Source organism: Hemibagrus wyckioides, linkage group LG11, assembly GCF_019097595.1.
Source record: "Hemibagrus wyckioides isolate EC202008001 linkage group LG11, SWU_Hwy_1.0, whole genome shotgun sequence".
Classification (NCBI taxonomy): domain Eukaryota; kingdom Metazoa; phylum Chordata; class Actinopteri; order Siluriformes; family Bagridae; genus Hemibagrus; species Hemibagrus wyckioides.
In genome coordinates, this window is record NC_080720.1 from 19,236,059 (window position 1) to 19,308,147 (window position 72,089).

The 72,089-nt window shown below is 37.1% G+C and overlaps 3 protein-coding genes across 3 annotated transcripts; all 3 read left to right on the forward strand.

Annotated features, from left to right (window-relative positions):
* Positions 1-2,966: 2,966 nt before the first annotated feature.
* snrpb (small nuclear ribonucleoprotein polypeptides B and B1) lies at positions 2,967-7,549 on the forward strand. Its single transcript, XM_058402002.1, has 7 exons — positions 2,967-3,115; positions 3,729-3,880; positions 5,590-5,701; positions 5,790-5,942; positions 6,210-6,342; positions 6,640-6,768; positions 7,371-7,549. Exons 1-7 carry the CDS (start codon positions 3,113-3,115, stop codon positions 7,406-7,408), a joined length of 720 nt encoding a protein of 239 aa, XP_058257985.1. The 5' UTR covers positions 2,967-3,112; the 3' UTR covers positions 7,409-7,549.
* Positions 7,550-8,843: 1,294 nt separating this feature from the next.
* Positions 8,844-22,126, forward strand: ddx27 (DEAD (Asp-Glu-Ala-Asp) box polypeptide 27). Its single transcript, XM_058402001.1, has 21 exons — positions 8,844-9,149; positions 10,470-10,619; positions 10,720-10,779; positions 10,859-11,069; positions 12,287-12,336; positions 12,447-12,530; positions 12,658-12,763; positions 13,651-13,824; positions 14,952-15,102; positions 15,297-15,396; positions 16,453-16,594; positions 16,691-16,844; positions 17,046-17,127; positions 19,337-19,514; positions 19,693-19,799; positions 19,882-19,978; positions 20,070-20,161; positions 20,664-20,784; positions 20,917-21,013; positions 21,545-21,616; positions 21,750-22,126. Exons 1-21 carry the CDS (start codon positions 9,066-9,068, stop codon positions 21,763-21,765), a joined length of 2,328 nt encoding a protein of 775 aa, XP_058257984.1. The 5' UTR covers positions 8,844-9,065; the 3' UTR covers positions 21,766-22,126.
* A 710-nt stretch (positions 22,127-22,836) lies between these two features.
* Positions 22,837-35,895, forward strand: znfx1 (zinc finger, NFX1-type containing 1). Its single transcript, XM_058401999.1, has 15 exons — positions 22,837-23,078; positions 26,313-26,376; positions 26,506-28,130; positions 28,287-28,573; positions 28,961-29,202; positions 29,387-29,509; positions 29,724-29,872; positions 30,177-30,317; positions 30,529-30,634; positions 31,181-31,425; positions 31,673-31,812; positions 32,057-32,357; positions 32,695-32,805; positions 32,926-33,021; positions 33,110-35,895. The coding sequence occupies exons 2-15, from the start codon at positions 26,343-26,345 to the stop codon at positions 35,555-35,557; spliced, it is 6,048 nt and encodes a 2,015-aa protein (XP_058257982.1). The 5' UTR covers positions 22,837-23,078; positions 26,313-26,342; the 3' UTR covers positions 35,558-35,895.
* Positions 35,896-72,089: the final 36,194 nt, after the last annotated feature.

Sequence of the window (72,089 nt, forward strand, 5' to 3'; positions counted from 1 at the left end):
AGAGTGCTCAGAGATGCTCCTAGAGTCTTTATCTTAACTCTGCTATTTGACGACGTTGTCTTCACCAGCCAAATTACCAAAACCAAACAGAACCTCTGTTTCAATAATAAAAGAAGTTCAATAAATATCAAATTTAATTAGTTAAGTCACAATGTAAAAAACACTGACATTTGAACCCTGGCTAGTAAAAACATACAAATTTACACTTGGTGGTTGTTCATTAGTTTTCTATTGTGAAGCTTAATGGCCAGTACCAATGTTGCTGTAGCCCTTTGACTCTTCAGGAGAAACATAGCAGGTCAACACAGTTTTACAATCAAACTGAGCTAATACACACAGGCTAATAATGATAAACAGATATTCAGATCTGCTTAAAGCCTGAATCTTGCACAACAGGATACAAATACAGAGAAGGTGTCGAACAGGGCCGTGCTGTCAAAGGACTAGTCCAAGTTCTTTATGAAAATGTTGCCCATGCTGATATTCCTTACAGTCAGTTTCCTGTTAGACCACATGGCGCTCATAGGCCTCTCCAGATGGAGTTCAGCATATCCTGAGCTCACTCAGCTGATGTAATATAATAGAAGCAAAATAATCATTAAATTAAATTTAAAAAATGAATATAATATGTATCATATACAAACAGTTCAGAATTATTGGCACACTTAGAAAACATAAACAAGGAACATCATGGGAAAAAAATTGAACATTAAATGAAGTGTTCCTTCTAGGTTTAGAATAAATGCTAAAGCAAAACTCTATCTAGTATTCTCTTTCTAAATGTCCAGTTAAGACTACATTTTCTCTCAACACATTTATGTTTTTCCCAGCTAATGTTTGGTGTGGGAGTAATTTTGAAGCCTAGAAATGTATTTGAATGTATTTTTGGTTGGGTTTGTATGAAAAGATAAAAATAGGGAAGCCAACATGAGTAGTATCAGACACCACCTCTGTTTATTGACCACCTCTGTTTAATGGTTTAACAATGTAAGGTTTAACACAACAAGAGGGATGGGAAGTTTGGGTGCATTTATTAATCCTGTACAAAAGACTGAATGGCCTGCGGAGAGTTAGTGACACTTTTAGCAGCCTTAGTCTGACAGGCCTTTTCAGAATTAGATGGAACTTGGACCGCAGCATTAACTTTGGCACAGCCGGAGTTGCAGCTGTGGTCAAGGCCATCTTGTCCACTTGTAGGAATGTTGGTACCTCGAGCAGACTGGAACTGAGCCTTGAGAAAAATTAGGTTGCAATGATGGACATCAAGGTAGGATTGGATGTGGTTTAGCTGAGTACGGGTTAAAGCTAGGGGAAGGACACAGGAGAGATACATGAAATAGCTGTAGATATAAAGGTTAATAAAATAGCCATTCATTTAAAATATAAAAATTAACAGAAGAAAGAGCGGTGGCCCTGAAACTTACCCACATTGTCTACCATGCTCAAATAAGTTGTTTGACAAAAGTAAGCTGGAAAAACCTCACTGATAAGGAGACACCCATTTTTTTTATATGGTTGACATCAAACTTTGATTATAATGGAAAATGGAAGCATTGAAAAGTAAAAGATAATGGTGTCCAGAAAAAGACCTAAAATTCTAAAAAGAAAAACAGGTGGGGCTTTCTTAGTAGAGGGGTGTTGGTTTTGGACATCATGTAAAGACAAGAGAATAGAATAAAAGGACTATGTATTGGAGTATTTATTTCAGAGGTTGATGGGATTTTCATTAGCGCAGCTTGTAACCAGTGCTGTTTGCAAGAAACCTTGTATCTGCATTCATCCAGTCTGCATGATTCATCTTCTTTAGTTTGAGTCTGGCTCAACTGAGCTAGTCAGGTCAATGTGGAGTTGGAGTCAGAAATAACAAAGTGTTAGAGGATTAGCATTAGGTGAAATATTTTTCCACATTGGTCTGTGTTAATGTACAGAATAAAAACAACAACAAAACAAAACAAAACAAAACAAAAGCAAATCCATAATTTGAAGCTGGTGCCATTATATGAATACAACATGTAATTATTAACATTCATCAAACATATTCACTCACGGTGCCCTTCTAAATAAACTATACACCTGTTTGAAATTAAAACAATAAACAAAAAATTTTATTTCATTAATTTTCATTGTCTGTACCGCTTATCCGATCTATCATCGGGTCACGGGGAGCCTGTGCCTATCTCAGGCATCATTGGGCATCAAGGCAGGATACACCCTAGACGGAGTCCCAACCCATCACAGGGCACACACACACACTCATTCACACACTACAGGCAATTTAGAGACTCCAATCAGCCTAGAAGCATGTCTTTGGACTGTGGGAGGAAACCGGAGCACCGGGAGGAAACCCACCAAGCACAGGGAGAACATGCAAACTCCACACACACACACACACACAGTGAGTTCAAGTGAGACTCGAACCCAGGACGCTGGATGTGTATTATTAGCATATTAATATAATGTGTGCACTCCATCCAGGGTGTATCCTGCCTTGATTCCCGATGATGCCTGAGATAGGCACAGGCTCCCTGTGACATGAGTATAGATCGGATAAGCGGTATAGACAATGAAATGAAATATAATATATAATGTGTTAGTCTCCATTATTATTATTATTATTATTATTATTATTATTGTTCTTGCTGTTGTTATTTTGTTATAATTCCAAGTAATTATATACTAGGGAAAAAAATTTGTAAATAAAATTGTTAACAATTTTGGTAAACCTAAGCGATGCATACAGCACAGCACACAGCAAAGATTAACATTAGGAAGATAAATTCCTTTATCATAAGGAAATCTTTCCATCTATCAGAAAAGGAGGAATTCTAAAACATTGGAATCTAAAAAAAAATTGTGTTATAAAATAAGATCATTTGTCGACCCAAAACGCCACTTAAATTGTGTATCTCACTGTGAACTGATTTTGTCTTCCGGAACGACTCGTGAGGCTTCCGCGTTTCCGGGGGGGAACACTTTGCGAGACGGATCTATTTCCGCTAAGCCACCAATAAAGAAAGCACTCAGCGGCGCCAAGCTTTTGGCTTCGCGGGGCAATTTTTTGAAAGTTGTTCGGCAGAATCCGATTTAAATCGGAGCCATCTCAACAGCAACCATGGTAAGATACAATTCATTTAATAGTGTCCTTTATTTCTTAATGCTCTATTATGGTATTTCTTGTAACAACGAGAAATAATTAGCAAACAAACTTTTATTATAGTCAGCCAGCTACGTTTGCCTTACGTCCTGTTCTCCCAAACCGGCTAGTTCTGCTGAGTTAGAAGGCATTTCGTAGATGATTGTGGCTGAACTGAGTTAATATTTAATAGTACACAGACTGATATTTGACTTGTGCATATATTGCATTTAAAAGCAGGGTAAATTGTGCTATTACACAATGAATGAAAGGCTAGCTAGCACCGAGAGCTGCCATCTTGCTAGCTAGCCTAGCTAGCCGTTTAGTGTAGAGTGTCTTGCTTTGTTCTGTTCAAGTAAACCTTTCCCAAAAATGTCGCCGTCTCAATCCATAAATAACTGAGATGTTTGGGAAATGTTTTGAAGGATCTAAGCGCTGATCTATACTTGGGCCAGTGTTTACAGAAGCTGGTTGTATTTTGGTTCGTTATTTAACACATACCTCAGAGGCATGCTGGTTGTACAACAAGGCTTACCTGATTAATACTGTTTATACCCAGTGATTTTAAGTGTGTGTGTTTGTGTGTGTGTTTCAGACGGTCGGGAAGAGCAGTAAGATGCTGCAGCACATCGACTACAGGATGCGCTGTATACTGCAGGATGGTCGGGTATTCATTGGGACGTTTAAAGCGTTCGACAAGCACATGAACCTCATCCTGTGTGACTGCGACGAGTTCAGAAAGATCAAGTAAGTTGCAACAAGAACACCAATATTATGCTTCCTTTCCAGGAACTTTTTACTTAGTAGTAGTAATTAGGAATCTAGACACGTTTTCACACATCACCCCACTGTTGTGTTCCTGTGACATCATATATAAAGGCCCAAAACCCAGAAAAAGTAGATGAGTGATTACTCTAGACTAGATAGATAATTGGTATTTAACGCATAATCTTCAGAAAATAATTCTGCAGCTTCCGAAGACAACAGATGCTTAAATTTTCACCAAAGTCTTAAGGAGTTCACAGTTCGTTAATGTAGTCAAGTCAAGAAACTTTGTCATTTCAACCACGTATAGCTAATGCAGTACATGGTGAAATGAAACTGTTTCTCCAGGACCCTGGTGCTACACAGACAACATAACAGGGCTACAAAGCAAAAACCCCACCACAGAACTAGGGACAGAGTTTGTCCTAGCTACATAAATGTACTAAATTTAGCATGGTTGGTTTAACTGTACTTATGCCATGTCCACACTAATACGTTTTCGTTTAAAGCACCTTTTTTCTATCCGTCTTGGCCTTTTCTGTCCACACCGAGACTGTGGTTTTATTCAATGAAGGCTACATCTATGCCAACCCGGATAAATATGAAAATGGCTTTTTCTTCTAAAAATGCTCCGCATCCACATTGTGTTTCCCAAAAGTTGGTCATCCACACAAACATTGCACACTGAACTGAAAACACTTGTGTCCCTGTAATGCGTAAAATGCAAGATGTTTAGACATGCGTCCTTTCCACCTGCTGTTCATTTACTTTCTGGCTCTTTGAAAGGTCGTGGCAATATGTGGAGGAAAAGCAGAGGTTTTTTTTTTAAATGGACTGACGGTGAGGTGGAGTTGTTGCTGCAAGTAATACAGGAGTATAAAGTTGCAAACTTGTTGTGCTCCTCAAACCGTTCCTGAATTGGTCACATGACTAAAAATGCGTCATAGTTTTCAGAATGCAAAATCATTTTCAAATTTATCCACTTTGGTGAGTTTTTAAAAAGATGTTTTAGTTGACTAAAAAACAGTCAGTGTGGATGGCAGGCCAAAACGGATAGAAAAATGTTTTTTAACTAAAATGTATTAGTGTGGACATGGCTGAAAACGTATCTTTTTGATACCGCACTCCAAGGTGTATAAATTTGAAAACGCCGTCTTTGCGTTGCAGTGTGGACGATGACGCCTTTTTAATCATGCAACACAGACATGTCACCAATTCAGCTAAATTAAACGGCAGGCAGAAATGACACGGCACGAAACGTCTTGTTTTCCTCCTGCACAGTACAGGGACATGACCGTTTTCACATGTTTCAGTGTGGATGACCAACTTTTGGGAAAAGATTGAAAAGTTTTATGCGGACGCGGAGTGTTGGACACACAAAATTCTAATTTATCCAGATTAGTGTAGACATAGCCTTATAGCTTGACCTGTGTGTGAATGCTTTTGCAGATTTACTTCTGTATATAGATACATGATTTAGTTACCATGACAGACTCCCCATTGTACATACATTTCCTTCAGTTAGTCTTTATGTATGCACTGTCACTTCAGTGGTTCTCCTACTTTTTGTACTTAGTTTAATTTTTTCACCTCCAATTTGTTTAAATTGAGAGATTTTTTAGTTGGTTATCATGCTGTGGAAAATGTGAATTCTTCAAATGTAGCTGATCACTATTATTTCTATTATATAGGCCAAAAAATTCCAAGCAGCCAGAGAGGGAAGAGAAGCGAGTGTTGGGTTTGGTGTTGCTCAGAGGAGAGAATCTTGTCTCCATGACTGTTGAAGGACCGCCTCCTAAAGATGTAAGTTGCACAAACTTTTTGCCATGCATTGTATTGTAATCATATTGCTTTCAAATTTGCAAGTCTTAACCACTGGATTTTGTTGTAGACTGGCATTGCCAGAGTGCCCCTGGCTGGTGTTGCAGGAGGCCCTGGTGTGGGCAGAGCAGCAGGCAGAGGTGTACCAGCCGGAGCTCCTATGGCCCAGGCTCCTGCTGGACTCGCTGGACCAGTGAGAGGAGTTGGAGGCCCATCACAACAGGTACGTTACTAGTTCTTTGCTTTGTTTGATTCTAATTAGGGTGCTGCCGTCTCTATACAATGTCCAGCTCACAGCTTTTTTTTTCTAGCTGAGCCAGGGAATGTGTTTTTGGAGGCATGGTTTGAGAGAAGATTTTGGCTACTGACTTTCAAACAGCTTCAATTAAGTTGCTTGAATGACTAATTTATGTTGACAATTCTTCCAGATTCGCTTTGGTTGCCATTTTGAAAGCTTTGCTGATGGTGGTTTGCTTATCCCTCCTTTCAGGTAATGACGCCTCAGGGCAGAGGCACAGTGGCTGCAGCAGCGGCAAGTGCCAGCATCGCCGGTGCACCAACACAGTATCCACCAGGCCGCGGGGGCCCTCCTCCTCCCATGGGCAGAGGTGCACCACCTCCAGGTAACCTACACTCACCATTTATTTTTGTTAGATAAAAACTGCTCTCAGCTCAGTTTAAAGGGGAACATTGTACCTCATAACACCCCTGTCAGTTTGCAGAGTAGAGTGGCAGTGAAGCTAGTGATTCTGAGCCATGATGAACACTTGTGCAAACTGAGACTGATGATGAGGAATTTCTGCAGGATTACTCTGAGCTCAGAATCACACTTGAATGCAGTGTTGGATTATGGGCCTCAGATCATTGCTGCTTGATGATTGAATGTTAAACTGAACCCTATGTTTTTACATTATCCTTAGGCATGATGGGTCCTCCCCCAGGCATGAGGCCACCTATGGGCCCGCCGATGGGCATGCCACCAGGCCGCGGTGCCCCTATGGGCATGCCCCCTCCAGGCATGAGACCACCACCACCGCCAGGAATGAGAGGTGAGAATTGTTTAGAGTCCAGTCATGTGTAACTTGAAGTGGTGTGCACAATGTAAGGCACAATTGTTGCAAATATGAGCAATAAAATGAGCAAAATAAGAGTCTATAAAAAACATTAAGTACTTTATAGCTGAAAGATTCTGTAATGTAAATGAATTAGTTTACCTTTAGTATTAAAGCAGAAGTAATGGTTTTAAGTAACAATGGATATGAAAGGCCACAAGGTATTTATAATGTGATGCTGACTTTGAAATCTGCATCCAAAATTTAATGGCCACTATACTGGTGATCAGATGGTTAGTTTCGTTGTCACCCAACTTGAAGGACTGGTTTGCCTTCATGTGAATACAGCAGAATTGCAATAATGACAGTAATTGATGGTGTGCTGTTGGCTGCATTGATGTAATGCGACTATGCTACTGCAACATGTTTTGACATGACAAGAAAAAAGTTGATCCTGAGACAGCAGATCTTAAAAAAAAAAAATGACTTGTAACCTCACTGAACCTCTGTAGTGCCTGAGGTGCTGTTCTTTAGATGCTCTTTTTGATGTTGGGCTTTGATTCAAGTGTCCTTATTCTGTTTTTGTCCTTGTCCATCAGGGCCTCCTCCTCCAGGCATGCGTCCCCCAAGACCTTGATGCTCCACACTGGAAGAGAATGTGTTATGAACCTTTTCTGTTCTCAGCTCTGGGCTCTTGTATAGTTTCTAATGGTTTTGTTTTTTGTATTTTTCTTTATTTTAAAATAAAGTGTCTATTTGACGTCTTGTTTTAAGAAAAGTGCTCATTTGTGTGGTTATACTTTAAGGACTTATCCTTTAACAGAAACCAATGATGTACTGTTAGCAGTGATTATGGCTAAGAGGTGCAGCTTTACTTTGGAAGTGTAGGCTAAAATTACACACAGCATCTAGCATTGGTTAGGAAAAATCATGTTTATTACATAGATCTTTCTTGCAACCTTTGCCCAGTCATGATTGATCTGTTTATACAAGAATGTTTTACACTGAGCCCTGTGATTTTACTGATTGTATTAGCAGTTACTTTATTGAAAAATAATATATAACTTTAACTTCTGGTCAGTATAGGTTTTAGTCTTCCTGATTTTTAATAATCAGATAATTACCACTCCTTCTTGGACTGAAGTAGCTGTATTAGAGCAGGGAAAACTACAATGTGAAGGACTTAAGACTGATCCTGGGTGCTGATTGGTAGGGGTAAATAGCCTGACACAAACTATTACATCTGCAAATCAACTTGATTGGTAATTGTTGTACTTGCACTATATTGCTAAATGTTTTGGGACACCCCTCAAAATCAATGATTTCAGGGGTTGGGCTTGGCCCCTTAGTTCCAGTGAAAGGAACTCCTTAATGCTTCAGCATGCCAAGACATTTTGGATAATTTCATGCTCCCAACTTTGTGGGAACAGTTTGGGGATGACCCAAATTAGAGCAGAGACCTTCTCATCCAACATCAGTGCTTGACCTCATAAATGCACTTCTAGAGAAATGGTCAAAAATTCCCAGAAACACACTCCTAGACCTTGTGGAAAGCCTTCCCAGAAGAGTTGAAGCTGTTATAGCAGTAAAGGGTGGGCAAACTCCATATTACATTTATGTGCATGTAAATGCAGACATCCCAGTTTTGGCCTGGCTCACAGTCTCTGCTCTGATTCATCCCAAAGGTGTTCTATCAGGCTGAGGTCAGGACTCAGGCCAGTCAAGTTCCTCCAAACCAAACTCACTCATCCATGTCTTTATGGATGTTGCTTTGTGCCCTGATGTGCAGTCATGTAGGAACAGGAAGGGGTCATCCCCGAACTGTTCCCACGAAGCTGGGAGCTTGTAATTGTCTTGGTATGCTGAAGCATTAAGAGTTCCTTTCACTGGAACTATGGGGCGAAGCCCAGCCGCTGAAAAACAACACATGAATTCAATTATTTGGAGGTGTGTCCCAAAACTTTTGGCAATATAGTACAACTCTACAGGTAGTAATAAATTAATCCTATCTCGCCGCAAGATGTCGCTGTTGTTCCCCCCCAAAAGCTGGGCTGTCTCTGTAGTAGAGGAAGTGACGTACCCCCTTGCACTTTTACAACACGTGGGGTTAGATGGACGACTTGTCTTGCGTCCTCGATTAGTAGCAGTTTTATATTTTTTAAGCGCCTTTAAAACTATATAAACATCACTAAAGAGAAGTGCATTTTGTGTACGGCGCGTGTTGTCTTGTTAGTTAGTTGATGTGTTTGGGGAAATAAAGCTAGGCGGTGTGATCTGCAGTGAGGAGCAGAACCATGTTGTCGGATTTTGATCTGATCGGAACCATTAACGACGACGCAGATGTACCAGAAGAAGAGGAATCGGGCTCAGAGGATGAGGTGGGTAACCGCCACATGGGTTCAGATTTGTTTATCACGGATTTTGTGTCCTAGTTTAGGCTAGTAGCTAGCCACCTAGCTTCATGCACAGGTCTTCGAGTGGCGAAGACATTCTCACGTGCAGCTAACTGGTAGAATGTGTGGCTGTTTGACGTCATCTTTCCGTGACATGTTGGGTTACCCCGGTGCTGTTAATTACACCATTACAATTAAATTTACATTTGAGTTGAGAATGACCAGAGCTTACAAAATGTGCAAAAAGATTGACATCAGTTGCTTTACAAAAGAAAGCAAAGAAAGCAACAAAAAAAAGAGTTACATTCACATTTATTTACTTTACTTACTTACTATTTATTTATTCGCTTCATTGTCTTATTTGAGCTCATACCTGATTACACACACACACGTGTTTTCCTGTGTCTTCACCAAAAAACACCTTACATGTATTCACCTTTATTAATTTCAGAAATGTCTCTTAAATGTGAGTTTAAACTGCTGTGGATACTGTAAGTTAGGCCTGTATGTGTCTCCTCAGAGTAACACTTTGTTAATAGATGAGGAAAATTGAAAGGTTTTGCTTTCAGGATCTCTGATGTTAAATCTAAAAAAATCCCCGAACCCCATTTACACTTTTATTGTGATGCTACAGTACAAGTCTTTAACCTCCTGTAGTGAAGTTCAGCTCAAGTTCGTGCATTTAAAAAAAAAACAAATCAGTGTCTTCGAGCTTGTTATGGAGGCGATCACCGAGAGACCAGAACTGATGTGGAAACTTTAACACTGTGTCTGTTAAATACATTGTTAGCACCTTTACAATAGCATTGAATTCTAGGAAAAAAGCAACACTCCTAAACATAAGGGATAGCAGTCAGATTTCACTGTTGTGTCCAGAAAACAAAAGATTAATATCTTTCTTACTCATGATTTTACAGAGATTTTCAATGTCATATAAGTGAGGAATTTACTATTGACATGGTCGAGACAGGAAATGTTAAAAATCAAAGGTCCAGTGCAGCAATACAACAGTTGCCCATGATGAGCACAATGACTCTGCTGCAGGTTTTAGCATGATATCAAGCTTTATTAGAATGGATTGTTCTCTTTATATTGAGATAAAGGGCTAATTTCTAATGCCGCCAGTTTTATCAGGTGTTCAAATGGCATTGTGGGTAATGCAGGAAACCAGAAGTTTAAATTAAAAAAAAACTAGCTCTAGAAAGTAGAATTTGATGATAAATCAAATCTTGGAGGTCATTGAAGATCATGTTAATTATAAACATCATGTAAGTAGTTCATTGTGGATTGTTTTTAAATGGACAGGAGCAGCCCATAGTGTTGAGTAAGGAGAAGAGGGCGATGAAAGGACGAGGCAATGGCGACTTCAACGCAGACTTTGAGTTCGGGGAGAGAGATGGACTGTACCGCGAGGACTGGGCCATGGCTGATGTTATGAGCCAACTTAAAAAGAGAGTGAGTGCACCATATTCTCATCTTCCAAGCTCTGTTGGAGCAACAGACACACCTGATGAATGTGCTTAATGTCACAGCTGATATATTCTCTGCTTTCTAGAAAGCGCCCACAACGCTGGATGAGAAGATAGAGAAAGTGCGTAAGAAGCGCAAAATGGAGGTAAGACTGTTACACCGAGTGCTGTTTTATATGTGGTATGATTGAGCCGTGACTTACTTTCTATCATGTTGGTGTTCAGGAGAAAGCTCAGAAAGGGGGCAACAAAAGTGATACTACAGTCACCAAGGAAGAGGAGGAGGAGGATGATGCTGAAGATGATGATGCTGAAGCTGACGATGATGGTGATGGTGATGAGGACAGCGGAGGTGAAGATGGTGAGGATCAGACTGTTGAAGATGAAGACGAAGATGAGTTTAATTCTGGGGATGAAGAAGTTCTTAAAAAAGCAGGTGAGTGTTACAGGCCTGTATCATTATAGAAAGTTTGTAATGTTTTTCTAGTATTTTCCAAGAAAAGCATTTCCTCAAGTGTTTAATTGCTCTTATGGCAAAGCAATTAGCTAAGGCTTACAAAATGTATTAATTAAAGAATGACACAAAATGCGTTTTTATCCATTTATAGTTGTTTAAATTTACTTGATTTGCAGATGTTCTACAACATAAGAGTAACTCACTCATAAATTTAGCCTTTCCATGCCAGAAAACATCAAGCGCTGACACAAAGCGCTGACATATACCAGGGATTTGATTTATTATGGTAGTTAAATTTCTCCTGCCCCAATAAAAGTAAGAGGGACATTCCCACCCCCATTTCCATAAAAGGTGATTAATAGTGCGTCATCTCCACAAGGCAAACAGTTTGTGAACACCTGATCATCACACCTATGTGTTGTTCATCCTCAAACTTTTGCCACAAAGTGGAAAGCACACAGCTGTATAGAATGTATTTTATGCTTTGGTATTACAGTGTAATACTATTTGAAACTAAGGCTCAGACCTGTTCCAGCATGATCCTGTGCACAAAGCGAGCGACTTAAAGACATGCTTTGCCAAGATTAGACTGGAAGATCTCGAGTGTCCTACACCAATTCCTCATCTAAACCCCACTGTTATTCATTCCAACCTTTGGGATGAACTGGAACACTGACTTCACCCCTGACCACCTGACCTCACTCATGCTCTTCTGTTTAAATTCGCCAAAAATCCTTCCCAGAATAACAGAGGATATTAAAACAGCAAAGAGAGACTAAATCAGGAACAGACATACTTGGTTATTGTTTTTTTCCCCTTTAATCCTTATATTTGTTATATTTAAATACCACCCAGACAACATGGGCAGGTATGATCAATCATTGCAAGTCCACACCAAAGCTAGCAGAAGGCCATAAAATTACTACCAAGTGCACGTTTTTGTATAATAAACATGTTCATTTGTGGTGCTGGTAGCTGAGTGGTTAAGATATCAGACTTCTGAAGGTCATGAGTTCAAAGCTGCCACTGCTGAGCCTTTGAGCAAGACTCTTAACACTCAGCTGCTCAACTGTTCAAATGAGATAAATTCAAGTCGCTCGGGATAAAGGCATCTGCCAAATGCTGTAGAAATTCACTTGGGTTTTTCAGCTTGCTCATGTGAAGTTATGTAAACCTATTATACTTTTTCATTACAGATACACTTAGAGAAAAAGGCAAGAAAGGAAAAAAGAAAGCAGTAGAAGAGGTGTGTCTTTAATCAGTTTTTGCATGACCTGCGTAATGAGCAAGATAAATTAAGTCCTTGAGTTCATCATGTTTCCAATTGAGTAAGTTAATTAATTGTGTGCTTTTTAGCCTGAAGCCTTCTTTGAAGATGCCTCGCAGTACGATGAAAACCTAACATTCCAGGACATGAATCTGTCGAGACCACTGCTGAAGGTCAGGCGTTTATGACTCACATCCTAGTGCTTGAGTTTCTCACTTTAAAGATTATTAGTAAGTAGGTTGAAAATTCATAGTAAATTTAGTAGGTTTTCTAAATGGTACTGTCCTGCTGTTTCCACAGGCCATCACCACTATGGGCTTCAAGCAGCCCACTCCCATCCAGAAGGCGTGCGTTCCTGTGGGTTTACTGGGGAAGGATGTCTGTGCTTGTGCTGCTACTGGAACTGGTAATTCTCAAGTTTTTTTTTCATGCACAGTATAGAAAAAGGAAGTTGTACCTTCTTGAAACAAATCCTTGTATAAGAATGATATCTACCTGATTTTGTGCAGAATTTACAGTACTGTACAAAGGTTTTTGGCAGGTGTGAAAAAAATTCATTCAACATATATATTTTAATTGTTTACATTTGTCAGTTTACCAAATACAAAGTGAGCGGACAGAAGAAAAATCTAAATCAAATCAATATTTGTGGTGGTCGAACCTTTGGCTTTAAACTTGCACTTTAAAGTCAGGGATTTTAAAGGATCAGAGTCAGGTGTAGATTTAAGGTAACAGTTTTTTTTGGTCAGTGATCCTATTCTCGTGGCTCATCCGCACCGCTGTTACTTCACACAGACAATTTATTAAAATATAATAGATGACTGTGATCAAGTTCCACATGCACAATCCTTATATGTAACTTTCTTTGTTAAAAACTGAAAACTGAGCTATAAAAACAACACAAAAACTGATCACACATTTGTTTTTACATCAGTGAGGAGCGATAACATGGATTCTTTTTATTTACATGGTTAAAAATGCTTTTATGAATTACTGAGTAAGACGCAGACACTCTGCACACAGCATGTGCAATGAGAGAATGAGAGCTTGTGTTGAGAATACATGGTTTATTGCTTTAATTAACCGAACACTAATGAGAAACCAGTATAGGGAGAGGCTTGTAGAATGTATCAAGATTCACTAAAGAACTTCATGTGGCTTGTGAGGACTTATTTCATGCTGATCAGAGCACCATAGAGGTTCTAGTGCCCTACTTACCTTAATCGCTCTCTCTCTTTCTCTCTCTTTCTCTCTCTCTCTCTCTCTCTCTCTCTCTCTCTCTGTCACTCGCAGGTAAGACTGCAGCATTCATGTTGCCTGTACTGGAGCGTCTCCTTTATAAGCCGAGAGAAACGCAGGTAACTCGTGTACTTGTGCTCGTGCCCACCAGAGAGCTGGGTATCCAAGTGCACTCTGTAGCACGTCAGCTCGCCCAGTTCACCAGCATCACCACCTGCTTGGCTGTGGGTATGTGCCCCATTGTTTTTTGTCTTTCCTTTTTTTTTCCATCACTGAAGGTCCTGATTGTGTAATCTCTCAGATTTTCTTATCTGTACTCATACCTGTGACATCAAGAGAAAAAAAGACGCTAGCCATACTACTTTTTTTTTGTTACCTAATGAACACTACAATTCATAGCGGAAACATTGACTTGCAACTTCGTGGCTCTTTATTGCTTTTTTGATTGCAGTTAGGGCTGGACGATATAAAGACGTCTTTCTGGAACATCAATGACGTCTCAATATGTGTTTCTGAAATATTATAATTTAGATATCTTTTTATAAGATTAGAATTTTTAAAAATTTATTTATTTATTCTTTTGTAGAATTTTCTCTATTTCTGTGTTAAATATCCAGTTTATTCATTTATTTTTCTTACGAGAAAAAGATTTTTTACATTTAAATTATGGTGCATTTATATAAATTACATTATAAACATTTATATAAATTATCCAAAAAAAATTCAAAACTGTAGCACTACTATATTAGGGTAAGCAAACCTATATGCTTTGATATATACTGTGTATGGTGTAAACCTGAGAATCATGAGAAACCCTGTTCGCTAACATACCTGGTGAAAACTTGACCAGAAAAGGACAAGTTACACTGACACCTGATATCTATACACACAGGTTACCAGGCAACTAAACGCTGGGCAGCAGATAAATGCATGAATAAATGCATTCCTGTGTTAGACAGCCATATATTTTATGCATGCTGATACCTAGGTTATTTTTCCTCATGACTTTGGTTACGAAATCATGCCAGATTATACAGGTCAAGAGGAAGGAGTGGTAACCCAATTTTGAATATAAAATAAGCTATATATTGGTTTGTTCTTGGAAATATGTCTAAAGCTAATGAAAATCATTTTCGCTCCTTAAATGTGAGTATTGCTATTCCAGGTCTGTGAGTGATTTAAAAATGTTTTTGTTCAGAGGAACATGACTCAATTTTGTCTGACCTGTTAGATTTTATTCTTGATGGTACAGAATGTGTGTTTTATTGTGGGAAAAGACAGCACTGTTGTAAATGTTAGAATGCGGAAAACTATGTACAGTAATCTGCATTGGTCTTTTGTTTGTGTTTGTTCAGGCGGCTTGGACCTGAAGTCTCAAGAGGCGGCGCTGAGGCTGGGGCCTGACGTCCTGATTGCTACGCCTGGCCGCTTGATAGATCACTTACACAACACTCCATCTTTTGAGCTTAGTCAAATCGAGGTGCTTATTCTGGATGAGGCTGACAGGTAATATCCGAAGGGCAGGAGCATAATCTTTCTGACCAAACGTGTTTGCGTAACGCTACACCGTTATTTGGTGATACTAATCTCGATGTGTAGAGTTAACATTGGGTATAAGTTAAGATTAGCTCCTGGCTTAATAAAAGTAGGTTGTGTAACTGTTGTTTATTTGTTGGAGGATGTTCTCTGTTTTTATACAGGATGTTGGATGAATATTTTGAAGAGCAGATGAAGGAGATCATCCGGATGTGCTCTTATCAGAGACAGACTATGCTCTTCTCTGCAACCATGAGTGAAGAGGTAGCCTTCCTGTTAATGACTCTACTTAGTCTACAACCTTGTGTACAAAACATCTATCTGCCATTTGCCACCATTTCTTTTCCTTCTAGGGCTGAGTAGGGCTATTTTTAGGCAACGTTATTTAATAGGATTACATCTATAAAATATCAGAGGTAGACAAATGGTAGACATTAGCTAGTCTATGGGGAAACTTGCAGTCCAGTGTGGTGCCCAGTTCCATTTTGGCTGCCCATAAGCCCGAATAACAAGGCTTACCTAAATAAACTGTATGACAATGAGCTTTTAGCTAGTTAAATGCATTAAAACAAACCTAGGAAAATAAATAATTAGTAATAAAAACTAATACTTATGCTCTTCTGAGAAAGTTTCTATATAAACACATTGTGTTTGTGATCTTGTCAGAAAGGCACTGACAGTTACTGATAGTTTGTCTTTGCATCTCATGTACAATATATGATGATAATAATAAAATAATAAAGATTTTTCACACAACTTTTTCCCATAACTGCATTCCTTATTCTGAAAAGATCAAATGTTTCCTTCTTGCTAATTAATCAGCCAAGTAAAGTTTATTCTAAATCATTTCACGCCATTACCGGTGTGTGTAGTGCAGCAGGCTTCAGGTTTTAGAAGTATGCGCTTCAATTGTAACAGCAAGGTGTGTCACGGCCCAGTGAAGTGCATTAGGTTTAAACATGCATACCAAATGAATAGGATTTATTGTTCCTTCACTTATTGTTGAATCCGCTTGTCACAGAATCTATTGTTGAAATGATTTGAATAAGTGAAATATATAAATCTATATATCTATAAATATATAAATTTTATTGTATCTGGTCTCTTGTGAGTGTTGCTTTGAAAAAGCCAAATGAGCAAATCTAAATTTACCTGCATATGCAAATGAAGAACAGAGAACGTAAGAAGAGATAACCTGTGCTGAGGACTACTCAAAATATATGCGTGTGCAGAGGATTGTGGAGATGATTAAATGATTCACACTGTATTCTAAGTGCAAGTTATGGTGAAAATTTTAAACATGAATTTTATGTAACACAGGTAAAGGATCTGGCCTCGGTGTCACTCAAGCAGCCAGTGAGAATCTTTGTGAACAGTAACACAGACGTGGCTCCATACCTCAGACAAGAATTTGTCAGGATTCGACCAGCCAGAGAAGGAGACAGAGAGGCTATAGTTGCAGGTGAGAGAAAATCTCTGCGCTCTCCTAACAGTCTGTATTGCATTGTTGTTGAACTGCTCTCCCCCTAACATTTATTTTTTCTTACCATGTGAACAGCGCTGCTCACACGTACTTTTCAGGACCATGTGATGTTGTTCACCCAGACCAAGAAACAAGCCCACCGCATGCACATCCTCCTTGGCCTGATGGGGTTAAAGGTTGGAGAGCTGCATGGTAACCTATCCCAGACACAAAGATTAGAGAGTCTCAGGTACGCTCGTAACACTTTTTTTTTGGCAAAAATCACTGATCAGAAATAGTCATACAGTCTGTACAGAAGAATCCTTATAAATTGAACGGTAGTTGAATTGTATAAAGGCGCATTGTACAAGTAAACTGCGAATTATGAAAAGGTTTTTGAAATATACATTTCTGTACTTAAATGCTAAATCACATTTTCTTGTCTCGTTAGGAGATTTAAAGATGAGCAGATTGACATCCTGGTTGCCACAGATGTCGCAGCCAGAGGTCTGGATATTGAAGGAGTCAAAACAGTAGGTTCTTTAAATACTTTTACTGAATAATACGACACTCCATTTCGAGATTTTGTTTTCCTGCTTTGATATTTTCTCATTTTTTTTTAGATATACAGTTTATGGTAGGGATGTGATTATATATCTGTAATGCAGTGTATCATTATGATAAGATTTATAATAGTAGTTCACTTGCATTTGTGTAATAATGGTATTGATACACTTGTTCCCAGTCTAGCCCAGGGGCCTGTCAGTGACTGTCTTGTCATGTGACTACACAGTGTGACACACCCTCTAGGTTCAATATGTATTTAAGCTGAAATGCTTCAGCCTGCTTTGCTGCTGTATCTGTTATACCTTATCAGTAGTGATGATACAGATTCAGTTGCATGTGTGATGTGATGAATTAAATCAAGTGGATTATTTACTTTATCAAAGTAGAAGTTAAAAGCTTTATTGTTTGAAGGAAAGAATTGTCTTTTCTGTTTCTGGAGGAAACCTGGTATGAAATTAGTTTTTGGTTGTGTGTATGTAATAATTTGCCCCAAATTTATTTACATGTATAGCATTTAATAAATGATCTTATCCAAAGCCACTTTCATATTATTATGATAACAATGATAATATTAATAATAATAATAATAATAATTAAATCCTCAAAAATATAATGTATTGCACATGCCTAGTAGTTGAATAGTTGAACATTTCATTGATATTAGATTTTAGCTCTCCACTCTAACATCACCATGAGTCAATACTTAGGGCAGGACTGTGGTCTCTCTTGTCTGTAAAAAAAAAAAAAAAAAAGAGTAACCAATGGAAGCATGTAAAAAAAGGTAGCGCTAGCAAGAGCAAAATTGCATGGTATACATCTAAAAAAAAAACAGCAATCCACATGCTGTGGTTTATTGTCTTTGCTTATTTTACTTGTTGCCACCTCTGATAGACGACACCACATAAACAATTTTCAGAGTGCAACACAGATTTTTTTTTAAATACACAACGTATGTGTAAAGTATATCCAATCTAGATAATATGGTATTCCATATTGTGATAAATTATACTCACACTAACATTCAGTGGGCATGGCCTTGACAGTGTTCAGGTCATCTGCAGGGTAAATGGAGTTAAATCATTCATTTTGAGATAGCCTTGATCCGGTCCGTGACGGCTTGCAGCACCAACAAGCTGGTTTAATGATGTACTGAATTAAAAAAAGCTTGCCTGGTTGACAAAACTAAGCTGTGAGACAGATTGCACTGAGGTTCATCAGGATAGCCTCAAATAAGTCATTTTCCAGCAGATGAAATGTTGGGCTAAATTTAACACATTTAAGCCTTAATATTGCTCGGCTGTTTTCAAGCTTGTTAGATAGTTTGGGTCGTCTCGTACACCTGTGCAAGGAAAGGAATGTGGAAGATGGGAGTATGAACTTCTGCATGTCTCTTCCGTTATTCTTATCTGTAATTTAACTAAGGAGGGAAACTGTAAGCGAAGTGTGTCCTTGATGCCAGACATCAACATAATTCAAAAGCTACAAATTCTTAATGTCCTGAGTGTCTGTGTTCATATGAGCCATTAAGCACCACTGTGGAGTGACTCAGTTGCTAATGTAGCATGTAGGGAAACGTATTAAGTTGCACCAGAAGTGTTAGCCTGTTTGCTGAAGTCTTAAAGCTAAGTAGAAGCTAGCTAGCACATATGGATCTTGGGTAGAATGAATGAAAAATTTATTTATAGTGTTATAATGTGACCAGTGCTCTATTTAATACTTAAGAAATAAATTAAGAAATCTTTAGCTTTTCTGGTAATGCTAACTCTGGTTGTGAATGCTTGCCAGCTTGTTTCATGAGGCTGTTGTCCACAGACTGGGAAAAATATTACATTTGTTTTAAAACCCAAAATAATTGCAAGATTAAATAAGTCTATTCTCTTGATCTTACAACATTTAGTAAATGTAAATAAAACTGGCCAATTAGCTAGATCTCTAGTTGTTTAACTAATTGTCTATGAATACTGTTTGCAATCACAACTACTAGAAGGTTTTTCAAGTGATTCTTCAAGTTCCTCAGGCTTTTCTTTCACAACGTATTTAATTTATTCATCCAGCAAACAGTTGAAAAGTATCATTGTGATTTCCCTCTTTCCTGCTTTGCTTCTGTGTTTCTTAATATCAATATAATTTTTTTTTGCGTCTTGGATTAATTCTGTTTATCCAAACTTTCCCAAGGTTATAAACTTCACCATGCCGAACACACTGAAGCATTATGTGCACAGAGTGGGCCGCACAGCACGAGCAGGGAAAGTGGGTCGCTCAGTGTCGCTTGTTGGAGAAAGCGAGAGGAAGATGCTGAAAGAGATTGTCAGAAAAGCCAAAGCTCCTGTGAAAGCTCGCGTTATTCCTCAAGGTAAAAGCATGATGCAACAAGCACATGTTTATGATGAAATTAAACCAACAGCTTAAGACTTAAAGTCCTGGTATTAATGCATACATTTTAAATGATTGGAATTTAAATAATTTTGCAGTTTAGAAAGACATCACTTTTGGAATGTTTTGACATTTTTTTGTCTTTTTATTTGTGTCAGAGGTGATTCTGAAGTTCAGAGATCTGATTGAGAAGTTGGAGAAGGATGTATATGCTGTCTTGCGTTTGGAGAGAGAAGAGAAAGAGATGGTGCAATCAGAAGCACAGGTAATGTTAAAAAAAATTCTTCATGACCATTTTTGTTTTGTTTTGCTTTTTTATGTGGATAAATTGTATTTGTGGGTTTTAGATTAATGCAGCGCAGAAGAGGCTAACACAGAAATCAGATGAGACACAACCAGCAAGGTCATGGTTCCAGACCCATGAGGAGAGGAAGAAGGAGCGAAGTGAGTGTTTTTTTTTCTTCTTCTTCCACCTGCTACAGTGTAATATAGTACGAAAGAACACACTAATGACACCAAATGATTTCTTGTCCAGTGAGCAAAGCACTTCAGGACTTCGACTTGGCCCTAAGGGGGAAGAAGAAGCGTGCTCAGTTCTTAAAAGAGGGCAAGAAGAAAGTGTTGTCGGTATGTGTTTTTTTTTTTTTTTTTTTACCACCACTACTGTATTCCTTTTATACACATAATGTACTGTATATTAGACATCATAAATTTACAGTGGCCTGCGTATCTGTTCACCCATCTTCAGCCTTTACTATTTTCTGTGTAAGACAGGGGACTAAAATTGGTATTGTGTGTAATGAATTTATAAAAAATAGCCCATAATATTGAAGTGGGACAAAAACAATATCTTTTGACAAGTTAACATTGAGCGGAATGCAATTAAAATGTCCCATGATCTCAATATAAATCCACATATCTTATAATTTGTTATTGAACCTACTAAAAAAAGACATGCAGGAGATAAGGAGATACATATAGGAAAGCAAAGAGTTATAGAAATCATCATAAACTTGCACAAAACTAAACACCTAGAAGTGGCTATATCTGTATGCCTGAACTAGCTGTACAGGAAATCAGTTTGTTTCTGATTGGTGTATTGGTTTTCTTTTTCGGTTGTGCGTGCCAGGCTGAAGAAAGAGCTCAGTTTGAAATACTCAAGTCTCAGATGTATGCTGAGCGTTCTGCAAAACGTGACCGCAAGCCTAAGAGAGCCAGAGCAGTGCCAGAAGATGAGCCCAAAAACACAGGTTAGTGATTTAATGGCTAATAGTGGGCAAAAGGCTTTTAGAATAAATTGGCTTACTCCTAGAATTGTGTAACATAGGGAAAGTGATTCAGCCTGAAATTTTTTTTTGTCATTCGTGATTCTTCTTTTTCAGCCTCAAAACAAAAAGGTGGAAAACCTACAAAGAAGTCTGTGTTTGACAAGGAACTCACCAATGTTAACAAGAAAGTCCTGAAGCAGTACAGATCTGGGTATGTTCTCTGCAGACATTCAGGATTGGTTCAGACCCAGTGAATCGCCTTAGTATTGTATGGTTTTATCTGTGTTATGCACGAATGGGAGATTAAACCTAACGATGCTTAGAATGCATTCACCAAGTTTTATAATGCTTTTAAAGCTTATAATAGGTTCACAAATGGTCTTGATTGAAGATATACAGTCTCCCATCATGTTCAGACTCCTGTCTAATCCGTCTGCTTTTTTCCCCCTTCTGTATAAATTATATCTTTGTGTCTGACACCAAGGTCACTTGTAGCTTCTTAATAATCTCCCTTCTGTTGTGCTCCAGTACTCCTCTCAGATAAGCAGGTGCTCATGCTCACAACAGCAAAAGGGGAAGCACATTCCTTTTAACTCCCCTAGACATGTGAGGCCTAATGGGGACATAGAGTGAACAATCATTGTAATATTAGGGCCTAATAAAAGTTTACCTGAACATTCCTACAAATGTTGCTGCTCATTTTATGTACTGTTGTTTAAAACATGCTTTTGTATTTCTGCAGGCCTTCCTTTGAGGACAGAAAAAGACTAGGCCTTGCCCATAAGAAAGGAGGGCGCTTTAAATCCAAAGCCAAGTAGGTTAAATATCATTACTATAACGAGAAATTTTTATTATTTTACAGATCGGGCATTTTGGACAAAAATCACTCTCTATTAAACCTAAATATCCAGGTTAACTTTTTTTTTTTTTTTTAAATTTCCTTTCAGGTTTAGGAGGAAGTGAAGCATCTGACACAATGAAAAACCATTTTCTCTCTGGTCCTGTTCGAGCTCTTTCACACCCATCCATGGAAATGTTTCCTTTTTGGGCACAGCAACAACAGGACAATTTGTAATTATCTACAGCAATATCAGATATAGCTACTTGCTGCTTTGTCAGGGACATTATTAGAGCCGATTCATATGAATGAAAGAATAATGGTGGCGTTATTCATGCGTTTTTTTGTTGCATAAGCCATGTAAAAATAAAAACTACTTGTGCTTTTATTAGATGTGTCTGATTCCTGATTGTTGTTCATTGTTTTTGCAATGTATTTTTTCTGAAATGAGCAAATAATTTCTGCACAAATTAACAAATATTCTGTTATTAAAAATGTATCAGAACTTCACAGAGTTAATGATTATTATCTTGGGCTCTTATACTGTGTTCTATCCAGATAGCAAACATGTTGCCAATGTTGGAACATCATTTGTTTGGCAAACATTTGGTGGATTGGCCTACTGTAATTTTATCTATTTGGACAGACTTTCAGGCAATATTACATCCACTTTTCCAATGTTGGTCCAACTTTGGATTATTATGAAAAGTGTGCTTTTGCCAAACCCAGGCAAACTCAGGCACAGTGTTGTATATGGTGGGCCAGCAAAGACACCTAAAATGATGGATGGATGTTGGGCAGTCATTTTGATATCTGGGAAGAAAAACTATTTTATTTGAGAAGAAAGTACTCGGAAAGAGTCCTTGCTGTCTTATTATTCTCACACAAAGAACTGAAATGCATTAAGTTAATGACCCTCCAATGGACTTCTCAAAATAGAGCCCTGAATCAGCAAATGGTAGCTTACTTCCTGTGTGTTGCTTGTTAAGATAACACTGAATTGTGAAATTGTTGTTGTACTGTATCAGTTTTGATATTGTACTCTACTACACTAATGATATATGTTGATGTTGTACTATACTACACTATAAAAGGTATTATTTTAAGACAAAAACATCATTGCAGGAAGTTGTTGGAGCTTTTCCTCTTCACAGAAAACAGGCTGAATTTGTTGTAACAAAGCCTCAAAATGGCTCCGATTCATTCTTATGAGCCTCTAATGTCGCTGAAAGGACCTTAAGTGGAAGCAGTACATTTTTTTAATACTTAAAAATATCTCTTAAACAGCGACCCTGTTTCGATTAGTGTTTTGTCTCTCCTGGCGGTTTCGGTTATGATGAATCGAGCACGAAAGCGAAACTTAAAGCCGGTATTTAAAGGAGCTCTAAGCAGAGCTCTGTCAGTACTGAACACGAAGCCACAGGACGGAAGACAGTCGGTAAGTTTTTATGATTTAGCTCAGTCTTCTGCTTAAAAATATACTATTAGAAATGTTAAACATAGTTAAAACATATTTAGAAGAGGCGTGTTTTGTCTTTCGGCATTTAAGTATATTGTTCACTGTCTTCCGCAGTCTCTCGGAGAGACTCGGGCGTTTTGTGCTTGACAACGTAGATGCTGTGAATTTGATTCTTTTTATTCGACACCCATCCACACACACACACACACACACACACACACGTATGTATATGTATATATGTATATGTATGTGTGTGTGATACATATATATATGCTATATTCTATACTGTCTTCGGCATTTCGGATGAGTCGCTTTGATGATGTAACTCGAAGTCTGAATCAGTGATGAATCATTTGCGTAGAAATGAAACCGTGCTGACTCACCCATTGTATAACGCGTTATATGCTAACCCGTATATAGGGTGTATCATACCGGTGTCACACTGAAAAGCGGCACCTTTTTATTTACAAAAACAGCACTAGATTTCTGTTTAAGCTTTAAGTGAAGACGTGACCCCCACCTGCGTTTCATTTCTCTGGTCGATTCCTGATAATAATCAATATAAAAGGCTTTTGGTGAAGTGTCCTGTTCTGTTAAGGTGTTTACTGTTATTCACACAGTCACGAGACATGTTCATATGGCAAATATGTGTGTGTTACAAATGTATTTTTATGGCAGTTGTAGTTCTGTTAACACGATAAGTTTGTATGGCAGACTTTCCCGGAAAAACACACGCAACACCCGGGTTAACGCATAATTTTGCATAATAACAAGTACAATTTGCACATGATGACGTAGTAACCATTTTTGCATCCACCAATTAAAGCATAACTGAATGTTTATTGGTATATGGTAATTTTTAAAAGATGAACAGCTACATGATAACATGAGATGCACATACTTGTAGTATTTGCACATTAAAGCATTTGTGTGCCTATATATATATATATATATATATATATATATATATATATATATATATACAGAGCTCTGGAAACAAATGAGACCACTGAACCCTATTGAAAACGTCTGGAATGTCATCAAGAGGAAGATGGATGGTCACAAACCATCAAGCAAAGCTGAGCTGTTTGCTTTTTTGCGAAAAGAGTGGTATAAAGTTCCCCAACAGCAATGTGAAAAACTGGTGGAGAGCATGGAGCCAAAACGCATGCAAATCGGGGTTATTCCATGCTTTTTGTAGTTATGCTGCCACCTACTGGTATCTTGTGTACATACGGGGTATGTATCTAATACAAGATGCAGACCATTTTTAAAGAAAATATGAGTGAGAAGGCAAAACAAATTTATTTTACTTCTTATAGGACTCAGGTTCATATGTAAGGCATAACAGATAGGCACAATCATCAAACAAAACATGACAATAAAGGACTTGAGGAAATAATCCCTGCTCAAAAGCCCCCTTAAACATCAATGATGGCATGCAGACTTTTGTAATAATTGGGCATGTGGTCCTTAATTCTCTGGTGGTATAGCTGCCCATTCCTCTTGGCAAAATGCCTCAAGTCACTGTACATTTTTTTTGGTTGTCTTGCACAAACTGCACCTTTAAGATCTCCCCAAAGTGGCTCAATGATATTTAGGTCAGGAGACTGTGATGGCCACTCCAGAGCCTTCACCTTTTTTTGCTGTAGCCATTGGAGGGTCAACTTGGCCTTGTGCTTTGGATCATTGTCATGCTGGAACATCCAAGAGTGTCCCATGCGCATCTTTTGTGCTGTAGAATGCAGATTGTCAGCCGGTATTTTCCAATAACATGCTGCATTCGTCTTGCCATCAATTTTGACTTACTTCCCTGTGCCACTGGAGCTCACACAGCCCCAAAACATGAGATCCACCACCATGCTTTACAGTAGGGATAGTGTACTTTTCACCGTAGGCCTTGTTGACACCTCTCCAAACATAATCTTTATGGTTGTGACTATAAAGTACAATTTAGTCTCATCACTCAAAATGACTCGCTCCAGAAGCTGTGAGGCTTGTCTAGGTGCTGTCTGCCGTACTGAAAGCGGGCCTTTTTGTGGCATGGGCACAGTGATGGCTTTCTCCTGGCAACTCGACCGTGCAGGTCATTTGTACCTCCTTATTGTGCTCCTTGAAATAACAACACCACTTTTTTCCAGAGCAGCCTGTATTTCTCTCAAAGTTGTTTGCAGGTTTTTCTTTGCGTCCCGAACAATTCTTCTGGCAGTAGTGGGTCAGGTCTACCTGACTGTGGCTTAGTATCAAAAGAACCTCTTATTTTCCACCTCTTTATCAGAGTTTGAGCAGTACTGACCGGCATTTTCAAGTGTTGAGATTTTTTGTATCCTTTTCCTGCTTTATAAAGCTCAACTACCGTATTACGCAGGCCCATTGGCAGGTCTTTTATCTTCCCCATCATGCAGTATCCAGTCAGTGCATCACCTCATGAGCTGAGAAACACCCTGATTATTTATGCACGGGCAATAATTACAATTACTGTGAATCACATGTGTTGAAACTTCCCTTTATATATATATATATATATATATATATATATATATATATATATATATAAAATTAGCACCAGGAAATATTTTAATTTGTTCATTTGTTCATTAACTAAGGCTGGTTGTTTATGCATGAAAGACAATTATTAAAGTAATGATCAACATTTACATATAATTACATATTAATTTTACATTCAACACACACGGTTCACAAAAGCTTTTTGCTTTTTCTAAACACCTGCAGTTTGGTGGCTGTGTCTCTGACAAACATCCTGTGCAACAAGTAATTTATTTTACATTTTCAGGTACAGCGGTTAGTTTGAAATAAACGTTTCTTTAACAGTGGAAGTTGAGTCTCACATTATTTAGATTTTATTCACACATAAAACATCTCTTTAAAATGACTTTATAAAATGATCGGTGATTGGCCCCTATTAAACAATAAAGAAAGTAAGACATCTTTTTTATATACATAGTTTAGAAGCCTACTGTTCTTTTTGACAGAATTCTTTATATATCATTATAATCAATGTAATTATTTCCTGGATTTTGTATCACCATAGTCCCTAAATGTTTGTAAATGCAGGAACCATTTATATATATATATATATATATTTATTTATTTATTTCTTAATTAAATTAAATGTAGTGAAGGGCAGTGGTGACTTGTGATGACTGTGATGGTGACTTAGGACAAAACGTAATGAGTCTTGTTTTCTTGCAGCACATAACAACTTGACAGCACTGATGAACCATGGATATTTGGCCAAAAGAACAGCAAAGTCAAGGTGCTGTTTTCCTCCTTCTTTTTATTCTGTGGATCCTGTTATACCACTGGTATATTGTTGCTTATTTTGCCTTTAGTCTATGACAAATAATTTGTATTTTCTACTTTTGCTCATATTTTATTGGTACAGATCAAGAGAGAGCTGGTGGAGGTGGTAGAGGTAGAGGTAGAAGTAGAGATGGCAGAAGAGGAGGTGCAGGAGGACGAGAAGGTGGAGAAGACAGAAGAGGAGGTGCAGGAGGACGACAAGGTGGAGAAGACAGAAGAGGAGGTGCAGGAGGTCGGCCAGGTGGAGAAGACAGAAGAGGAGGTGGAGGAGGTCGGCCAGGTGGAGAAGACAGAAGAGAAGGTGGAGGACGTCGGCCAGGTGGAGAAGACAGAAGAGGAGGTGGAGGAGGTCGGCCAGGTGGAGAAGACAGAAGGGGAGGTGCAGGAGGTCGACCAGGTGGAGAAGGCAGAAGGGGAGGTGCAGGAGGTTGGCCAGGTGGGGAAGGCAGAAGGGGAGGTGCAGGAGGTCGAGCAGGTGGAGAAGACAGAAGAGGCAGTGCAGGGGGAGGTCCAGGTTTACGTGACAGAGGAGGAGGAGGAGCAGTTGGAGGTGACAGAAGAGGAGGTGCAAGGGCAAGATCAGCTGGAGGTGACAGAAGTGGAGGTGGCAGACAAGGGAATGAGAGAGGTAGAGGTGAGAGGAAAGGAGACATCAGGGAGAGCCATTGGCTATATGCATCAAGGGACAGAGCTGGAGCAGAAGGTGCTCAACGAGGAGAAAGAGGTGGAGGGCATGGACAGAGAGGAAGAGGAGGCCATTTGAGAGGGACGAGTAGAGATGGTAGCCCTGAAGTACGTAAACTTGGGTACAAAGCACTGGAGGAGCTACTGGAGAAAGATGCATCTGTGGTGGCCATTACTCTCTCATCCAATTTGGGTCTGCAGGCTTTGGTGAGAGACACAACCATGCGTCAGGACCTTGTACAGCTGCTCTGCCAGGTTATCTGTAAAGCTTTTCAGTCCAAGAATGACCGTAGAATAGTGCTACATTTAGCTCAGGTGGTAAAGGATTCTAGCTTCTTCCAAACTGTGCTTCCTCGCTATGTTACTGGAATGATGACTGATCATGTCCCTGCTCGGAGACAGCAGTATCCTCAGCACCTGGACAACATTATCAACCTCTTGTCTGGTGTGCTCAGCATGTTTCCGTCCAGCTCCATTTGTACCATCTCAATATTGGTGGCTCTTGTGAAACCAGTGGTCAACCAGCTGCGAGCTTCGGGTGTAGACATTCGACACACAATTGATGAAGATCTGGATAAGATCCAAGGCATGGTGGAACACCTCCAAGAGAAAGCAAGAGACGGGACCTTGAGATCAGACAACTACACAGTTCTTATTGGCAATGATGATACTCCAGAAGGGGAAGATGACTTCAGGAACATGACCATCTACCCAACTCCTGAAGAATTCCACCAGGACAAGAAACCTTTTCTGCGGGCTAACATTATGTCACAAAGTTACCCGAGTGTCCATATCTACCTGGATACACATTTTAGGCTTCTGAGAGAGGACTTTGTGAGACCATTACGTGAAGGTATAAGGGAGTTACTGCAAAGCCATCATGATGAGCGGCTGAGTGGCGTGCCAGTAAGGAAGAAAAGCTTCGATGATATCAGGGTCTACTTTGACACCCGATTGGTCATGCCTCTCTGCACTCCCACAGGCACCGCCTACAAAGTACAATTTGACACACAGCCCCTTAAGGTCAGATACTTATAAATCTGAGCTTAACTTTCATACATTCTATTTAATATTTGTAATGAAAACTAACACACAAAGTTTATTCCAGTTTCATGCTAGCTTTATACAATTTCCAAAGAAGTTATAGAAGATAACAAGTTTGCTCTGTCTAATTCACAGTTTGTTCGCTGGGAAAATTCCAAGCGGTTGCTGTATGGGTCCCTGGTCTGCTTGTCTATGGACCATTTTGAAACTTTCCTATTTGCTACCGTAGCTGATCGTGACCCCAAAGACCTGAGAAAAGGCCAGGTGCTGTTGAATTTCTCTAGAAACAGCCGAGCTCAACTGGCCACCATCCAGGCTTCTCATTCCTTTCTGATGGTTGAGACCACTGCCTACTTTGAAGCCTACCGCTATGTCCTGGAGGGGCTTCAGGAGCAAGATGAGGATGATCTCCCTTTTCAGAGGTATACACTGTAGATTAATTAAAAGAGAATTGAGTTGTTTTTCTGTTTATAAGGTAATTCTTAATTATTCATAATCAGTGTATAGATACATATAGTATAAAACATTTAATGTATTTTGGCAATGTCCAGTGCTCTCTAATAGTTACTGTTTGTTAAATAAGTTAAGATAACTCACATAAAATTCACTAGCCACATAAACTGATTCTCTCCATAATGATACTTCGTATACTTTGTGACATCCTTTAGAATTATAGTTGACAGTCAGTGAGTTAGAGATGTTATGGGTCTGGCAGAAAACACTGCAGAATACTATATTACCAAAATACAGTCCCACATATTTTCCACCCTGAAATTACACTTCTGTCAATTTTCTCTGTTGCCTTTTAGTTACATAGTCAAATGCAACCCAGATGTTCTTCCACCGGCATACTTAATGCCGGTTGCAGTAACTTATGATCTGGACAGCATCACAGCAGAAGGTCATATGGGCAGTGTAAAACCATTTAACCCCCTCAACCCTAATGCCTGGCCAACTGAAGAGCAACTGGGTCTTGATGACAGCCAGCTCAACGCCCTTAAACTGGCCCTCACCAAGGAACTGGCCATCATACAGGGTCCACCAGGCACAGGTAGCCACATTTCCTGCAGTTTAATTTGAAGCATAACTCCTTCAAATCTTTAAATACAGGATCCAAGATACTATTAAGTAAATAAACATATTAAAATGTAAAATTTTTCATACCTGGGTTTAAAAGTTCTGGAGTCACCTGTGCTAACAGCCAAAAACACAATGTCATGTTTTGTTCTTTGCAGGGAAGACATACGTGGGGCTAAAAATTGCTAAGGCCCTGCTAATGAACAGTAGAATGTGGTCTGTTAATTCTCCTATGCTGGTGGTCTGTTACACCAATCATGCTCTAGACCAGTTTCTGGAAGGTACGATATTATTACATACTAATGCACTGCTCATTGATTTTTGAAAATAATTTTGCACACTTTTGTAGAAATATTTTTCTTATATTTGTATAAGCTCTTAGATCATTGCATTCGATCATTCTTTCGTGCATAAGATCAGAAAAACTGGTTTTAAATACAGTATATAGGATCCTGCATGATTTGCAATAAAACAGCCATGTTGTGTTTGTCTCAGGTATCCACAGTTTCTTGGAGAATGGCATTGTGAGGGTTGGGGGCCGTAGCAACAGTGAGATCCTGAAGCGTTTCTCTCTGCGGGAGCTGACCAGGTTGTCAAACTTCCGCAGAGATCTGCCAGCACACCTTAAGAAGGCCTATTCTGAGGTGCCACATTAAGTTTTTTTTTATGTTAAACAACAATTTTAGAATGGATCTTTTGCTTTTTAAACAAGGAAGTACATGTAGTATTTATATGCTAAAAGTTCAAGCTTTTCACTTTAAAAGTTGAAAACAAAATTTGAATTTGTTCTCAGTAGTAGAGCAGCATCTGTCTATTTTAGAATTCCTCCAACAGTTCAATCTCTCAAATCTGACTCTAATTAGTTTCCTTTCCTGAGTCAATATATGCGTATGTTTGAATTGATTTTTTTTTAAAAATTGTATATAAAGCCCTGATGATATTCCACAGATTCATAGGGAGATGCAGTCTACACAGACTCATCTAAAGGCACAGGCGAATTATCTAGAATGCAGTCTGCGTGGAGTCATTAATGAGAGCTTCCTGCAAAAGTATATATCTGATGACCACTGGGAGACTCTGATTCTACAGGTCAGTCTAAACTATTCTATTTAATTAAAGAACAGTGCATGTGTAAATTAGGTACCTAGTTGCTGTTATCATCGTCATCATTATTATTATTATTATTAGTAGTAGTAGTAGTAGTAGCAATAGTAGTAGTATTTGTAGTAGTATTGGTTTTGTGTTTTTTAATGGTTTTGTTTTGTGTGTGTGTGGGTGCGTGTGTTTGTGTGTGTGTTAGCCTAAGATGATGGGTGGATTCAAAAATGTAGGAAAAAAACAATCACTGGTCATGGAATGGCTTTGCCTTGGAATGTTTCAGCAGCAAACTAGCAATGACAAAGCAGGTAAAAAAACCTTTACCTTTAATTTTGTGTGTGTGTTTGTGTGTGTGTGTGTGTGTGTGTGTGATCCTTTATGCTCACAGTGCAGATCTATTAATTAGACATTAATCTCTGATGACAGAAAGCACCATAAAATATATTTACTACACACAAAAATATTTTTTATTATTCTGTTACATTTCTCCTACTGCTTTTGCTAGGTTAAAACTGTAACTGAATAACTCAAGTAAGCTACAGCAATTAAAATATTCCTTTTCTTATTAATTGCTATAAATATGGGTTAAAGTAGTATTTGTGAATGTTAAGTAAAATATTATTTATTTAAATATTAATAGATATTTAAATGAACTATACCTACAACTATACTTCTATTATTAATATCGATAAAACGATAATCAATTAATAACCGATAACCAAATTCCCAAAAAACAATTTTTCATTGTTTTTATATGCTTAAACAGCATTAATAATGCATTATTAACAAATAATCCACAATGTATAATAAACATCACTATAAAGTTTTCCTACTAACCCCTTCTCTATCTCCAGAGGCAAATGATGAGGGGGAACCAGAAGAGGAAGAACAGCTGTTGGAAATGGATGAAGAGGCAGCTCTGATTGAAGCTGAAAGAATCCTGGATGATTCCGACCCTAAGGCCAGAGATGGCCGTAACAGCAAGAAGGAGGAGGATATCCTAGCAGAACTGTCTGAGCAAATGCTGGCCATGAACCTAAATGAGGCTGAGGAACAGCCTTCACAGGGACAAGGACAAGTTGATGACGAAGGATGGGAGGTAGGAATTTTCTGGTATTTCTGTATTCTGAAATTATGAAGTCATAAGCTCAAGTGTTATGAATGTAACCCTAATTATTTGTGAAACCTATGGTAGGTATTATAAGGTATGACTGCAACCGGTTGTCAAAGCATCTAAACAGCATTATAAACAGGATTTATATGAGGTGATAAATACAAAGTATTTTATCGCTGTGAAAATACCAACGCCATCATTCTTGTCCGTGTGTGTGTATGTGCGTATTCAGATACAGAAACACCAGAAGAAGAAGATGAAGCAGAGGGTCAAGTATGAATTGAGTAAGAGTGATGCTATGAGTGAGGAAGAAGAGAAGCGAGTGTGGAATGTATGGGAGCTTAAACTAACAGACAGATGGAGACTTTACCGGTAATTATCTGCTATACTAAATGCAAATATATCGCAAAGCACCTTAATAACTGTGTGAACTATGCAACAGGACCCAACCTTAGCATTTGTTAAAAATTTTATTGAATTTAAATAAAACTTAAAAAGAAACTGTAGTCTGCGGCCGTAAATATCTTTTAACAATCATCCATGCTCCTTTGATCTTTTCTTGCTCTCTCTCTCTCTGTGTCTTTTTCCCTATTTATTTTGCTCTTTCACTCAATAGCCTCTGGGTGTTGCGGTATCAGATTGACCTTCGTAGGAAAGCTCTCCAGGCTGAACAACTCTATCAGGATGCCGCAGAGCGCCTTGCTGAAATCCGCCGCCGCGAGGATCTGTGTGTGCTCAAACATGCCAAAGTCATTGGTATGACCACTACAGGGGCAGCCAAATACAGACAGGTCCTGCAGGAGCTCAAGCCAAGGCTGGTGATTGTGGAGGAGGCAGCCGAAGTGTTGGAAGCCCACATCATTACCACACTTAGCCGAGAATGCCAGCACCTCATTCTGATTGGAGATCATCAACAGGTACAACTGACATGTAGCACATATCAGAGCTATTCACTAACAAGTGGGTCACAGGGGAAAAAATGTAATGCTGAGTATGTAGGCAGAATCAGGAAACCTACAAAGCTAGCTAACAAAGCTTTTCTAAAAAAAAAGTCCTGGTGGATCTTGTAAAGTTTTAATATTTGTAAAACATAAAATAAAACAGATAATTTGAAATAAAAATGAAAGAAAATTCATAATTTGTTCTATAAGATGATATAGTTTGAACAAAATAACACATATTACTGTATAAAATAGTTTCTTGTAGCTGTTGTATATGATTCTGGTTAATTTGGCTGTTTGCTTATGTTTACAGCTGAGACCTAGCGCCACAGTGTATGAACTAGCCAAAAATTTCAACCTGGAGGTGTCTATGTTCGAAAGACTTGTCAAAGTGGGATTTCCTTTTGTGAGACTTAACTACCAGGTGAGCTACTAAATCCATACATCAGTCACTTTCACATTTTTATCAAATGTTTATAACTTCTTCCAAATCTTCCAAATCATATCTTATTATGCTTATTCATTTTCTTTCACGTTACTACAGCATCGTATGAGACCAGATATTGCTCGTCTTTTGACTCCTCATATCTACTCAGAGCTGGAGAACCATCCTTCTGTACTGGAGTATGAAAACATTAAGGTCAGTTTTTTCATGATGAAATATTTTTCAATAAGTACCAAATAATTGCTTGGTTATAGTGTAACCTGTCATTTGTTCCTTCCTGTAGGGAATTCTTACAAACATTTTCTTCATTGACCACAAGTTCCATGAGGAGGGAATAAAGGATGGACGAAGTCATCAGAACATGAATGAGGCACTTTTCGTGGTGAACCTCTGTCGATACTTGCTGCGTCAGGAATACCAGCCCTCTCAGATTACCATCCTTACCACCTACACAGGGCAGCTCTACTGTTTACGCAAGCTCATGCCCTCAGCTGAGTTTTCAGGGGTCAAAGTTCATGTTGTTGATAAGTATCAAGGTGAAGAGAATGATATTGTCATATTGTCTTTGGTGCGCAGTAATCAGGAGGGCAGGGTTGGGTTTTTGCAAATACCAAACCGTGTTTGCGTAGCACTTTCTCGTGCCAAGAAGGGACTATACTGCCTTGGGAACATGGATATGTTTAGCAAGATAAAACTGTGGAGCAATATTCTTCACACCTTGAGGGAGAAAGGGCAAGTAGGAGGCTTTTTGACACTAAGCTGTCAGAATCATCCTGAAACACGAACCATGGTGTCATCTTCAATGGACTTTGCAAAAGTCCCAGAAGGTGGGTGCAACAAGCCCTGTGAGTATCGCCTGGACTGTGGCCATGTCTGTATTCGCATGTGCCACCCGTATGATGCTGACCACAAGAAATACAAGTGTACCAAGGACTGCCCCAAAGTGCTGTGTGAGCTTGGGCACAAATGTTCTAGACGGTGCCATCAGGAGTGTGGTAAATGTATGGTACTTTTAGAGAAGGTTGTTCCAAAATGCCAGCACACGCAGAAAATGCCTTGTCATCAGAAACCGGAAGAATTTATCTGCAGGGAGCCTTGTGAGAAACAGCTACGTTGTGGACACCAATGCCAGGCAAGCTGTGGTGAGCCATGCACTAAGTCATGCAAAGTACCAGTTCCTGTGGAGTTAAAATGTGGACATACCCAGAAAGAACCCTGCAGCTCCTCGAGGGAGCTTCTATATCAGCCAGAGTGCAGGACCTCATGTAATGCAGTCCTGAAATGCGGCCATTCCTGCTCAGGGACTTGCCACAAATGCCGCCAAGGTCGCCTCCACAAAGCTTGTGGACATAAATGCCAGCGTGTTCTTCCTTGCTCACACAAGTGCCATGTGCCATGCCCAAAATTCTGCCCACCATGTACCCTTCCTTGTCAAAATCGTTGTGTTCACAGTGAGTGCAAGAAAAAATGTGGAGAGCCTTGTGCCCCTTGCATGGAACCCTGTAAGTGGCAGTGTCCACACCAGAGTTGTAGCAAACTCTGCCACGAGCCATGTGACCGTCCACCATGTTCAAAGAAATGCAACAAGATCTTGCCCTGTAAACATCCCTGTATAGGTCTTTGTGGAGACCCTTGCCCAGATAAGTGCCGCATATGCCATCGTGATGACGTGATTGAGATCTTCTTTGGTAATGAAGATGAGCCAGATGCTTGCTTCATACAGTTGGAGGACTGCATGCATATCATTGAGTCTACTGGTATGGACCAGTACATGGGCATGGATGAGGATGAGGGAGCTGATCAAGATCAACGAGCCATCCGGCTGAAGGAGTGCCCCAGGTGTCGAACCCCGATTCGTAGGAATCTGCGCTATGGTGCCCATATCAACCGCAGCTTGGCAGAAATTGAGAAGGTGAAGGAACAGATTAATGGTCTACAGTCTGACAATAAGAATAAGCGAAAGGAACTCCAGTTGCTTTTGAATAGGCAGGGCAACTTTATGGAGCAAATTCCTGTTGAGTACTTAAAGACCAGTGAGAATCTCCAGAAGCCTGGCTTATCTATTCTAGACCTCTGGTACCATGAGAACTTAATAATGTTCCTGGAGAACCTTGGGAAGCTAATGAAGATGCAAAAAGATTACAGATTTTCAGTTATGGGTATTGTACTCTCACAGCGCATTGAAGAGTGCCTCAGTTTCCTGCTTGATAAATCTCAGAGATTCTCTGATCAGCAGCTGGATGATATAGAACGTGAAATGAAGAGGCTCTCCTACCTGTGTGAGCTCAACGTCCGCTGCATTATGGCTAGTAACATTGTGCTGAGTGTAGAAGTCAATGCAGAGGTGAAAAGAGCAAGACAGATCCTGGAGGACACTGGGCCATTCACTGAAAACGATGAAGATAAAGTGAAGGAGATTTTTAAAGAGCTGGAAAATATGCTTCCACGCAGTGGCCTGGGTATCACTGATGAAGAAAGGGTGATGATTGTTAAAGCCATGGCTCTCCCTCAGGGACACTGGTATAAGTGTCCTAATGGGCATGTATATGCTATCGGAGACTGTGGAGGTGCCATGGTACGTAGCCAGTGTCCTGAATGCAAAGCAACCATTGGTGGAGCCAACCATACTCTCACTGAGGGTAATGATGTAGCCAGGGAAATGGATGGAGCACAACATGCTGCTTGGTCAAATGCTGCAAATTTGGTCAATTTTAATGCAAGGGATTTTTAAAAATATTTGCCCATCTTGCAAGATAAAGATGTAAATATATAAATTAATAAATAAGGCTGTCATTAAGTATGTGCATAGAAAAGTATGTGCAAGTTGTATTTACAGCACATAATGTGTGAAGAAGAATACAATTATATGAAACTGAACAGAATTGCTTTTTTTTTAATCTATGTATTGTAATGCTGTATCTGGGTTGAAAGACATTATTAAAATTCCCTATTCTCTACAATGTAAGAACAATACACATATTTATCAATGTAGTGCACCTTTTTAGTTACATTTAAGTTTTAGAAACACATTAAATATCTTATTGCTTGTTGTACAGAAAAAAAACAAAACATTAAAATAAATTGCTGATGTACAGCACAGACTTTACATGTGTTTTTTATACCAGTAGGGGGCAGGAGTGTACTGATGAAAGTAATTTTTGAGGTGAAAGACAGACAAATGAAATGTATTGTTGCATTACTTGCATATGTTGATACGTGTGTGTGTGTGTGTGTTTGAGCCTGTGTAATCATCTGCTTAATTATTTTCAACATTACAAATATTACTCCCCCACTTATTCATGCTATAGGCTCTATCAGTGCTGTAAACTATGTGCAGAGACCTGCTGTGCATTCATTGGCTTTTTGAGCCTCACAGATTTACTATATCATAAAGTGGCAAGACAAGGTCAGCAAATTTATCTTACCCTCAGAGAAAACATTGCCGCGCTTCCATTTAACCTGCTTTGTGGAAGCGTGTATCAGTTTATTACATGATGAATGTAGCTTTTTCACAGCATGAACTCAAATGCAAACTTTTGCTCTTTTCAGGAGAAAAATACCTGCAAGGGCAGGAAAAAAGGTTGTGTCATAAAATGAGGAAAAAGCAGGCCTACAAATGGATTTTTGTCAATGTTTATGGCAAGCGATTTTAGAGGCAGGTCAGAGGAGAGAGAGTAAAAAAAAACCCAAAGAAACTATAATATCCTCATGGTCTTTCTGCCAATCTTGAAGAAAACTTCTACTGCCTTCTACAGACTCTGACTGAGAAGAAATTTATAATGATGTGCTTTTTTTGATATGAATTTCAGCTGCGGCCTGTGACCATACATTTCGGTGGGCATAACACAGCTTTAAATAAAATTAAGTTGAGGCTATAACATGTGATATACTATTGTGATCTAGTGATCTCTTTTTGTAAACCTCATAATAGGCAGAAAAATGTGAACAGCATATAGGGATTCAGCATACAACCTAAGAGCTCATTTGGAGTGCTTTCACTTGGACCTTTGTTCAACTATGCTCAAGGTAATATCAGTAATTAGAGTTTACAGGATTCAGCAAAATTTCTACCCCATCTACATCTCAGAACCATACAAAGACCTGAAACTATCGTAAAAAATTGGGCATTGTAAAAATTTTCACACATATTTTTAATGAACAGTATAATCACCTCTCCCAATCTTTCCAATATATCTTACAATGGTGGGATAATTTGGATGATTTACTATAAAACTAACCACCCCGTCATTAACTGTCTGTCCGCTGCTCATACCCCAGTGATCTTCTATTAAGGCTCGTTGCAGTTCCCATTTTTGACCACTATGGAAGCTATAGTATGCAGGGCAGCAAGTGCATAGCCCCACGATTGTGCATGATCTAGAAAGGTGAGCAAATCAGTTGAATATTGGTTTTTATCTGTCAAATAGAAACTTTTAAAAATATAACTGGCCATTCACAAGTAGTCATTACTATTTCAATGGAACTGAAAATATATGGAGTTGTAAATGAGGACTTTGTTGAACGGCTGATATAAAAGGTTAAGTTCTACTCCACTTTCTCTATGAATGAACTGCTCTTCTTCTCATTTTAATACAAGAAAAGTAGATTATGAAATTGATGAAAATGATGATCCAACTTATGAATCACTCCCTGTTAATGCCACAGATTAGACTTAGGGTTCAGAGAATTAAATTTCAACACATTAACTTACAATGTCACTGTTAATACAGTACGAGGTGACAGCTCTGTAACTCTCCAATATTATATTATCACTTACAACATGAAATCAAGTATGTATCTTAAAAGAATTGGTTTATTGGAATCAGCATTATAACAGGCATGTGAGGACCTGCTGCAGATAATATACATGTGAAATTACAAACGTTTCAAAAGCTGAGCTGCTGCAGTGAACTGAAATTTATAATGTTAAGATGAATAACATAACATTTTTCTCAGTAGGAGCATCTGTAGCCTGCAGGTGGATCTGCAGAATGGCATCTGGAGCAGTGGCCTTAGCTGCATTTATCAGGGCTGCCTGGCTGCTAGGACAGAACTGATTAAAATTTCATCAGGCCTGGTGGTGACTGCTTCTGTGCTTTCATGAAATAATGTGCATGTGGATGTATAAATATAGATCGGCTACTGCTATAACTTTCCTAGAAAATCCCTAAGATGGAGCTTTTAAACATAGGAATGGTAAAGGATTTGTGTGTGTGTGTGTGTGTGTGTGTGAGAGAGAGTGTGCGCGCGTGTGTGTTTTGTTTATTTTTGAATGTTATATTTAAGCAGCTGTCTTGCAAAAACAGCTATAATTAATGATCCATTCTCATTTCTTTGAAGTGTCATGGTTTCATGTTCAAAAGGAGAAGGTTGTGTCATCATGTTGCAAGGTGTAATCCAGAGAAAGTTTCAGTAGGTTCAGTATATTTCAGTATGTTCCATCATAAAAGGTTTGGCTATGAATCTGAGAGCCTTTAAAAGTCATAATCACAAATGGGAAAGAGAAAGAAGGAAAGTGTCAGAAGAAAAATCAATCATATTCATAATGCAGATGTAAAGTGCAATATAGTGAGGCAAAATTGCAAGCAAAAATAAGAACATGGAGTTTTAAACTCTACAGTGTGACTTCAGTTCAATAATGAAGTGACAGATAGATGATACAGAATATGTATGTCCAATCTTAGTTGAAATAAATATGTTTTTGGATTGGGTTACAGTATTTCTAAATCAATATAATTTAATGTCAGCCCAGAACAAGAATCTGAGACTACAGTAAGCACAGACTTTTTCCAGTTTTGGTGAACTTGTGCCTACTGTAGCCTCAGATTCCTGATCTTTTGTTGACAGGATTTGCATTCACTGTGGTGTTTTGCTGTTGTAGCCCATTCACCTCAAGGTTCGACATAATGTGCATGCTGAGTTGTTTTTTTTACAATTGTGGTAAAAAGTGGTTGCTTGAGGTACTGTAGCCTTCTTATTAACCTTGCTAGTCATTCTCCTCTGATCTCTCTCATCAAGATATTTCTGCTCCCTGGATTTTTTTTTTTTTTTTTATGTATTTCACACTGTTCTGTGTAAACTCTTGAGACTGTTATTTCAGGAGATGAGCAGTTTCTGACCAAGAGTATCAAGCATTAAGAGTACCTATGCCCTATGTTACCTACATTATAACATTCATACGAATTGCATGAATCTTTGATAATGCAATGCTACAGAGTTTCTAAAAAGGCTCATGTTAAAACTCATTAGAGGTTTTAATGTGACATTGTCTCTACATGAAAAAGAGAAAAAAACACTGTTGAATGATTGAGACTGTATTTGTTTTACCTTGAAATTTCCCACAACAAGATAGTCATGAGGGTATCACTGTGGAGGAAGTAAAACTCCTTAAAACAAAATTTGCATATAAACACATCCAGTGTGAACAAAACAAAGGAGATGGGTGTACTCTTAGTATTAATTGGAATGCACTGAATTGACAAAGCGTAATCAAATTCCTTTTTGGTTGCATAGGGTTCAGCAGTGAAAGCTCACTGGTTAAGGTTTTGAGCGAGTGATTAGTCAGTTTAAATCCAAGGATTCCCAAAGATCTGCTGCTGAGCCCTTAAGTAACGCCTTTTATCCCGTAACTGCTCAGACCTTTGCTGGTTGTATTGTATCCGCTACTGGTAAGTCATCTTGGCTATCCATATACCAAAAAAACTCCAACATACGTACTTGGAATGTGTGTACATTGACTTTTACTTGAGAAATTGTAGGTTTGAATCAGTAACAAATGTGGCAGAGCAAGGATTAGATCATGAATAATGAGTTATTGTGCTATATTCTACTGTAACTAAAATCTACCCAAGCATGAATAAAGTGTAGTTTCAATGTATTACATATGGAAATAAAGCTAACTACACAAATGAATTCCATAGAGTATTCACTTGTGAATTCTTGAAAGCATTTGGTATTGAAGTGTATTTGTATCAGAAAGAAATAAATATGTTGAGAGTTTAAATCAGATATTCTCATCAAGAATTATGCAAAAGAAGGATTTTATATTTTTCTATTCAATGGAACCTGCACTTCCTTATATCCATGCGTAGGTACATCATAGTTGCACCAGTAAAAAATAATACATAAATACACATTAACTATTAAATTATTGCAGTATTTTAAATAATTATATAATAATTATAATTAAATAATAATAATAAATAATTGCAGTATTGCAATTATTGCAACTTGGAATTCATCACTTAACTAAGTAATTTCAGGCTTGTATATCTAGCAGACTTGATACAATAGGGCTTACATAATGAATATTTCTGAATTCAAATTTTATTATTACTCATTTTGGATAACTGAAAGTTGTTGGCTTCTTTAATAATGTTTATCCAGATGGCTTAACTTTCCTGGAAAATGCCACAGATTTGATTCTTGTTTCAATCACCAGGACACAATAGAATAAATTACTTTATATTCATCAAGTTTATCTATTAAAAGTTCCTTTGAATGTTGGTTTTTAAATGCTGGAATAGACTTGACTTGCTGTCTTAATACAAGTCTTTGTTTCTGGTAGATGTGAATGAATAGTGCAGAGAATGTAGGAGTGTAACATTTACATATAATGTAGGTTGCATATACTGGGTGTACTCTAAATTATGTTTTACTATAAGACCTTCATTTAATATTGCTCTTGTAGTTATTCATGCTAGTATATAACTTGCATGATGTTATTACATCTTATTCAAAAGAGACTTAAAACACATGGCTCTAAAAAAAAAAAAAAAAAAAGCCAATCACAAATAGTTCTGCCATTCAGCTTTGTCTTTCAAAGAGTGTGTTTTTTACGCGTTATTCTTATAATGAAACTGCGTGCTTTGAATCTCAACCCTAATTGCTTTATAACAGCTAATGTTCTCTGAGAAATTTTTTACTTCCTCCAGGTCATTATTGTAACCATTCGTTGTATAATCTGTATATCATAGTGGTGTCCTTCTTGGTTATCCATGTACTCAGTGTGTAATATTAACATTTAATAAACCGTGGTGTAAATATTGTATTTTAATGGAGAAGGCTTTTTGCTGTTTACTTGAAAATTCTTCATGTTTACAGCTTTACAGCTTCAGTCCTGCTTCTATGTAAAATATCATGCATTGCAGTGAGTTACAACGTTAGCAACTGTTTTTCATTTGGCAGCTTTATAAATATCTTAACCTTACTGACCCGAGGGTCACTAGCTGGCTGCTAACACACCCCAATGGAATAAAAAAGGTCATTGTATTGCTGACCTTTCCAACTGCACTGGAGAAAGATGCCCTATTAGAAAAAGGAGATGAGGTCATGTCATGTGGACAAAGATCTGCACTGTCTCTGATGTTGTGAGCATGTCTCAATGAACCACTTAAGTACAATGGCAGAACCATGAACCTCAGCACAACAGCATCTCTGGCTCAGCATGTTTTGTCATTTTCTGGCCTACATAGAGCTGCCACTGCAGAAATGCATAAAATATCTAAGCTCACATAAAGTGCACTATCAGACCTTTATTATATCCTGGTAAGGATATAGCCATTCTATTCTACTCTCTGGTCTGTTGAAAAGAATTGGTGAATGAACATCATACAATATTTTCTCGAATACATAATAAGGTTACAAGCAGAACAAAAAAAAGGTTTATATGTCTATGCAATTTCTGTAACTATGAGCATAAATGACTCAGCAAGACCACAGAAGTATACGTTAATGTACTTAGAAAAATGTTTTGTTTGTTTTATCATGCCATGTAAATCTTGGTTTAGACTCATAAGCCAGACTTCTGGTGTACACCAAAATGTCAAGTATGTTTAATCAGTGAACACAGCCAAAAACAGAGAGAGAACCAAGAAAGGGACAATTTCACTTACATCTGACATGGTACATGCCCACCACCGCAGACCTGTTCCAATATGCTGAAAACATATGAGATTATCTTGTTTACTCCCCACTAAAGGCTTCAGACATAAAAAGATAGGATTCTGTGAACGTTTTTCAGTCCAGTGACTATATCTTACCCTGAAAAGCTCACAGTGTTGCGATGTCCAAAAGTTAATTTTCTCACTGAAACCCAGAACAAAGAAGTGCAGAGAGCTTGTAAGATTGCAACCCTTAAGATCCTGAAACCCCTCTGGCTAAAAATGTGTCCAAAAAAATATGCTCTGTAGATGGAGCTTCTGATGCCCAGACTATTTTTAGCCTAATAAATTTTAAACAATTCAAAAATCAATTCAAAATCTTTGAAAAAAAAGGCAATATAATAACTTCTCTCAGTTCAGTTCTGCAAAATCACATCCACATCCAAGTATTGTCCCAAATAACAAAAGCGGCAATAAGTGGCACTTAATCAAGTAACATTTAGGAGACTGCAGAAGCAAGCTAAATTTGTAATGTGGTACCTGAAGTTTTAATTAATGGGCAGTAGAGTTTTAATTGGAACTTATAAAATCTCTCTGATGGGGGATAAAACAACTATGAAAGACCTCATTTGTGTGTGTTTTTAATTTTAATAGAACTGCAATATACAAAAAAGAAAACTGGAACAACCCCATGATTTCACTATTGTCATATAAATGATATAATGGGAATCAGCATTATTGCTAATGGTGACACAGATTAATGATATAATTTGCTCATTGACAAATTTGCTATCAGAAATTATTATGCAATATTCATGTCAGAAACATTATTCAATCGTTAACACCAAGCGTACTGAAAGGAAATGGAAAATCACATTTTAATATTTAATGTGTGACCTGCATTTTTGTCAGATTCTTTCCTTTAGATCAGATCTGCTATTGTGTTCAATAACACGCTTCCTCTATTGTATTACATGCAGCCAGTGTGTTAAAAGTCACTAACATTTGGTTAACACTACAGGGTCATGTTCAGAGTTAACTTCAAAAGTCACGTCAATATTTATGAGACTAAATCCTGACGGATACTGACACACTTCTAGTGCAGTCAATCATTTCTTTTCTGCCTGATTCATCCAGATGCTCTGCTTCTGCTTGGAGATTTTGCACATTCTGCTGCTGTGGATGGTTCTATAATTCTCCCTTTATACCCAAGTCTCACTCGTGCTTCAATGGATAATCTCACCTAGATACCGGCTCTCACATGGAAACTGTAGATTTGTATGTAAAAGCTGCTGCTCTAATCTATATAAAACGATGATCTCTCCTGTGCTTATCCCTAGGACTGTCTTTACTATTCTACAATTATATTACATTACATATTAGAATGTACATAATCTGGTGTCATGCAAAAGCCCATGGATTCCTTTTTGAATTTTGTTTAAGGAAGTTTTTCCTAGCCAACACTACTGCTAACTTGCTCATTAGGGATCTAAATCTACATCTGGATTTATGTACAGCTACAGCTATTTCTCTTGTTTCAAGCTGTATGCATGTTTCTGAGTTCTTGTGAGTTACCCTGACAATTCGTGTAATACTAATTCTCAGTCAGTGCTGTTTCAACAGTGTTGAATCAGAACAGGAAATATTGTTCAGTTATATATATATATATATATATATATATATATATATATATATATATATATATATATATATATAAAACAAAGAAAGAACAGTGTATTTTTATTTCAGCTAATGCTGAAAGTGCACTGGTATTTAGCTAGTAGTAGCATCATCACAGATCGACTGATTCATCTTTGATGCAGATAGATACAACCAACACAATAACACTGTGAGATTAAAACTGGGAGGTTTTGATCTTTCACTTGGGACACAAAAACTGTGGCAATGATATTTATGTGACAGGGGTTGCTCTAGATAATTATTCTGGAGTGGCAGGGGGTGGCATGAGATCTATAAGGGGTGGCAACATAGGGCAAGCATCCATGCATATTTCGTATAGATTTATGGCCTAAAAACATATTTAGAGCAAACGCTTGCATTAACAAAGGGTTATTGCATTGGTTCACAGACAGGTTCTTGCTTTGGCTTGACCTGACAAATGTTTTAGTCAAAAAGATTAAAGTGATAGATAGATATATAAATTAAATAGATAGATAGATAGATAGATAGATAGATAGATAGATAGATAGATAGATAGATAGATAGATAGATAGATAGATAGATAGATTTTTTTTATTTCAACAACACTTGTTGTTACTATTACATCTATGCCAAGACCAGGTATGGGAAACAATAAATAATTGTCTAGGTTTATATACAGTATCTTTGCTGGCTTGTAAAAAATAAAGGTTATTATGAGACTTCCTCACAAAAAAGTACTAACTTATTGAGGTCACCAACAAATTACAAATGTAATGCATTTGTAATACAGTTGCAAGATGGATTTCACCAATATCTTATATCGAGAGCATGGAATGTGACAGTGGTAAGCATGGAACGTGACTTGTATACATATTCAGTACAAAGCTCAGCAATTTTGTGTGGTTCAAACTGATGTAGTCCTTTCAGTAATCACAGACTATTTGTGCTATCTTTTTCTTCTATAAAATATTGATGAATAGGCAAAGAACTGAAAAAAACATGGCCCCCTGATGTACTGTGTACTAGTGACTCAAGCTCTCTCAGATCCCTTTAAGTGTCTGAGCTATCTAAACTCTCTGTCTTCCTCTTCATGTTGGATTTCTTCTACCTCTTCGCTTCCTTCTAGCTCTTTGTTGTCCATTTCTGTCTCTTTTCTTGTTGTCTTTCTTCACTTTTCCTGCTGTGTTTTCCCCTCATTAATATTTTTTAATTTGCTATATATTTATAGGTTTATTATTCATATATATTCATATATTTCTATTCTAGGTAGTCTATGCTAGCTTCCACAAACATCCTGTTAAGCTCTTAGCTATCAGTATCTGGTTGCATGCTATCTAGTAATGAAGACCAAGAAACATTATTAAAACTAATATAAAAAAATGATTTAGCCTAGTTCAGCAACTGTCTTCACAAGAAAGTAAAATCTAACTTGGCTTCCATGTACATAGAGGTTGTATTTGCCTTCTGAAACCTTGAGAGATGTCTTGTTCCAACAGCTTTGACCTAAATAGGTGTAATTAATATAGCAAATGGGTCAACTTGAGAGGTGACCTACACCTGAATTTCCAAGATAGTCAAGATTTGAAGCAGATTTTTAAAGTCTTACATAATGTCAGCATTAACTACAATGGGATAACAACAGCTGGGGTGGCAACACTTTTCCTCATGCCACCATGGTAGAGCCGTCACCGTAATGTGCACAGTATAGTTTTTTGAATAAAGGGTGTGTTATGTGTAAAGAAATTGAGCAGGTAATTATATCCTCAGGGTCATGAATGATTGGGCTTTGGGGTGAATCCCAATCTGCATACCACTATACTAAACAGTTTGGCAGTGCACCACTGGTTGCTACATGCAGCTGGGAGATTAATGCACACACTGGTGAGGAACAAAATATAATCTGTTACAAATGTTCTTTCACAGGTAGCTTGCATAAATATTTTTTATTCTACCAGAAAGGGAAAAACTTCAATTTTTCCCTAATATTCAGCAGCTTTAAACGTAGTGTTTGTAAGGATACATGACACCTACATAAGCCTTTCTTGACAACTGGCAAACTACATAAAAAGTATATTCCATTACGAATCAGCTGTAGTAAAGGCTGCTTCTGTCAGTCTGATGTCACATGTAAATCAAGTGACAGATTTTCTTGTCAGAGATTTGGATTTGTTTTAGGGCTGTCTTCATAACATTAGAAGACAATTGTCTCTCTTATAAACTTATACAGCTGACCAAGGGCAGATCAAGTAAAACAATCACAGCATCACAGCTAATTATTTTCATTTATTTCTCACAGTAATTAAAATAACACTGGGTGTACATATATATACGTATATATATATATATATATATATATATATATATATATATATATATATATATATACGTATATATATATATATATATATATATATATATATATATATATATATATATATATATATATATATATATATATATATATAAAACATCTGCACCTTTTGCTGACTTTTTACTCTGTGACATTGTTTCTGAGTTACACAGTAGAGACATTGTGACATTTGATCATACCAAGTAAGGTTAACTGGATAACTGAACAAAAGAGAGAACTTCCACAAGGTTTCACTTTCTCTTAGACTCTCACATACACACACACATACAAATTCCTTCTAATTTAAGGTCAAAATTTACATACCTTCCTCATTACTTTGCCATAAGTTTTTATACAAATTTTAACAACAGCAAAATGACAAATGCTTTACTTACTGCTAGAGACAATTCACATCTTTGTTTTACCAGTGCATGTATAGTGCATGTCTTTGTCAAAACCTTCACCCAAGTAATAGTGCTTATGCAGCAGCCTTTCCATGTTAATGTTACTATGAAATGCCTAAATTCATGAGACATGGCAGAAAATCCTTCTAGTTAACTTCGCTTGGCAGGTTCACATGCCAAATTATCATTCTGTGACTCGGATAGACCTGAAGCAAACTGAGCTACAGAGTCAGTGTGACACGCTAGGTCCAGCTGGAAACTGTCATAACACCTGATGTCAATCTGTCATGAATGTCAGTCGATTATTCACCTGGGATTAGATAAAAAATGGCTGTTGCCTGTGAGAGGATTATGTAAACAATAATATTTTGTAGGCTTATGTCATTAGGCATAACTAGCTTCTGGAACCACCATGTATGAACACTGAACCTAAGAATTTCTGAAATGAACCATATTACTTATAATAAATAAAGAACTGCTACCAAGTAGACTCTCTCTCTCTCTCTCTCTCTCTCTCTCTTTCTGTCTTTCTTTAGTGTATAGAATTACCTCTTTGGAGACTTAAATCCTCTTTCTCTATTTTTCAGATTGAACCTCAGCTTGCTATCTTGTAACCCGTCTTTTCAGGATGGTAGAACAGTCACACGCTTGTCCTTGGCACTGATCCTGTCAACTTATCTCCGACTGAAAATTCTACCATGTAGAACGTGTTATTAAGAAATCTTAATTTAAATTCCTGAATACCCCTGTTAATGTGTTTTCCTTTGTATTCTTTTATTTTGAATGGGGAAGGGCAAAGTTTGAGAATCAACATTGCCAAGGAACTGAGTGTTATAATTAAGTACGGAATCAATCACAGCACTACTTGAATTCAGAAAAAAAAAAAAAAAACACATTTTGCTGTAACAAGTGATTAAGTCCTGTCAGTGGGAGTTTAATCTTAATTGTTAATCTTTGTGTGGTCTCGATTTTTTTTCCTCCTCCTGAGTGGTTCATTGGAGTTTAAGAGCTTTGTGCAATATAGAGACGCTTGACTAGTCACTTGGAAAGATAAGATGACATTGTTTATGTTTACTACTTCAGGAAATCAACTTTGCAGCGTTATCAGCATGTAATGTAATTTATATGACACATGAATGATGCAACATGTTGTCTTGTACACAACAATGAATAATGTGCTGATGAAAAAAGAGGCTATTCATGTTTAAAGCATTTCTATTAAAATCTACCTTAGGTATATGGCATCATTGTTTAGTGTTTGAAATAACAACAGCTTGCATGATGGATGTCTTTTTCCTGCCACAGTGTCTAGAAATAATTTACATTACATTTTCAACGGAATGCTATTCAAAAATGTGCATTATCTTAATACAGGGACCTTGGAATTATCAGCTCTATCTGGCGGTTTGGTAGCTTTGCAGTGTGTTATCTGTTGGATGGGCTGGACAAACAAGTCTGATCCATGGAGGTCCCACCTCTCAACTCAGAGGATTTAAAGGATCTGCTGCTAACATCTTGGTGCCAAAAAGACACAGCAAACAGCACACCTTCACATGTCCATGCCTCAAGGGGTCAGAGCTGTTTTAGTGGCACAAAAACATAGGTATCTATGGCAATGGGTATCAATGGGTAACTCTCTCTCTCTCTCTCTCTCTCTCTCTCTCTCTCTATGTGTATCTATCTATCTATCTATCTATCTATCTATCTATCTATCTATCTATCTATCTATCTATCTATCTATCTATCTATCTATCTATCTATCTATCTATCTATCTATCTATCTATCTATAGATAGATAGATAGATATGGGAACTGTTTATTTGAACATACTGGATATACACAATAAAAATAAAGGGAATACACATAGATAAATTAGAGAGCAGTTCTCTTCCAAATACCTAACTATTTTATATGCATCACACTCAAGTTCATTGTAATAGGGCTGTTAACTGGGATCTAACACAGAAGCAGACACTCATATCTCCTACTAATTAAAAGTAGCTCAGGAAGAGAGCAACTAATTGCTTAACTCAGTAGAGGTACCTGCTTTACTCCTCATGGTCCTCATGTCATGTTTTATCAGAATGCTGATGTGGGCATTGAGAAATCTGTGCCCAAATGTGATTTAGCTCCTCACTGATTTACTGAGCTATATTAAATGTAAATTTATTTTGTACATTACTCCAACGCCCGTCTCTTGACATTGAAATAAAATCTTAGCTGTGTTTTCTTGCACAGGTAAGCATATTTACCTGGAGTGATGCTAAACTAATTTGAATAAATCTGTGAAACCCAATTTTCTGTAATTGAAGCTCACTTTGTGAACACCTGCAACTGGATTAGAGTGTGACATTAAGTTGTTTTGCTGCAGTGGGCCGAGAAGGGCTCCATAAATTTGGATTTAATTCAACATTTTTAATACTGCACCATATGTGCTTTACAGAATAGGCAACATGCTTGGCGGGTGCTTAAAAATTACTGAAATAAATCCAAGAAACCGAGACTAATGAGACCTAATCCACTGCTCCCATTTTACTGAGAGTGTACATTTTCTATTTGATGAGCAAAACTTCAGGACGTGTTATAATAAATAGGCAATTTCAGTTCAAGAGAAATCCACAAACTTGGATGACAAAGAGTTTTAAAAAATTGCTGAAGTACACCCATTACATAAATGTATTCCTGAAATTCTTTAAAAAAAAAATGTATTGATGACACTATTCAAAAAGGTCTGAATAGCCGATCCCTCCACTAACAAATTGATCTTCCAAAGCAGGGTCCCTGCATGATGGAATAGTCATGCCCTATATTATTATAGAATTGCCAACCTGCTTGAAAAGAGGGCTAGAAATCGTGGCATGCCACCTTGGTCAGCTCTGCAAAGCGCCAGCTGTGTTGAATGACTGTTTGTGCACAGAGTGTGAGCGATCCCTGACAGCCTGCTTTTTGTTTGCCTGTATGGCTGCGTGATTTGTGTGCAGCCATCGATCCGCTCCCAATTAGAACAATTACTGCCACCTCGCTTCCCCTTTTCGCTAGCTTTCATTAAAAATGGCTCTGTCAATAGCACTGTTTATAACAAGACTAATGCGGTGGCGAGTAGACAGGGTGGCATTAGGTGATTATTTCATCCTGCGATGGCACAAAGGGAAGCAGTATGAGAGAATCTAGATGAAAGAAGCAGAAATAAATATTTGTTTCCCTTCTGTGAATTTGGCTTCATGTTCTCAGAAATGCTCAGCAGCCAGCTATTACATATTGCTCTGCTATGTAATATGTTTACTATTAAAATATTAGAGATACACTACTGGCACATGACATACCTCACTAAGCAGTGCAGCATGTCAGACTGAACACTCCTCTACATCAAATCTGGAAGAAAACAAAGACTGCTGGAACGAGACCTAACCCAGTTTAAGCAAGTATTATTTAAAGTGATTGCAGATATGTGATTTTGATTAATAATCAGGTGACTTTGACTGTGCAGTGGTGCTTGAATAGAGGTTATAGATGAGCTGTGGATAGTAGGAATTCCAGACATCTGTGACATCTTGCTGAAAATAAACATTAACCATTTTACAATTCAAATATAAAAAAAAAAAAAGATTTATAAGAAGGAGTGTGTTAAAAATAAAAAATGTTGCTGTTTTCTGGAACAAGATAAAATAAAATAAAATAAAATAAAATAAAATAAAATAAAATAAAATAAAATAAAATAAAATAAAATAAAATCATAAGTTGCATACAACCAAAAGACAAATTCAGTTTGCTTTGACTCTCTCAGTCTCCAGACCTGATCATTTTAAGACATCAAAGTACTAAATCAGATGTGTAGAGAATGTGGGGACAGGTGCTCAGAGGATACACAAAGAAGCTTAAAGCAAAGTATAAAGATATTAGAATTTAGAAGTTAGAAAAATGTTTTAATCACATACACAAAGGGAAAACTTGCATTTTATTAATATAAATATTTATATATTATTAATGTTTTATTAATATCAGTGTGTGTTACTTATGTTAATAAAAGACATTCTTTTTACATTTTTTTTATTATTATTATTTTTATTTTTGCTAAGTGCTTGCAAGCTTTTTCTCCCACAGTGCATTGAAAACGTATATGCCCCCTCCATGATTTTCTCGTCTTGGCTGTGTCACCTTTAGCAGCAATAACTGCAACCAAAAGCTTTCAATAACTTGATATTAGTCTTCACTTCAATGTGGCCTAGTCTTTTTTTTTTTTTTTTTTTGCAAAATTACTTTAATTCAGGCACACAGGAGGGCTGATGGACATGAGCTGCCTGCTTAAGATCCAGCCACAGCATCTCAATGAGGTTTAAAGCAAGATTTCATCTAGGCCACTCCAAAACCTTAATTTTACTTTGGATTGTTGTTTGATGATTGCTCTTGTGCTTCAGATTGTTGTTTACTGATTGTTGTTGGCTGCATAAACCAATTGCTATTGCGCTTCAGGTCACAGACGGCTGGTATGAAGTTTTGTGGAATTGGTATTAAGTTGTCTGTGTTTTCAAATAATCTGCCCACTGAACATTATCCCATATGACTTGGGGTCAAGAAGTTTTTTTTGCCAAGTTTTTTTGGCAAATGGTTAGCAGTTGCTTTTTTTCCTTGCAACTTTCACATAGACTCCATTTTCCCCAGTCTCTTCATAATGTTGTAATTATAAATACTGACCTTATTTGAGGCATGTGAGGCCTGCAGTTCCTCAGATGTTCATCTGGTTCTTTTCTGATTTTTGAGGATGAGTCATTGATGCACTTTTGCAGGATTTTTTTGTGTGTGCTGGCCGCTTCTAGGAAGATTCACCACTATTCCAGGTTTTTTCCATTTGGAGATACTTGCTCTTACTGTGGTTCACAGGGGTCTAAGAGCCTTAGAAATGACTCTGCAACCATATTTCAATATATTTCATCATATATTTCAATAACTTTCTTTCTCATCTCTTCAAGACTTTCTTTTGATTATTTGATTATTTCCCCATAGATGTAAGAGTGGACAGAGATCCATCAAGTGAAGAAACAATAATACTTGTGTTTACATGCCACAAGTGATTTTACTTCAGGTGATGCAGGATGATGCTGATAAATCAAAGTGATTTCTCATTTCCCATTCTAAACTTTGCATTCACTGTGTGTACATAGCTTCTCTCTTCCTATAAACAGCTTTACAGATGCTCTTCCGGACTCAAACCTCACATTTTATCCAGGCTTGGGACCAGCACTGAGAGTTAACTCTTAAGTGGCTGGGTTAGCTTCCTGTCCAGAATTCGAACCCAGGCCACAGCAATGTGAGTGCGGGAGCCTGCCACTGGACCACCAGGAGGCTACACCTATTGATATTATCATAATGTAAAACATGCCACAGTTCCCAGGTTAATGTTGTTAATATGATTTTAAAGATTTCTTTATCAGAAGTGTCAATGATGGAAAGGAAATTTAAAATTATTGTTACTGTGACTGACCCTTATTTGGGGCAAGTGAGGCCTGTAGCTCCTCAGATGTTCATCTGGGTTTTTTGTGATTTCCTGGATGAGTCACTGATGTGGAATAATTTTGGGAGGCCGGCCACTTCTGGGAAGATTCACAACCATTGCAAGTTTTCTCCATTTGGAGATAGTGGCTCTTACTGTGGTTCACTGGCCTTAGAAATGGCTCTGTAATCCATGAATTTCAATATATTTCAATATATATATATATATATATTTCAAAAACGTTCTTTCTCATCTTTTCCTGACTTTCCTTTGATTGTGTGCTGCTTGTTGAGACCTTTTAGCCTACTTCACATTTCTGGAAAGTTTCTTTTTAAGTGATGTTTCAATTCAGCAGAGCCGGCCTGTGTGTGTCTAATCTAATTTAAGCCAGTAAACAATTAAATTAGGTTGACTGGTATTGGATAACTTTTTTTTTCTTTTTTTTTCAATATTCAATAAATGAAAATGTCATTTAAAACTTTATTTTGTGTTTACTCAGGCTGTCTATGTCTTAATATGAAATTTTGTTGAAAGATCTGACGTAATTAAGGTAGACAAATGTGCAAAATTGAAGAAATGATAAAGCAGACAAAAACATTTTTACTGCAAGGTATGTATAGGTTCATGAAGCTTACACCTCAGCAGAAAACCATGCAAACACATTTTGTCACAACAAGAAAGATGCATAAACACGTACACACTCCTCATTTGATTGTGTCATGTTGCTAGAGGATCCTGGTTCACACAAGTGCTTCCCCTGCAAAATCCATCCAAGTGTGATGCCCTGCAGGCACCTAGGCAGCCGGCAGCCGTGGTGAATGAATTTCGACAGCTGCACGGGTGCAGATAGTCACATTGTGCCACGACAGCAAAGAAGCCGTTCTAGCAGGTGATCCAAAAGAAGAGGGAAAAAAAGTGTGTCAGTTTTTTTCCCCTCCTCTCCTGCCTCCTGTCTTTGTCACTGACCCAAGACATGTCAGGGCCCTGTCAGTTTGCCATGCAACCATGTCAACAACATCTGCTAACGATCTGCCCACAATTAGTCATCTGCTCAGGATGCTTTAGTCAAGTCACACCTGTGCATTTTGTTAACACGGGAGGCAGGATCCCAGCATCTGTTGCATGTTTAAAGGACGATCTTTGACTGCAATGTGGAAACATATTGCACATTCTGGGAGATGCTAGATTAATGTCAGGCATGCTGTTAATGACTTAGCAATGATCTAGATTTATTCTGCTGAGGCTTTTACATACTATGCTCAGTCACCAGCTTTTCTGTCCTTTGTTTTGTTTGCCTGAGAATTGAGTGCTTTTCTGATTTCAGCAATGAATAGGCATTATTTTGCATCTGGAGGTTTGGGAAAAACCCACTGCAAATGGCATCAGCTGAATTCTGGAAAACAGCCAAAAAATCTGAATCGGGTTAGAACCAAAATGATATACTTTGAAAAACATGCTTATATTTTACCAAAACGATGTGGAAAGATTTTTAAGTCGGTTGTTTTCTAATCTTGCCTTGGCTGCCTTTCTGTCTGCAGAGATCATGCTGTGTAAGGAGCCAGTTTAACAAACAAAGCAGTAAATACAATCAGTCTGCCTAAAGATGTCTAAACCCTTGCTAGCTAAGTGTACTTTTCTCATGATTAGATCATGTTTTTTGGATCGTTAAACGTTTGTAGCAAAACATACATAAGCCAACCCGATTCAGTGTGTGATCAAATTGCGGCTGTCAAAAAGTCTGCTGTGCCATAACGTCATCAAAATGGAGTAGAGAGCTTATCTATGCGGTACAGACTGTTTTAAAAAGACGTTAAAATCAAGAAGTTGACTAAAAGATTAGAACTGAATTAATCAATGATTATTTCCCTATATATGTACTATAAGAGTGGAAAGAGACCAGTGAAATAAAGAGACAATCAAGATACACGTGTTTACATGCCTAAAATGATTTTACTTTAGGTAGATGATGCTCAAGTGATTCCTCATTTCACATTATAAACTGTGCATTCACTACACACTGTAAAAAAAAAAAGTAAACTAGGGGCAGCTGTGGTTGCCAGCATTATACTGTAAACATATGGTGCGCTGCTGTTGTTGAAATTAACAACTAGATACTGTTTTGGCCAGCTACTGTATACAACTGTGATTTAGCAACATATAGCTGTTAAGATACATAGTATAAATCTACACACACTCTCTTTCACCTATGTGGACACACACACACACCACTTGTATTGTTCACTACTTATTGCACTACCTCAACTCTGTTAATACATTATTCCGCTGCTATGGTTATATTTATATTTTTGATTGTTTCTATTATACTATTATGCACTACCTCAACCCTTGCTACTGTATTTTTGCACATTACATGTTGTCAGGCCGCTATATATATATGTTACAATCATATATGTTATTAGTACCTGGTTTTTCTACTTGTTTCTCATGCTGTACATCATTTCATTTTACATTTCATTACACATGTTCTTTTGATTTTTTGGCGCTAAGTGTCCTGTTTTTTGTGTTGTCTTTTTGTACGTATTGTTTTTGCACTGTCTTGTCTTTGCACTATTTGCACCTAGCTGCACACTCTGGGCAGGACAAAAACTTTGGTCCTAGCTCTGTGTTGTTTTTTTGTATTTGATCTTTATGTTGTATGTTTATGTAGCACCAGGTCCTGGAGAAATGTTGTTTCATTTCACTATGTACTGTGTCAGCTATATATTGTTGAAATGACAATAAAGCTTCTTGAATCTTGAATCTTCTCTCTTCCTACTAAAAGTTTTCAAAAACTGGCTTTGAATTGTTTGCTATTAGTTTTTTTTTAGAAACCTATTCATAATGCAATGAGATAAAACATGCCAAAGTTGCCATGGTAATATTTTTTAATATGCTTTTAAATACTTCATCATTAGCCATGGAAATGTTCATGCTGTCAGAGGTGCAAATGATGGAAAGGACTTTGTGGACTATTGCTCATGTGACTGACCAAGTGCAGGTTGTGGGGTTAATTGCAGTGGGTTTAGGCAAAGGAAGGAGTTTGGCTCATGTCGACATTACAGACAAGGAGTTGAGAGCATTGTGTACTACTTAACTCTGCTATTCTGTTTTAAAGTCTCCTCAGAGAGCCTGTTCTGCATTTTAACTGCCTCTAATTGACTTTAATTTATGTATTAATGCTTAGTGTTATTACTTTTCACTGAAATATCGTTTGGAATAAAATTACTTACTACAAAAGAACTGACGAAACTGCCACCAGTCCTTGCTTTTGAGGGTCTGATCTTAAATCCCTTTCATGCATAAGTAGTAGCATTTTCTCTTTTTCTACTCTTAATGTTGTCCTTATGACCATCGCTGCTGTTTTTTTCCGTAGGAAATGAATCTCTTTATGGTACCTGTAGTATTTCTGTCATAAAGATTCCAAAAGCAAACGTTAATATCTCTACAGTCAGCCCACTGTTCTGGTATTGCTACACAGAAAAGCTCTGTAGACAAAAGTTTTTCAAGATCTTTTTCATCCCACACTTACTGTAATATTTTTCATTTAAAGTTGATATGATTTTGATGAGTTTTACTGAACTAATTAGTCTGCCATACAAATCCAAGTGAATTAACTGTTACTATAGAAACAATAAAGTATTAAAATATGAGTGTCAATATCTAACACTGATGTTAGGTCCAACTTGTTTTCTGCAGTGCAATGTCCCGTACATCATATATGATCTATCTAATCTCCAGATTTTAAGATTTATTTAGACCTCCAATATATCTTAAACCTCATAGAAGCTTTAAAAACAACTGTATTATGTAAATAGGCCTGTGATTGGTACCAGCAGTTTTTCAGGTATAACAGTATACTATCTATTGTGCTTAGGTTATCCTATCTATCTATCTATCTATCTATCTATCTATCTATCTATCTATCTATCTATCTATCTATCTATCTGTCTGTCTGTCTGTCTGTCTGTCTGTCTGTCTGTCTGTCTGTCTGTCTGTCTGTCTGTCTATCTATCTATCTATCTATCTATCTATCTATCTATCTATCTATCTATCTATCTATCTATCTATCTATCTATCTATCCCTAGTACGCCTTTATTCTGAGTACGGTCTCAGTGACATTAGAGTATATCCCAGTGCAGAGTGCAAATATTCAACCCTACAAGGGAAGCAAATAAAATCTTACTATTTTATCTAATAAATATGTATACATATATGTGTGTGTTTGTGTGTGTGTGTGTGTAATTATAACTGCATTTGACTGCTCCTCTGTGTGCATGCACATGCACAAGGTAAAAATAGTAAAATAGTTAACTGTGCAAAAGATTAAAGCCTGCAATTTGTGAAGTTCTCCCCATTTCTCTTTTTCATTTTCATTATCTGCTAGTGAAAGTATAAATGCCACAAGGATTAGAGAAATTACATGTGCTCTCTCTTGCCTGCCCCTATCCTGTGCTTATCCCACTTCTTTCGCTCTTCTTATTTCACCCCTCCTTCTCTCTCTCTCTCTCTCTCTCTCTCTCTCCCACCCTCCCATCTTCTCTTCCACTCTCTTAACACCCTACTAGCATTCTTCTCACACTCTCTGGGCAAGACTAAAAAGACAGCTCCTGTGCCCAACCAGCAGCCTAGCCCAAGAGAGTCTAGAGTGCCCAGCGCAGTGTCTTAAGAATTTCTATAATCCCAGAGATCTATTACAGATAGTGGCAGTGACACAGGCAACAGAGATTAGGAGCGGCAGATACTGACTGTATTGATTGGCCCTCTCATTCCCTCGGTCGGCTGCTGGGCTGCACAGCCATGTAATGGAACACAGTAATGAATTCCAGCAGCTGTGCACAGTTGCAGCAATCCAAGTGAGACAGAAGTGAGCGGCTGAGTTGGACATGAGTGTAAATATTTGGGCACCTCTTTAAAGGGGATTAACTCCTACTAATCACTGGTAGACGAGTCTGTATTTCTACATACGATTTTATCAAAATGTCTTTTCTACAGTTGTGTTATTAGAAATAATAAAAGCTACGAAGCTTTTACACAAGATGGTTTTAAACCAGTGTTTTCATCCCTGTGGGAAGCTATAATGATGCACATCTTATCTTTAAGAACAAAAAGATTTCTACATTGGATTTATTATGTAATGGCAAAATTGCTTAACATTTGGTGTGTCATTTGAAGATTTACTTTGCAGCATTAACTTATTTTCACACAGAAGAGAGCATTAGCTTGCTTCTGTGGCTTTGAACTAGCCAGGTACTGCCTAAATGCATTATTACATAATTGAGGACATCAAAGATAATTTCCCCCCGACCTGTACATTGCAAATTGTGAGACAACCAAATGCAACACTGGCTCAAAAGATTACACCCACTGACTAGGAGATCCTATTCTACATTATCAAAACCCTATAAGACTGTGCTATCCTTTGCATTTAGCACATTAAATCTCCCCAGAGGCTGCAGTACTGATAGGATAGTTTGCCAAGAAGACAATACCTACAAGGTTTTTGCTAATCATAGTATTGATCCTGTAACACACCCCATTTGGAACTCTTTAGCTTGGTGGGCGGCTCTGAATGAATCAAGTCCAGCTCTACCGCAGTGGTGGGATGTGCTGGGCAAAGCAACTAAGACCTGCCTACTTCCTAAAGAAGAGTTGCTCCTTAGTATTCAGGGACAGTACTGTGCACAGTCTCCAAAGCTGTTGAACAAATAGTTTAACCAATTCATTACTCCTTATCTCTTAGGCAGTGTGAGAAGCAAAGTGATTGGAAAAGAAGCTATCAAGAGTGCATATGTGTAGCACAGAATAGATGTTGATATACTTTTCTCTCTTAAATTTATGGCCATTCTATACCAGAATGAGATTTCTTTTTTTCATCTATCAATATAAGATTGAGGAAAACAAATGTTCAGACTAGGGATGCATCAGTAACGCTACTGGTATTGGTTCAATACCTTGTTAATTTACTTGTAAAAGATGCTCTGATACTAATCTAATACCCTGTGATACAATCTAATGTAAGCCTAACATATGCTGCCATTCTAGTAGGTAGCTCAGTGGTTAAGACATTTGATGACTGTTCAAATACCAGGATCACCAAGCTGCAACCCTCAGCTGCTCATTTGTATAAAAGAGATAAATGTAAGTCTCTCTGGATAAAGGCGTCTGCTAAATGCTGTAAATATAAATGTAGTTGCTATTCTACTGTACTACTGGACCATTAATGATAAACTAGCTAGCAGTAAGGTAAAAACAAAATAAACAGACTAAATTACATTCCTGACTGACTAATACTAAATAGGTTACTCAGTTTGATATCTATACAGAAATGCATGTACAAAAAAACCCCATTTATTTCTAATGATTTTGATACATCTCTATTTCAGATCCCTTTCATATGAGAACATATGAGACAATTCAGTTTTCAAAAGAATGACTAGGTGCCAATGCAGCAGGATTCTTTACAGGCTGGAAGACATAGCCAATTTTTAATCTGCTATTCACACTAAAAGGAACGGCGGTAAGCAGTTGAAGACCTAAATGTCTGTTCAGTAGCTGGAAAAAGTCCACACATCTCTGGAGTACCAATATGTGCCAGACTTACTGACACATCATTCCTTCATTTCCTCTGTTCCAGCTTTTCTTAATTTCTGTCATCGTGCCACATAGCGTAGGTTAACTTTTCATAACAGACTTGGTGTCCGTCCATCCCCCGCAATAACATTTCATGGCCAAGAAAGTAACACTTCAAAAACGAAGGCATTAGATTTATGCCATTTAGGCTATGTTATCTCCCAGCAACAAGAACAGATGGTACCAGACTGCTAATGGTGATCTGGTTTATGCTTGGCACTGTGCGTCTTGTAATTGACCCTTTTAGGACTGCAGAGAAGGAATTCCAAAACTCCACATGTGAACCTACTTAATGGAATGATTTTTTTTCCTTTCTCCACCATTTAGTTAGAAGATGCTGGCATGAGTGGTACAGGTGCTATATTGGGCAAGGAGGACTCAGTTGGAGAGATTTATTGATGGCAATGCCCTTGGATGTTAATGGGAGTAAGAATGTGATGGTTAGCAGTTTGCATGCTAATAATCTGGAGTACGACACCTGGCTGAAGCTAACATTAAGCTCAAACAAAAAGCAAGGATTTGAGATGGAGAATCTGCATGACTAACCAATTGTACAATTATTTGAATATAAACTGTAATAACTATAGCTTATATATAGAAAGTACCCTTATATATTATGTGTAATGTAAACAGATTTCTGTTGCTTTTAAAAATATGATATCCTAAAAGCAAATCTTAATGTGCTAGAAATCCATGTTATAAAACACAGGGATATGCTTTTATTGGAGAATGATCATGGATAGGGTGATTACTGAGAAACCACAAAGCCCTGAAAGTCCCAAAGAAGTGGATGTATGAAAAATGCACATCAATGTTACATGCATTTTTATAATCTGTTAAAGTTGGATTGTCTGCCATACAAGGGTGCATGTTGTTCCTATAGAAACAGTAATGTAATAGAAAGAGGACATTAATGTAAATCTGTGTTTTGTATTGTTAGTGCCATGATGTTATAGAAAATTAATTAACACCTTCTGTCCAATCAGAATAAAGCATTCAACAATAAATTAAGTTTCATCTCAGAACAGCTCCAGACAAAATCTTTTACTGTCAACAGAGTCAGAAATCACTTAATTTGACCAGCCACGTTTTTTTTTTAAACCTGGGTTCAGTGGTTCATTATAAACCTGATTCCCTACCAAGCTTACTGCCATTCAGTCTGTGCAGAGCACTTAGAGTGTTTTACAGCATTAAGAAATAGCTGCCACTTCCATCACATCTCAGATTTCCATGCTTCAGAGTAACTTACGCTCTCTTGCACGTTGCTGGAGGGGTTTTGAAGCATGTAGATAAGGCATTCTGAGCCAGAAAAATCTGGCTGCAAGAGCTAACCTACAGTGCCATTAATCGCATTAGCCAGGCTCTGTCTCTCCATGGGCTGGAGTCAGGGCCCAGGATTAATTGGCCTCTACTATGTAAAGTAAGCACATTGGAACAGGAAATCAATATTGAGAAGTGTAATGAGTGATTAAGGAAACATTTTACTGTTGCTCAAAATTTAGCTTGGAGAATAACAGAAGTATGTTGAATAAGTCTTCTTCAGTTATTTTTCTTTCTATCTTTCTTGATTTGTTCGCTTCTATGTTTCTGTGCCTGTCTTATAATTATTTATTTATTCCAGTTCTGCTTTTCATCAGCCTTCAAGCAATTCCTTAGTGCAAGCTAGGCAGACTGCATCACATGTCCCTGCTGAGGCACCATACCGCACCACTTATAGTACTTATCCCTCAGGAAAAAGGTCAGGAGAGAATCATCAGTTACTTTCCTTCATGTAGTAAATTTGAGCTTTGACACTGATAGCAATATTCCTTGGCAAGCAACTTTTAGTGGAATATACCAGGAATTATTATGATAAAATTAGTGTGCTCACTGTCCCAATGCAGTCTCCCAATTACAGATTCAGAAGATTCTAAATGTTCTTGGCATTTTCAACCCTGTTTATTAGTTAATTTCTCAATGACGTAGCCAAAGTAACCCAAGCTTAATATGATTATCATCTATTTTTATATATGAATATCAAAAGATTATACAGAGATATCCCTATAAAATGATTAAATGATTGAAAGCATTTTCAGAGTAAGAAATAGCAATGTTAAACTGCTTAATTGTAAACATTACGAACAGTGTTGGTATAAAAATAAAAATTCAACCTCTTTATTTTGGTTTAAATTTAACAAAGATCTGTAATATTTGAAATGTTTGGACAGTTTTGGACATTTGGCCATTCCATTTTTCAATAATCAGAAATTTCTTTTCTGAATTTCACTACAGATTCTCCTTTCTATTTCTGTATGCTATACTACAACTCATTCTAGACACTGTATGATGGTTTTCCCTGTCAAAGCATAGAGCATTATGGACATTTTTTATGATGACATTTCAATGCCACTGACTTTGTTAGTCCTGCTAAGAGAAAGTCTACTCCGACCTTAATAATTCGCTATTAACAGAGAATTACTCAGGTGGTAGTAGTTGTACTTTACAAACATCCAGGGATGTCCTGAAACTGCTTCACTTCTTAAAGAGACTACAGTAATATTCTATAGTCAAAGATATAATATATATTTTATTGCATCAGGCAACTTTATGAACACAGCTAATAAAAGTAAGGCCTCCAACAATGGGCATTGTTTCAAAGCAGCTTTACAGAAATATAAAAATATAGAATACAATTACAAAGTTTAAAATTAAATTAATATTTATCCATAATGAGCAAGCGTGAGGCAAAGATGGCAATGAAAAACTCACTGAGATAATATGAGAAGAAACCTTGATAGGAACCAGATGCAAAAGGGAAGCCATTATTTGTGTGACCCCGGAGTGAGAACATAAATAATGTTTTTTCTTCAACTGTTTATAGTCAAGCGGAACTGTGCATCCAAGTGCTCCTGAGCAACTTATTTGTCAGTGTAATTTCTGAGTTCATTACTAAAGTCTTCAAATGTTCATGGATGAAAACCTGAGTGCAAACATTTGGACTTCAACCAAAACTCTTCATGCTTTATTCAGGAGCTTCTACATCTTTTGAAAACTCTACACTAGAGAAACAACAGCAGATTTTATTTGTTTGTTTGAAATTTAAGACTGATGAAAGAATTCTTAGCCAGCAACAACTGATTTAACACAACAGTAAAGATGGTGTCAGAAAAATTAAGAAAGGGAGCTAATTACAGTGCAATCTTCAAAATCCCCTCAAACTTATTGTTATGCTGAAAAACTGGAATTTTGAATAATTATTTGGTTCGCCTCCCACAGCTTAAGAAGCACTTTGCTTGCATTACAGATGATTTAAAATGTTTTTTTTTGTTTTAAGCCGTATACACTTGGTCATATTATATGCAACACTGCAATTTATAACCAGTATATTTGAAAGACACCAGCCTTAATCAGCATGAAGTCATATTAGCACACACATGGTGCTTGTCTCTGTGGTTAACTCACAGGGAAACTACTGTCATAGTTATAGCAGATGCATCCATTAGTCATAATTTGAAAAATGTGTTAAAAAAAGTTGCAAAGTGGGTAACACTTTATAGTAAGGGTACATGAATAAACACCATTTAATACAATATTAAACATTAGTAAGCCATTAAGCATGTAAATAATTAATGAATAATTTGTTGATTAATAGCTACTTTCACTTGAATACATGAATAAACAAATAAACACAGTGGACATTCCACAAGATATTAATGTCTATAAATAATTTTTTTAATGGTTTAGTAATGCTTACTACTGTTATGAGTAATGTGTATGTAATTGCATTTAGTAACATGTAATTGCTGTTCTTATTAATTCTATTCATGTGTTTAACAGAATCCATGTATATCATATGTTGAAATGTTAAAATTAGTTCACGTTTTAGGTGACAGTGATTTCTTTTGTTTAGATATTTCTTTTTCACATATTACCATTTGGTCATTGATAAGGAAGGCTTGTTAATGATTTCAGGATTATATGGTCTAGTAAGAACTACTGAACTATTAACTAGTCTAACTAAATGAACAATTTCAACTGTATATTTGCTTGAAAATAGATTGATTCTGCATGAAACCAATGGAAAACAAAACATACCAAAAAAAGAACCACTGTCACAGGTGTGTTCAGAAGGCATTTGTGAAAGCTTTAAGCTTTTAGAAATACATTAGAAATTGGAGATCGGAGGAATTGGAGTTGTGGAAGAACATTTTGTGACATGCGTTATGTTCTGCTCAGAACATTCTGCACCCTTCTAAACCATGTGCATTAATCTGATGGCCGCAAACATAGAAAGAAGTAGGAACTTTAGATGCATAAGAAACCGGTGCTTTAAAAGAATTTGTAAGAAATGCTTGTGAGCCAAAAATGTTGATAAAATCAGTTGTAACTCTTTAATTTATTTTTCTGTGTAACTAAATTGTTAAACATATAATATATTTTTGGATATTAAACAAATACAGTACATGCACTGTTAATAATCTGACTGTGTCTAACTACTGCATACTAAAGCTGACCAAATGGGTAGAGAGCAATGATCAAGACTGCCAGTTTTAAGCAAATGCTTGATGGCTATTGATACCTTTATATCTGAATAATATAAAATCACAAAGTAAAGAATTTTAATGTAAAAGTTCATTATAGATTGATCAAATTTCACATTGTTATTCAATTAATGAGAGATGCCTCTAGCTAAATAAGTTACAGTACACAATCACGACTCCAGCTACACATTCACATGCACTGCCAAGTGTATAACAGTCGCTAAGAACTGAGCTCGAGCTAGAGTAAATCTAAACAATATTAAACAGTAATAGGCAGTAAACTCACCTAGCCAGCAGCTTTATCCCTGCATTAACTCCCACATAAAGTCCCTCATAAAACAAAAGCACACATATTGCTCAAGCGTCTCCTGTTTAAAGTAAATCCTTGTTCTCTTGCTTTGAGGTGTTATTTATTCTTCCAACCAAATCCTACACCTTGTGGGCACTTGAAATTCTATTTAACTTAATTTAAGAGCTAGGTCCTAAATACGGACGTGCACTGCTGCAATGCAAGAAAGGAAATCCCCACCAGATTCTCATTATTTTGTCCCTGTAGGTTGGAATATAATCTTCTTAGCTTTCATCATTCAGCATGTCTATAACAGTTACATCTATCTCTAAATAGTAATGAGTCTAATGGACACATTAGACAAACATATAGCAAAAGCATAAGTTTATTATTACCTGAAGCTTTTAGCTGCTCTGTAGTTTGGCTTTTAGATGCAAAGCCATGGTCCTGGCTTTTACCACACACACACATTGATAATTCGCTCCATACTTAGCCTTAAGCATTATGAATTGGCTACTGTGTGGTGCTTCACATTAATGGCATCCTTGTTAAAATGTTGAATCTTTTTACATGTTAATGCAGTCAGCAGCACAAGATAAAATATACCATTCTCTTAATGTCAAAGACAAATAAAAAAAAGAAAAAAAAAGAAAAACCCAAGACAAAATGTTAAACCAATAATGTATAATGGATTTTGTTATGGTTTCCAAATAATTTCATCATAATAGCAGACATTTCAGAGAAAAAAACAACAACAAAAAAAAACATTATTCCCCAAAGAAAAAACATTCATCTTAACATTTAAACATATTATTAGAGTTATAGTGATGGTTTGGGTCATTTACCAATACATGACACTAAAATTAAAATTCTCCTGCATCCACTAAAACCAATCGATTTTTCTCTAATTGTTTCTATTGTGTTGTCTGCAGTGGGGACAGTTATAATTCAGACAAACGACTTATCTAAATGACCAATTTAGCTAAGTAGTAGTCACTCATAACTCATGATAAACAATCTTTCTCCCTATGTACAATGTGAGTAAGTGTGACTAAATTTCTAGAGGTTATTTTTAAGATTTTTGAACATAGCTTGATTATATACATATATATATATATATATATATATATATATATATATATATATATATATATATATATATATATATATATATATATATATATATATATATATGGCAGTAATAGCCCTGATTTTAGGACTGTGTATAATATTCTGCATTTTGGTTTTAGTTTACAGATTTTACTTTAAAACAGCAGGAAATGAAAATACATTTTCAGTGCACTTGCTTACTGTTGTGTGTCTCTCTCAGTTTTGCCTGCAGAGTTACAATGGCATTCATGGATTTGCTGTTTTAATTTGATTGTGATTACACAGGAATCCTATGTAATTCAGGCACGTTTCATTAAAACTGATGACTGACATTGATTAAATTTATTTTTGTTTTAATTAAGTTTAATGTCTATGAGCTAATACACAAAGCACAACAATTACACCCAGGTACGTAATTACATATTACTTTAGCTAACCTGGTATTAAGTACATCTGAGGCCCAAATTCCAATGGACATCTGAGCAGTCTCACTCATGTGTGCTTGTTGAACATCCCATTCCAGATTTAGTCCAGCGTTTGCTCTTATAATAACCTCCACTCTTCTTGGAAGATTTGCCACTAGATTTTGGAGTGTGGCTGTGGAGATTTGCCCATTCAGCCACAAGAGCTTTAGTAAAGCACTGATGTCAGGGGTGCCCTGGGGTGCAGTCAGCATTTCAAGTCATCCCAAAGGTATTCAGTGGGGTTGAGGTCAGGGCTTTTACAGGCCTCTCAAGTTCTTCCACATCAACCAAAAGCAATCCATGTGATTATGGGTTTGCTTTGTGTACAGGGGCATTGTCATGCTGGAACATATTAGGGCATTTTAGTTCCTGTGAAGGGAAATCTTAATTATTCAGTGTGTGCTTTTGACTTTGTGTGGAGTTTGGGGATGGCCCAGTTTGGGGATGGCCCACATATAGGTGGACAGGTAAGGTGTCCATATACTTTTGGCTATGGCAGGTATGATGTGTGGTGGTCTGTGGAAACCTATCAGATATTGCTATGGCTGAATTTTGGAAAATCTGGCCTACTGTACTGATGGATGTTTAACAAATGCAGTCTAAAGACACCGAAAACTTTGCTATCTTAATCTAACTGTATGCCATAGTGAAATGGATATATGCCTAAACAACTAATTTTGCCAGCAAACCAAGAAGGGTGCTTCCATACAGAGGACACATTTTACAGTCTTTAAATTACCTAATAATAAAGAGAAGAAATTTAGCAGAACAGAACAGAATCTTTGAACGTTTTCCACACCAATGTTAGATGGAACAGACATCTCATTTAAAAGAAAGCTTGATGATGAGGCTTGTGTTCAAATGCTGCAAGTGATATTTATCGCTGGTGTTTGACCTTTTCATTTAAAATTAGGGTTGTTATTATTAGTGTTCTTGAACTTGAAAATGTCTGGGTGCTCTAATCGCTATATTACCTTCTTGCTACCTAGTGAATCAGTATTGATGTATTCATTGATAGTGAACTCAAAGCACTTTTTTTTTTTTTACGTCACTCTGGATAAGGGTGTCTGCCAAATGCCAGAAATGTAAATGTAAACCTAGAATGGCTGCTGAATGGGCAGGACACCTGAAAAGCATGTCAGTCAGAAAGCTAGAACAAAGGCTGATATATAGATCGACATAGTTTTCATGGTCTTATATTTGATTTGCATATGTTAGTTAAATCCAAAGCAAATCAATAAATAGCATTTGCATTTAGACAGTCTCTGTGTTGGTATCTTACAGTGGAGTTTGAATGCAATCTTTAAAATGCAGTTTTCTGCCGTTTTCATTTTCGGGGGAAAAACCAGACTTTAAAATTCTATGACTTTATCTTTAAGATTTGCAAGAAAGAAAACATTTCTGTTCAGTGTATTTTTCATAACTATAAATAACCTGAAAAATGTCAGAATGTCACCAGGCTGCCACACATATATTTACTTTTAAAACAAGACAACTGTGATGCCAGTCTGCTGTCTACATTCTGTGTTTGCTCTTTTCCTGTTTACCTCTAAATCAGCTGACACTGTGTTATTTGTTAACAGTAGGGCCCAGCTACATGTATGCCATGTCATTTCAATTTGAAAATACTATTACTGAAGAATGCACAAGATAGTATTATGCTCTCACACATTTCCTGATGTCTGCTTGTCCCTGTTGACAAATATTCACTGCCCTTTATACTCAAATTGAATTTTTTCTTTCATTTATTCCATGATGTGACAAAATGGAAGACCAAACAATGGTGAAAAATAAATAGAGGTCATGAGTATCTATTGCTGTATTCTCATTGGTTGATTGCTTCAATGCCTCAGTGTGTGCTGTGTGTTTATATTAGTAACTTGTCTATGCCCCTAAATGCCCCTCTATTGGACAGTTGATTGGCTAATGTCACCATGATTGACAGGGCAGGGTGAATGAGATCCCTTAGAGAGTGTAGCCAATTTTGCTCTCTTGGCTTGCAGCCACCGATGGCATAACCAGGATCTCTTGACATAATGTAATCTCTTGACTATAGGGTGAATGATTTTAAAAAATTTTACATTATATTTACATCCCTGGCTCAATAATGAATTGGCTGGCTGATTTGGCTGGTATTTTTTATTATACCCTTTAATTGTAAATAATCCAAAAAAAATATTTCATTACAATATTTCACCAGACCAGTGTGGATACAAAATGTCCCATTTAAACCAGAACATCCCAAATGAATGAATATGATCAACTATTATTAGACAAAATAACTACTGTATTTTTTGAGGTTTCTTGAGGAGAGGTAAATGTCTACAGACTGAGAAGGAAAGAGAGCGCTCCAGTTTTCAATTTCTGAGGATTTATAAAGAAATACTGTAATGCTATGGATTCAGACATGAAGTTAACTGAAATGGACTGCAGGCTAAAATCAACTCTTTGCATTTCATCTCTGTCAAACTCATTTCCATTTGCAGGGCTTGATATCCATATTTATTCAAACAAGATAGAGAGATGGAGAGAAAGGTGGGTGTTGGAGAACTGTGAAATTGTGTTTCTATTTTAGGATTTTTTTCCTGTATTTTTTAAACAACTATATTTGTCAATAAAAATGGTGGCTTCTTGTTGTAATTGTGTTGTAATCTGCTCTTTGTGCTGTTGGTGTTCAACGGAAAACAAAAAACCCGATTTATTTTTTGTTCTAAACAATGTACCTCAACCTAACATACTAATTATGCTTTTTTCTTTTGTTGATACAAGCTCATTAGCAGTAACAGGTGGCGTTGTGTAGAGAAGATAACAATAATCTCTTGACACTGTGACTCTCACTCTGTAGTGAGATTTTGTTGTTATGTACTAGAAGATGTTTTCAAATGTTCATAATGAAGCTCAGATACTTTGAGGTAAACATGAGAAAGTGTTGAAAGGTTAATAAAAGTTAAAGAAAAAAAGGTCAGCAACAACAAAAATAGCTTTATGAATGAATTTATTGTTACCTCATCAAAGGGAAACGGCATGTTTTATTGATAACTACAGTATTTCACATGGACATACTTTATACACTGATGAGACAGCAGCAAAGTTTGGAGGTGGAGTAGCATATGTAGACTTCAAGTCAATCATTTTCTTTCAGTGAATCATAATAATGAGTCATTTACTGTCTTCCAGACGACATCTCGTAACTCAAGAGTGAAACTTGTCAACAACTGAAATTCTTTTTTATGCCCTTTTCTGGTCAAATTATCCATCAGCTTACATCAGCTACCCACTTCACCCTAACTGCAGCAACTAAAGTGACTTCATTCCTGCTCGCTCAGCCTCTTTGAGTCTGAGTGTGAGCGACACTGCATCTTTTTAGAATCTTTTAGAATATTTTTATATACGCTATTTTAGTGCCATGGTATTTTAGTGCAATGTGGTAATGGGTCTACTTCATGTTTTTTTTTTTTTTTTTTTTTTTTAAAGCCCACTATCATTCTCTGCTGATCAGTGTAGCTTTTAGACCTGCTAGAAGTGGGAAATAGCAGGGGAGTGCACACAAACCACATTATGAACACAGTTGTTGCCATGGAGTATGCAATCTCAAATGACCAAACAGTTCTGGTGAGGAAGAAAACAGAACATTTTGTATGTTTTAATTATAATTAATCTGTACTTATGCATATATTTTATGTGCCTACAACTGATAAATGATACATTTTTAATAACATTTGAAATCATGTTGCCAGGGGCTTTATACTCCCAGTATCTGTCAATTGCTCCATACCATTCATCCTCTCTTTTTTAACTACAGAACTTGCAGTTTTGTTTCATTACAGTTATTTAACAATTTTCCGTAGTTATTGAATAATAGGCTTCTGGACTTGAACAGACTTTGGTTAAAAAAAGAAGTTTATTAAATATGACCATTCCCAATGCCCAAACACTGATCACCATAAATCCCAGTAACCAACCACTGAAAACCAGTATTCCTTGTGACCAACCACATCATTATTAGAACAACCAATCAGCATTCTTCCCAATAAACCAAACACTGGTCATTATTATTCAATATAACCAACCACTGATCATCAATATTCCCAGATCACCCTCCTCTATTGGACACAACACCATTATTTCCAGTAACCATCCACTGACCATAATTGTTTAGAACAACCCATCACTAATCACTGTATCACTGTTCCCATTAACCAATACCAATAACCATTGTTCTCAATAACCAATCACTGATAACCATTGTTCCCAGTGAGTAACCACTGATCACAATTATTCCCACTGGTCAACCACAGATCACTACAATTCTCAATGACCAACTTCTGATCCCAATTGCTTCCTTCAGCCACACACATTGTTCTTTGTTTCAAACTCTATTTGCTTTGATATTCAGAAGAAATAACAATAATAATAATAATAATAAGTTGTTCATGTAAAATATTTTGTTGTGCAATTGATTATGATGATTCCATGATGTGACGTCATATGGTGACTTTTCTTAAGCATGTATTAGCTACTATCACTTGTAAAGATATGGAAACACAGTATCGACTCACTTTATATAGATTGAGGTTATTTGAACAGGAAGATTAAAGATTCAGGGTCTGCTAACACTGATCAGTTTGTGTGGTTAGCATGCTAACCTGAGCTTAACTTGTCTGCTAAACAGCCATGAAATGTAGCACATTCTCAGTGTCCTGGCCTGGTTCATACCTGGTTAACCTCGTTAAAGTAAGATCAATAACAAGTTGTGCTGGACAGATAAGGGAATCGACGAGCAATATAACACGAGAGGCATCAGTATTGACATTACCATTTGTACTGCTTTGACTGTGCTCTCAGGTCCTCAGTCTGCAGAATGCTTTTTTTTGAGTGTCTAAACATGATAACAGTGTAATGTTGATACGTTGTGTGTGTGTGTAATGTTTAAAACTACTAGTTTTTTTTATGCAACAAATCCTAGATGTCTTCTAGTGTTTTTTTCTCTTTTCAGTATTAGGTCTAATTAGTTTTAGGTCTCATTTATGTCATAATAAGTACAATGTGGAGCAAACCACACACACACAGACACACAGACACACACACGCTGCATTTATGATTTCAATTCTTGTTGTTAATAATGCACTTTTGGGTTCATGCCATGTTTCCACTGAATACAACAAATAGAAAAGTAACCTTTTTGACTTTTCACAATGTGTGCTTAGTCTATTTACTTTTACTTTCTCCTCTAAAGGCATTTGAAGGAAAAATGATGATAGAGTAAAATCCATCTTGCTTTTGAATGTATTACACATGCACCTTCTCCATCACTGCTGGTTTATGCCGTTACAGATGTGTCACAGCGAAGAGCGCTAAAAAATATCAGTTCACATGCATAAAAAAAAATCCACAGGACAATATATTGTGTACAATCACCTCACAGAAATGTCACTGACATGAAACTACAGTATCAGCTAAGAGAAATTCAGCCTAAACCTTGATTCTTCATATCATATTTTTATGACCATTGGTGGTGCTGTTGCCATGTCATGATGGTTCGAAATAAGCTCCCTAAAAACATTTAAGGTAACAGCAAATAATCTCATGGTGATATGGATGCCATTTTTATTTTTTTATGAAACAGAAGCCTTTCTAACCCATCAATACAAGCAACCCTTGTTATTAACCATAACCAGTAGTACTATACAGCATATTGCTATATTGATATACTGTATAATTCTTCTATGCTGAATGTTGAAGCACTTTTTATGATGCCCATGGCTATCACTTGTTAGTAACTGTTGATGTGTTGATATATTGATTGATCTAACAAATAATTTATATTTAATTTAATAATAAGTTTAAACAAGCTTACATTTTCTCTATGCTACTGTTATGTATGCACTTTGTGTACTTATAAACACTACACAGGTGAAAACTTTGAAATTGGTAGTGCAGCCACATTTGTGTAGTCAGCAAGCTAGAATTGTTTTGTTTTGCTTTTTCTGGAATTGTTTTTATTTGTGAAATTGAACTGCGCTACAAGGAATTATAGAAACAATCTGATACCAGATGGTATCACGTATATTTGATATAAACTACTACATTATCTCACATGCTGCTACTTATGATGTTCTACAGCACATGCAATTTGCAGTCAAGCACTTAATTATGCTGTCGAGTTTATCCTGAGCCTGTTGTTATGTGTACCGTTTAGTTTTCTCCATACTTTCCAGTGCATTTTCTGAATTGTGAAGCCCTTATGATTGTCCTACACTGGCCATGGTACTTGCACTGTATACTGTATATTCATGTGTATAGAGCCCTTTTATATTATAAGTCTCCTTACTAGCACCATGAATCAGGAGGCATGCCATTTTATTCCATTCTGTGCATCTAAACAGTATGACAAAACATGTCTCTGAATTATTTGGGGGGATTTACAGAAAATAGTAGAGAGGTGAGGGTTGAACTAAAAAAATATATAAAAAGTTGATAAAAGATAGAGTTGAAAATGAACTCAGTTTTTAGCAACCTGACATTTGAATTATTATAACCTCATCTTTCTAAATGTATGTTAAAAAATGTATAAGCAAGTCGCAACGTTACAAATGGGTATTAGCCTAAATGCACAAGATAATGATACAAGACTGAATGACGCTCATATTTTGTTAAACCTCCTTATGGCACTACTGAACCTTGAAAGCAGTTCATGCAGAAATAGAGCAGCTAACAATGTTAGGTTAGTGAAAGGTTTCTGAAACTTGCTGTTTTAGAAGCTTTTGGTTCTAACAATGTTTAATCTTTCATAGTATCTTGGTTACCTAAGCATTTTCACAACTAAGAATTTTGTAACTGTTCCTACACATTTATTTATTGCAGAAAGACTATGTAATATATGAATATACTGTACTTTAAAAACACTGCAGGATAATTTTTCTGTTGTTAAGTTAAATCCAAGCCTATTTAGAACAGCTTAGGTAATGTGGGTGAATTAGTACTATTAAATTAAAGCATTACAAATGAATAGCAGTTTTGAATAATTAGTGTTTAAAAACAGGCCATCAGTATAGTTTAAAAAATATTTCAGAAATACACAATAAGAAATTATGATTGCAAAAAGCAAGATAAGAAATTGTAATAATTTGCCAGTCAATTTGTCAGTCATCCAAAAGAATATCTTGTGGTGCAAATCCAATTTACAGCCCTCTGAAGTACTGTGCCTTCTTGGATGTTCATAAGTCGTCTGAATCATGAAACAGGAGTGTTCTACATTTGTAAAACGTACATTATAGTTCGAATCATGATATGATGCATTTAAGACCAAACATGGTATAGTTGTTGAGGTGCCTGTGCATGTAATGGAAGGATTACTCACCCACTAAGCATGCAGTTATTATACAAAAGGCACAGAAAATGATAAAAAAAAATGTTGTTGATAGAATACCACTTTTATGGCAGTTTGATATTTTTTCCTTTAT

What these genes read in the sequence shown, in the direction of transcription:
- snrpb (XM_058402002.1), top strand. An exon ending in AAGGACCGCCTCCTAAAGAT is followed by an intron (nt 5,702 to 5,789) that starts GTAAGTTGCACA and finishes ATTTTGTTGTAG; the next exon opens with ACTGGCATTGCCAGAGTGCC. An exon ending in CAGAGGTGCACCACCTCCAG is followed by an intron (nt 6,343 to 6,639) that starts GTAACCTACACT and finishes CATTATCCTTAG; the next exon opens with GCATGATGGGTCCTCCCCCA.
- ddx27 (XM_058402001.1), top strand. Translation starts at nt 9,066, where the DNA reads ATGTTGTCGGATTTTGATCTGATCGGAACCATTAACGACGACGCAGAT. An exon ending in AAAAGAAAGCAGTAGAAGAG is followed by an intron (nt 12,337 to 12,446) that starts GTGTGTCTTTAA and finishes TGTGCTTTTTAG; the next exon opens with CCTGAAGCCTTCTTTGAAGA. An exon ending in ATTCTGGATGAGGCTGACAG is followed by an intron (nt 15,103 to 15,296) that starts GTAATATCCGAA and finishes GTTTTTATACAG; the next exon opens with GATGTTGGATGAATATTTTG.
- znfx1 (XM_058401999.1), top strand. Translation starts at nt 26,343, where the DNA reads ATGGATATTTGGCCAAAAGAACAGCAAAGTCAAG. An exon ending in GGGAGACTCTGATTCTACAG is followed by an intron (nt 30,318 to 30,528) that starts GTCAGTCTAAAC and finishes TGTGTGTGTTAG; the next exon opens with CCTAAGATGATGGGTGGATT. An exon ending in TGATTGGAGATCATCAACAG is followed by an intron (nt 32,358 to 32,694) that starts GTACAACTGACA and finishes TTATGTTTACAG; the next exon opens with CTGAGACCTAGCGCCACAGT.